The sequence below is a fragment of the Pipra filicauda genome, unplaced genomic scaffold, assembly GCF_003945595.2.
Source record: "Pipra filicauda isolate LSUMZ 115617 unplaced genomic scaffold, ASM394559v2 scaffold749_size132029_pilon, whole genome shotgun sequence".
Lineage (NCBI taxonomy): Eukaryota > Metazoa > Chordata > Aves > Passeriformes > Pipridae > Pipra > Pipra filicauda.
The window spans coordinates 36,441-103,307 of record NW_024104919.1 but is presented as its reverse complement, the minus strand read 5'-3'; the positions used below and the strand labels follow the sequence as shown (position 1 = coordinate 103,307).

Below are 66,867 nucleotides of genomic sequence, written 5' to 3'. Positions count from 1 at the left end.
CTCCCCACGCACCCCTACGGCCCGCTCCGAAATAAATACCGTTGACTGCCCAGGGAAGGTCCCCTTCAGAGTAGCGACACCATCCCCGTAGCCCCTTGCTCTGGATTCCCCCGCCCATTCCTGGCCTCACCCCTTTGTGCCCAGAGCCCACTAGCTTTGAGCTACAGGGAGCAGAGGGGCTCTGTTGCCACCCTGTCAGGCGGCGTGAGCTGTAGAACAGCTCCAGTGGCCAAGTGCAGGGCTGAGCTCTCCATGGGACTGTGTCTGGCTTCAGGCAGTTTTCTGACAGGGAATGGGACTATTCTAGCCCAAAGGGAGCAATCAGGATCCAACATCTGCTTTGTTTAAGGCTGTCAGGAGCCTTCTTGGTCGCTTATCCTTTGATTTTTGTCCAAATCTTGAAGTGGTTTTGATGAGGTACAAAAATGAGGGGCAGAAAGCATGCCTTCCTCCCCCATAGACACGGTTTCCCCTCAGATCAGGGGGATCAGACCAAACCTCTGGTGGGAGCTGTTTTATTAAGCTTGTCAGACCTTGAACATCAGGGGAGCTGTGTACAGCTCGTGGCAGCAGGTGCTGGGGCCTTGGCCAGTGTCACCTGGAAGGGGAAAGGAGGAAAGGGGACCAGCACGGATCCCTGCTGCCCTGCATATCCCCTGAGCCAAGGGACACTTATGGACAGTTGTTCTGCACCTCCCCCTGTCCCCTTTGGGTCAGGGCTATCACCTGACACTGCGGTGACAGACGGGTTCCTCAGGATATCCTTGGCAGAATGATGACGGCACTGAGTCATAGTGTAGTGGTTTGGACTTTGTTTTCCCCCAGAGGCTAAAGAAAAGTGGTAGACCCCAAGGGGTGGAAACCCTTGGAAATTTTGAAGTTCTGCCCAATGGGCGCTCCTGCAAAAATGTAAACATATCACAACCAGACCGGAAGAGAAGAGTTGTAGTTTGGGTTGTTGCAGGAGAGGTGGCCATGTTGTAGAGCCACGAGGAAGGGGCTCTAAGCCCCTTGGGCCCTCTGGGGCCTCACAGCCCCTGGCTGGGGGGCTGCAGGGACCTGGAACAGCATAAAGCTGGGCTAGGTGCCTGTAGTTATGCCGGGAGATGTTTTCTCCATGGACGCAGAGCAGCAGCTGACTCTGACCAGAGAAACGGTGGCAGAGAGCCAGAGATAAGGTCCTGAACCAGAGGAGCAGCAGAAACAACATGCAGCACCGCAGAGAAGACTCCTGGAAAGGGAGGAGAAAGAGAGCCAGCAACTGAGACAGAGAGTTTGGGGTAAGACTGTACCAGATTCCCCAAAACTCCCTTGGAGACCCTCTTGGAGAAGAGGGACATAGACTCCTATTAAGGAGAAAAGTTTTAGACATGCAGCACTGGAGAGAGAGGAGCTAAGAAGCTCAAAAGAGCATCCTGGAGCTGGACTGGGACAGCCAGATGGAATGCAGGGGGAGTTGACCTTGGCTCCCCCCTTGCACTGCTGCCACGGTGGCAGCCTGAGAGACAGGGCACAGAGGCCCTGCAAGAGATACCAGACCGTCACGAAGACCCCCCTGTGTCTCGTGATATGACCGTGGTGAAACGACCTTGTCTGGGGTTACGAAGCCCACGGAAGACCCCTTTGCCTGTGTCAAGGGGGCCGAGGGAGAGTTTGGATACCTCCCATGTGAGTGCTGGCAGAAAGCCAGCTATCAGCTGCTGCATGTGGAGAAGACAGACAGACTGCTGCCTCAGAAGATGCTGCTGCTTAAGGACTGGAAGGGATCTGTCCTTCTTTCCCTCCTGGACTTTTATTTGGAGGGGAGAAGAGATCTGATCCATTGTAAATACATATGTCATGGTAGAGATAGTTTGTGATCATGTGTATAATGTGATATGGTATTTATTTGTACAGTCATTGTAATATATTCCCTTTCCCCCACTTTGAGTCTGGTGTGTTTTGTCTGGAAAAACCCATCTCACATTAGGTTGAGATGTGGGAGGGGGGATGGAGCTAGGGAATTGGATTTTGGGACTATCTCAAACCATGACACCCACACAAAAGAACCAACCAGCAGATCCACATTCCAAACTGAAGACCCTCCAAAGGCTGTGGGGGGGTGTGGGTTTTTTTTAACTCTCTCCTCAGAAAGGGGAGGCACTGCCTGGAGGATGCCACTTGTCCCTGCATGGTCCCAGTTGCTCCCAGTATGATCCCACTATGAGTCCAGTCACCTCCAATGATCCCAGTAAATTCCAGACACTTCCAGTGGATTCAATGAATCCAGTTTAATCCCAGTCATCCCCAGTATGGTTGCAGTCCCTCTCCCATACTCCCAGTATTATTGCAGTCATTCCCAGTCTGGTCCAAGTATGAGCCCAGCAGGGGCCCAGCTGCTCCCACTCTGATCCCAGTTGCCCCCAGTGTGGTTGTTCCAGGATGGATCAGGAATGGGGACCCCTCTGTGCCCCCCCCTTGTGTCACCCTGTTCTGGGAGAGCTTTGGGGGGACATCTGCACCCCAACACGGCATCCAGCGCATCCCAAAGTGTGCTGGGACCTCCTTAAACCACCCCACAGCCCCCAAGGAACCTCCAAACCAACTCAGAGTCCACCCAGAACTCCACCTAACCCTTTTCTGGGGGGACTTTCATGGACTCTGGTGTTACTGGGAGCCTCCCCTGGCTGCACGTGAGGAGCTCTTGGGTGAGAGGGGGTGTTGGGAAGGGGGGGGTCGGTGAGTCAGAGGGGATAAAAGGGGTGGTGGGACCCCAAGACTGAATGGGAGAGGAGTGGGACCCCCCAAAAGTGGAGAGAGAGGGAGGCTGAGAATTGGGGGATGATGGGAAAGGGGTGGGAGAGGTCAGAAGAGGGGGAAAAAGGGGAGGGTGGGACCCCCAAACTGAGCATGAGGGAGGTGGGGATTGGGGGAATGATGTGTATGGGGTGGGAGAGGGGGAAAAAGTGGGGGTTGAGACCCCAAACTAAACATGAGGGGGCTGGGGCTTAAGGGGACCATGGAAAAGTGGGAGAACCAGGGAGAGGGGTGGAAAAGGGGGGTGGTCTGGAGGGATGGACGGTCCCATGGGGGTCTTTGGGTACTGGAGGGTTGGGAAAGGGGGCTGGTCCCCCTGAGCTCCCAACTTCCTCTGGGGTACTGGGGGCTGCTGGATCCAATCTCAGCCTTGCATTGTGCCAACAGTTGAAATTTAGAGCAATTCTAGAGGGGGGACTGAACCACGTTTGTCCCCCAGGCTTTAATGATGGCAAATCAGATCTATTGAAAGAAAATGAATTATTTATTTTTGCAAATGATGACACAGAACAGAATTATTTAGTGAACAGTAGAAACACTAAAACTACCAGTAGTACAGGATAAGATAGGACAGGGCACTACAGCAATTGCTGAAGCAATTCTACTAAAGGTGGCAAACAAGCAAGAATTCTTAATTAGAGATGGATGGAACTCCCCCAGAGCAGCGCTGGTGGGGAGATCTCTGCTCTCAACCTCCAGCAGTGACCTTGGGGGGTCCCCAGCCAAGGCAGGAATCTCCACACACCCCCAAGAAGGGTTCTGTTGGAAGAAGCTGCCCCTGGCAAAGGGGACTGGCCCTTTCTGGTAGAAACCCATGGACTGACAGTCCTTGGACTCCAGGGGTTCCCTCACCATCAGGGGCTTCATTTGGGGTCAAACCAGTCTGGGGTCCAACATCTCCTGCCTTGTCCCGGCCCCCTCTCAGCTCAGCACTGACCCCTTTGCAAATGGGGCATTGTCTTGGGGCCATTGCAGGGGGGATGTCCTGCCCCAGTGTCCCAGTGTTCCTTTAATTCCCAGAGGCCCTGCAGTGTCCCAGGGGCCCCTTGATTCCATGACCTTCTGAAACACCTCAGGCTTCCTTTGGTTCCATGAGGCCCCCCTGTCACAAAGGCCCCTGGATTCCATGAATTCCGCAGTGTCACAAGGTTCCTTTTTTTCCATGGGGCCCTGCAGTGTCCCAATTGTGCCTTGACTCCAGGAGTACCCAAATTCACCTGGGGTTCCTTTGGTTTCAGGAGGTCCCGCAGTGTCCCAGCGGCCCCTTCATTCCAGGCAGGCCCAGGGAGACGAAGGCAAAGACGGAGCCCCGACCCCCGTCAGCATCTTGGGGGGGCGGGGGGGCAGGACCCGGGAAACGGCGGCGGCTGCTGGGAAGGGACTGGGACGGACTGGAATGGACTGGGATGGACTGGGACAGACTGGGAAGTGACTGGGATGGACTGGGATAGACTGGGATGGACTGGAACAGACTGGGATGGACCAGGACACCAGGATACACCGGGACCAGGACTGGGACCCAGCAGGACCCCCCGGGAGCAGGATCTGAGCACACTGGGACCCTCCAGGACCAGAACTGGGGCAACAGGGATCATACTGGGAGCAACTGGGACCACACTGAGGCCTACTGGGAGCAACTGGAGGCCACATAGGATATAGTGGGAGTGCCTTGGAGTCACTGGAATCATACTGGTGGAAACTGGAATGTTACTGGGGCATCTGGGAGTGACTGGGAAGGACTATGAGCATGCTGGGGGCTCTACTGGGATATATTGGGAGTGTCTGCAACCATGGTGGGGGTGACTGGGACAGTACTGGGAATGACTGGGACTACGTGAAGGGGAATTAGGACCAGGCTGGGGGCAACTGGAAGGAACTGTGAGTGACTGGATCTACAATAGAAGCAACTGGGATTGACTGGGACTGTCAGGAGGGAGGACTGGGATCATACTTGGAGTGATGGATCTGTGCTAGGGGCAACTGGGAGCAACTGGGACCATACTGGGGTCAACTGGGATCATACTGGGATCACAGTGGGAGAAGCTTGGCCCATGCTGGGAGCAACTGAGACCACACTGAGGGTGACTGGGATCATACTGGGATCATACCAGGAGTGAGTGGGATCATGCTGGAGGTGATTGGGATCATCCTGGGAGTAACTGGGAGTGCACTGGGGATGACTGGAAGTGGCTGTGAGCAACTGGGATCCTGCTGGAAGCTTCTGGGGGCAACTGGGAATGAGTGGGACCACATGGAGGAAACTGGGAGCAACTGGGAGAGACCAGGAGTGATTGGGATCATCCTGGGACTGACTGGGCACTGAATCTGAAAAATCGGTCCGAGAAACTGCTCAGAGACTTTTTTCTCTTTAAGCAGCCAGGTATTTGTTTATTCAACGTTGGGAGCAAGCCAGTTCACGCTGGACAAACTTGCTCCAAGGCTTCACACAAAATCAGCATTTTTATACAATCTTCAGCTGGGATTAAATGCATATTCAAGTGATTCCAACATCTCTCTCTGCAGATTAAGAATAGGCGGAGTATAGGTGGAGCTCAGGCGGGGCTTGGGGCGGTGCTTCTCTTGGCCCTCAATCCTGAGGGGACTTCCACTCTTCCTCCATGGCTCTGGGGGCTTCAACTCCTCTTCCTCAGCTTGACCTTCCTTCTCTTCCATTGTTCTTGACCCGCTCCCTGAAGCTTGGAAAAAGCCCTGGCTCCCGGCCTATTCCTCCTCTTCCAATGTCTCCCTGATCCTGCTGTCTCTCTAATTTATCCCCTCGAGGCCTAGGACATGTTCCTGTACTATTCTCTGAAGCTTTGCTCCAGTCAGTAGAACAGAACGAGCACAGATGGTCTTGGATGTTGGGAGCTTGTTAGCAGGCCCAAATTTCTTTGTGAACTCTTTTGGGCCTGGCCTCCTGTTTCACCAGGGACACAGCCCGGGCCCGTGGGTTCCCATTCCCATTCCACAGGTTTGCATTCCTGTTCCAGGTGTTCCCATCCCATTCTAGTTGTTCCTATCCCATTCCAGGTGTCCCCATTCCCATTCCAGGAGTTCCCATTCCCATTCCAGGAATTCCCATTCCCGTTCCACGGGTTTGCATTCCTGTTCCACGTGTTCCAATTTCCTTTCCAGGTGTTCCAATTTCCTTTCCAGGTGTTCCATCCCATTCCAGGTGTCCCCATTCCCATTCCTATTGTCCCTCCTCCCATTCCTGGTGTTCCCATCCCACTTCTGTTTTCCCCATTCCCAGTTCTTGGTGTCTCCATTCCCATTCCTATTGTCTCCATTCCCATTCCTATTGTCTCCATTCCCATTCCTATTGTCCCCATTCCCATTCCAGGTATTCCCATCCCACCTCTGTTTTCCCTATTCCCATTCCAGGTGTCCCCATTCAAATCCCAGATGTTCCCATTCCCATTCCTGGTGTCCCCAACCTGCTCCCAATGTTCCCATTCCCAATCTTCCCATTCCCAGCCCAGGTGACCCCATTCCCATTCCTGATGTCCCCATTCCAATTCCAGGTGTCCCCATTCCCATTCCAGGTGTTCCCATTCCAGGTGTCCCCATTCCCATTCCAGGTGTTCCCATTCCAGGTGTCTCCATTCCAATTCCAGGTGTTCCCATTTCCATTCCTGGTGTCCCCATTCCAATTCCAGGTGTTCCCATTCCAGGTGTCTCCATTTCAATTCCAGGTGTTCCCATTTCCATTCCTGGTGTCCCCATTCCAATTCCAGGTGTTCCCATTCCAGGTGTCCCCATTCCCATTCCAGGTGTTCCCATTCCAGGTGTCTCCATTCCAATTCCAGGTGTTCCCATTCCCATTCCAGGTGTCCCCATTCCAGGTGTCTCCATTCCCATTCCAGGTGTTCCCATTCCAGGTGTCTCCATTTCAATTCCAGGTGTTCCCATTTCCATTCCTGGTGTCCCCATTCCCATTCCAGGTGTCTCCATTCCCATTCCAGGTGTTCCCATTCCAGGTGTCTCCATTCCAATTCCAGGTGTTCCCATTCCAGGTGTCTGCATTTCAATTCCAGGTCTTCCCATTTCCATTCCTGGTGTCCCCATTCCCATTCCAGGTGTTCCCATTCCAGGTGTCTCCATTTCAATTCCAGGTGTTCCCATTCCAGTTGTCTCCATTTCTATTCCAGGTGTTCCCATTTCCATTCCTGGTATCCCCATTCCCATTCCAGGTGTCTCCATTCCCATTCCAGGTGTTCCCATTCCAGGTGTCCCCATTCCCATTCCAGGTGTTCCCATTCCAGGTGTCTCCATTCCAATTCCAGGTATTCCCATTCCAGGTGTCTCCATTTCAATTCCAGGTGTTCCCGTTCCCATTCCTGGTGTCCCCATTCCCATTCCAGGTGTCTCCATTCCCATTCCAGGTGTCTCCATTCCAATTCCAGGTGTTCCCATTCCAGGTGTCTCCATTCCCATTCCAGGTGTTCCCATTCCAGGTGTTCCCATTCCAATTCCAGGTGTTCCCATTCCAGGTGTCTGCATTTCAATTCCAGGTGTTCCCATTTCCATTCCTGGTGTCCCCATTCCCATTCCAGGTGTTCCCATTCCAGGTGTCTCCATTCCAATTCCAGGTGTTCCCATTCCAGTTGTCTCCATTTCAATTCCAGGTGTTCCCATTTCCATTCCTGGTATCCCCATTCCCATTCCAGGTGTCTCCATTCCCATTCCAGGTGTTCCCATTCCAGGTGTCTCCATTCCAATTCCAGGTGTTCCCATTCCAGGTGTCTGCATTTCAATTCCAGGTGTTCCCATTTCCATTCCTGGTGTCCCCATTCCCATTCCAGGTGTTCCCATTCCAGGTGTCTCCATTTCAATTCCAGGTGTTCCCATTTCCATTCCTGGTGTCCCCATTCCCATTCCAGGTGTCTCCATTCCCGTTCCAGGTGTTCCCATTCCAGGTGTCTCCATTCCAATTCCAGGTGTTCCCATTTCCATTCCTGGTGTCCCCATTTCCATTCCTGGTGTCCCCATTCCAGGTGTTCCCATTCCAGGTGTCCCATTCCCATTCCAGGTGTTCCCTCCCCATTCCAGGTGTCCCCATTCCCATTCCTTCTGCCCCCATTCCCATTCCTAGTGTCCCCAGTCTGCTCCCAATGTCCCCATTCCCATTCCAGGTCTTCCCATTTCCATTCCTGGTGTTCCCATCCCATTGCTTTTGTCCCAATCCCATTCTTTATGTCCTCATTCCCATTCCAGGCATTCTCATTCCCTTTCCAGGTGTTCCATCCCATTCCAGGTGTCACCGCTGACATTTCCCCTGCTGGTTTACCATTAAACCAGCACACCAGGTCTGTGCCCAACGGGGGTCCCTGTGGATCATCCAACGCGGGTCCTCCCATGGCTGCTGGAGTTGGAGCAGCGGCCGAAGCTCTTCCCGCAGTCGGGGCACTCGGGGCTTCCATTACTGGTGGGTCCGTTGGTGGGAGGTCAAGGAAGAGCTCTGCCTGAAGCTCTTCCCACAATCCCGACAGTTGTAGGGCCTCTCCCTGATGTGGAGGCGACGGTGGGTGTAGAGGGTGGAGCTGTCCCACATTCCCTACACGTGTAGGGCTGTTCCCCAGTGTGGATGTGCTGGGGGCTGAGCAGCTTGGGGCTTGTGCTGAAGCTCTTCCCACATTCCAAGCACTTGTAGGGCCAATCCCTGGTGTGGATGCAACGGTGTTTGCAAAGGCTGGAGCTGTCCCTGAAGCTCTTCCCACACTCCGCACAAGTGTAGGGCCTTTCCCACTGTGGATCATCTGGTGTCGGAGCAGGTCGGAGATCTGAGTGAAGCTCTTCCCACATTCCTCACACATGTAGGGCCTTTCCCCACTGTGGATCATCTGGTGTCGGAGCAGGTGGGAGATCTGCCTGAAGCTCTTCCCACACTCCGCACACGTGTAGGGCTGTTCCCCACTGTGGATGCGACGGTGGTTGCGGAGGGTGGAGCTGTCACTGAAGCTCTTCCCACACTCCCCACACGTGTAGGGCCGTTCCCCACTGTGGATGCGTCGATGATTGTGGAGGGTGGAGCTCTTCCTGAAGCTCTTCCCACACTCCGCACACGTGTAGGGCTGTTCCCCACTGTGGATGCGACGGTGGTTGCGGAGGGTGGAGCGGTCACTGAAGCTCTTCCCACACTCCCCACACGTGTAGGGCTGTTCCCCACTGTGGATGCGACGGTGGGTGCGCAGGGTGGAGCTGTCACTGAAGCTCTTCCCACATTCCTCACACATGTAGGGCCTTTCCCCACTGTGGATCATTTGGTGTTGGAGCAGGTTGGAGCTCTGATTGAAGCTCTTTCCACACTCCCCACACGTGTAGGGCCGTTCCCCAGTGTGGATGTGCTGGTGCCCCTGGAGGTTGGTTCTCTTGCTGAAGCTCTTCCCACATTCCAAACACCTGAAGGGCTTTTCCCTGCTGGGAGGCTGCTCAGGGACCACCAGCTCGCAGCTCCGCCTCAAGCTCCGGCCGCCTTCCCGGCACACGCTGGCTCTTTCCTCCTCACAGCCCCCTGGGCTGGCTTTGGAGCCCCTCCTGCGGGGACATCTCCGGCCCTTTTCCTCCCCGCTGCCTTCCTGCGCCGGGGAGCCCTTCAAAACGGCCTCTCCCACCAGGCTCTGCCGCCGGGATTTGTCCTCCGCGCTCTCCGGCCTCACCTCGGGGCCTGGGGCAGGAAGCAACAAGGACACGCAGGGGATTTACCTCCGGTCCACAGGGAAGCCCAAGGACATCCCCCCAACTCCGGCCCCGGCAGGACGGCCACAAAAGACAAAAGACCGACCCAAAGGGGCACTGACTTCCTCCTCACCTGCCTGGGGGGCCCGCGGCATCTTCCTCTTCCTCGCAGCCTCCTCCTCCATCCGCCCAAGCTTTGGGAAGCAGAAATCCTGTTGGAGGGGGAAAACAAGAGGTGAGCGCGTTGCCTTGGGGGTTCCTCCTGCCCAAGTCCAGCTCTAGGACTCACCGGGCATCTTGTGTCCATAAAAACCCCCAAAACACCAACATTCAGCCCAAAAACCCCTCCCAGGAGTTCCCCCTCTCTGCTCTCTGGGGTTTGGGGGGTCCCCACTGTATGGCCTGATGGCACTTCTGCCTGCATTGGGGGTCCCCCTTCTTCGGGCTGCCGGGGGTCCCGTGGCTCCGGGGGTTCCCCCTCGCCAGGGTCCCCTTTAGTGTTGCCAGGGGGGTCCCAGGGCTCACTTCTCCCCACTCTGCCTCCCGGGGCCGGCCGGCCCTCCTCTCTCGCCTCCCACCCTCGCAAACCTCTTGGCGCTCTCGGCTCCCACCCCGCCTCAAGGCCCCCCCTCCTCTCCACACTCCAAGGCCTTCCCCCTCTCTGGGACCCCCGCTTAAGGGGCCTGGCGCTCCCTCTCTGCTCCCCCCCCCTCCAGCATTCCGGGGGTCCCCCAGCTCCGGGATGGCCCCTCTCCGCTCTCCCCACTCCGCGGCTACCGGGGTTCCCCCCCGGCTCTCACGGGGGCCCCCAAACCGCTCTCGCCCCCCCCGCCATTGCCGAGCCACCGCCAGGACCTTTGGGCTGCTCTTCTTTGTGCTCCCGCTCGGCTCCTCCCTCGGCTGGGCCGCCGCTTTTGGCGGGTTTCCTCCTCCGGGATCCACCCCCTGCAGCCCTTCCCCCCCTGGCCCAGCCCCCTTTGGCCCCCCTTGGGCCCCCCTTGGGCCCCCCTTGTGCCCCCCTTGCCCCCCCCTTGCCCAATAAGTCTGATTATACAGACAAGCAATTGGTTTTAATCCACAAAACCCAAATGTAGAACCCAGCACCCTGGGCCATGAACAAAGTGCTGTTCCTTGGGCCCCCCCCTAATCCAAAGTAAAGGGAGAGGGGATAAAAAACCTACTGGTGGGAGAGCTGTTGCAGTCTGGTCAGAAGTGGTGGTTGCAGTCCAGTTGAGGGGGGTGGTCTCAGGCTGGTTGAGAGCGGTGAGCTGCAGTCCTCCTCTGGATCCCACGAGTGCTAAAAAGGTTCTGAAACTCCAGGTTTATATATTCTCCAGTTCAGGCAGGAATGCCCAGTCCTCCCCTCACAGTGGGGAATTCCATAAAAGGATGCTCAGTTCATTCCCTCAGAGCGTGCAATTCCATAAAAGCCTATGAGGATACTCAGAGCGGGGAATTTAATAAAAGGGCCTAAACTCGGCCTATTATAAATATTATAATTAGACATAGCAATCATATGAATATGTATGTAACATGTTGCAATCACTCGTAGAAATTGCATAAAGTGCTGTAATTTCACTGGAGAGACAGAGCAGTTTGTCCAGCACGAGCTGGCTGCTCTCCAGTGTTGCCTAATAAACAAACCTCGCTGCTTAAAGACTAACTCTTGTCTCTGAGCAGTTCTCTGCGCCTTCTTGGGGGCAAAATTGGAATCATGGGGCAACTTGGAGCAACTGGGACCATGCTGGGGTAACTGTGATTGTACTGAGATCATACAGGGATCATACAGGGATCATAATGGGAGCAACTGGGTCTCTGCCCTGAGCAACTGGGAGCAACTGGGATCACACTGGGAGGAACTGGGAGCAACTGCGACCACACTGGCGGTAACTGGGGTCATACTGGGATCCCAGTGGGAGCAGCTTGGTCCATGCTGGGGGCAATGGGATCATCTTGGGAGCCATTGGACCCACAGTGAGGGTGACTGGGGTCATACTGGGAGTGACTGGGAGCATTCTGAGGGGAGTTGGGACCATGCTGGTGGAACTGGAATATACTGAGAGCAAGGTGGATCATACTGGGAGTGACTGGGATCATACTGGGAGCAACTAGGACCACATTGAGAGTGACTAGGAGTGGCTGTGAGCAACTGGGATTATGCTGGCAGCTACTGGGAGCAACTGGGAGTGAGTGGGACCACATTGACTTCAACTGGGATATACTGAGAGAGACCAGGAGTGACTGGGATCATTCTGAGACTGACTGGGATCATAGTGGGAATGACTGGGAGTGCCAGGGATCATCCTGGGAGCAACTGGAACCATAGTCAGTGACTGGGAGGAACTGGGAGCCTGCTGGGGGCAAATGGCTTTATCCTGGGAGTGCCAGGGCATGTCTGGGTTCATCCTGGGTGTGAGTGCCACCATCTGGGGTGTCACTGGGATCCTCCTGGGATGGTCCTGGGAGGGACTGGGAGGGAGTGGAACTCTAGTGGGGTGACTGGGAGTGACAGGGATGATACTGGGAGTGACTGAAACACAGTCACTGGGTGAATGGGAGCAACTGGAACCACGCTGAGGGCAACTGGGCTCATACTGGGCTCATACTGGGCTCATACTGGGAGTGACTGCAATAATACTGGGAGTATGTGAGAGGCACTGCAACCATACTGGGGGTGACTGGGATCAAACTGGATTCGTACTGCAAGTGTCTGGAAGTTCCTGGGATCATACTGGGGGTGACTGGACTCAGAGTGGGATCATCCTGGGAGCAACTGGGACCATGCAGGGGGCAAATGACATCGTCCAGGCAGTGACTGAAAGTGCCTGGGGCCAGACTGGACTCAGACTGGGAGTCCCTGAGAGGGAAAGGAACCATCCTGGGGGGGGACTGGGAGCAACTGGGACCACCTTTGAGGGCAATTGGGATCCAATTGGGAGTGACTGGAAGTGACTGGGATCCTAGTGGGAGTGACTGGAACTACACAGAGGGGAACTTGGAGCCAGTGGGGCCATGGTGGAAGTATGGTGGAACTGGGAGTAACTGGGAGTGACAGGGTGCATGCTGGAGGCAACTGGCATAGACTGGGAGTGACTGGGATTGTACTGATGGGAACTGGAAGCATCCTGGGGCAAGTGGAAGTAACTGGGTATGACTGTGAGCATGCTGAGGGCAACTGGGATCTACTGGGAGAGTCTGCAACCATCCTGGGGGTGACTGGGACCACACTGGGAGTGACTTGGACTGGGAGCACCTGGGAGTGACTGGATGTACAAAGGGGCAACTGGGATTGACTGGGACCATGCTGGGGGAAGACTGGGACCGTACTTGGATTGAGTGGATCTGTGCTGGAGGCAACTGGGAGCAGCTTGGCCCATGCTGGGGTAACTGTGATTGTACTGGGATCATACAGGGACCACAGTGGGATCATACTGGGAGCGACTGGGTCAATCCTAGGGTCAACTGGGAGCAGCTGGGATCACACTAGGAGGAACTGGGAGCAAGTGGGACCACGCTGGGGACAAGTGGGATCACACTGGGATCTCAGTGGGAGCAGCTTGGCCCATGCGTGGGCAACTGGGCCCACAGTGAGGGTGACTGGGGTCATACTGGGAGTGACTGGGAGCATTCTGAGGGCATTTGGGACCGTGCTGATGCAACTGGGATATACTGGGAGGAAGTATGCTGGAGGTAACTGGGATCATAGTGGGAGCGACTGGGAGCACACTGGGAGTGACTGGGAGTGGCTGTGAGCAACTGGGATCATGCTGGAAGGTACTGGGAACAACTGAGAGTGAGTGGGACCACACTGGGGGCAACTGGGATATAGTGGGAGACACCAGGACTGACTGGGATTATACTGGGACTGACTGGGAGCAACTGGGACCTTGCAGGGGTAACTTGGATCCTACTAGGAGAGAATGGAATCAGATTGGGAGTGACTGGGATCATGCTGGGATCAGACTGGGAGTGACTAAAAGTGACTGAGATCATCCTGGGGGTGACTGGGCCCATCCTGGGGGGGACTGGGCCCATCCTGGGGGGGACTGGGAGCCCCTGGGCCCATGCTGGGAGCCCCTGGGCCCCCCTGGCTGGAACTGCTTTCCCTCCTGCGGGTTCTTGGCAAAGGCCCCAAAGCACAAACTCTGCTCCGAGCCCTCGGGGCGTTTCCTCCCTTTGGGCAGCAGCAGCTCCTGAGCCCTGAACAGGCTCCTGTCCCCTGCAAACACTTCACCTGCCTTTGACCTGGGAGCTCTCAGTGACTCACACATTTACTGAATGTTTAAACTTGCCTTTTTCTCTTATTTTTCTCTTTTTTTTGTCTTTCTTTCCTCTTTATCCTTTCTAAAATTCCCTCTCCCCTCTCTTTCCCTCCCCTCCCTCTGTTCTTTGTGCCGCAACCATGACCCAGTTGCTCCCAGTATGATCCCAGTCACTGACAGTCACTCCCAGGATGGTTCCAGTACGGTCCTGGTCACTCCCACTATCATCCCAATCACTCCCAGTCACTCCCAATTGGATTCCAGTTGCCCTCAAGGTGGTCCCAGTTGCTCCCAGTTTCCCCCAGGATGGTTCCTTTCCCTCTCAGGGACTCCCAGTCTGAGTCCAGTCTGGCCCCAGGCACTTTCAGTCACTGCCTGGACGATGCCATTTGCCCCTGCATGGTCTCAGTTGCTCCCAGTATGATCTCAGTATGTGTCCAGTCACCCCCAGTATGATCCCAGGAACTTACAAACACTTCCAGTATGAATCCAGTTTGTTCCCAGTAATCCCAGTATGGTTGCAGTGCCTCTCACATACTCCCAGTAGTATTGCAGTCACTCCCAGGATGGTCCCAGTATGAGCCCAGCAGGGGCCCAGCTGCTCCCAGTATGATCCCAGTTGCCCCCAGTGTGGTTGCTCCAGGATGGATCAGGAATGGGGACCCCTCTGTGACCCCCCCTTGTGTCACCCTGTTCTGAGGGAGCTTTGGGGGGACATCTGCACCCCAACACCGCATCCAACACATCCCAAAGTGTGCTGGGACCCCCTTGAACCTGGGAATTGAGGGGAACCATGGAAAACCCTTGTCAGAGAGAAAATTGGGTGACCCGAGTCCTGGATGCTTTTAGGAAAGAGGTCTGAACATTTCTTGAAGAATGGAGGGGGGTGACTTTTTTATTCTTGACCTTTCCAGTTCTCCCTTTGGGGGCAGGATGTCCTCTGGGCCAATGTTTTGTTCCCTTTGCAGTGAGTGCAGCCTCAGAGGGCTGAGCCCTCTCTGGCTGGGCTTGGCCTCTCCTGCAGAGACTCAGGCCTGGCTGGGCTGCCCCAGGCAGACGCTGCAGGAAGAAGAGCTCAGGCCGCCTGGCTCTGGTGTCCCTGGGGCTCAGCCTGTGCCCCATTGCTGGGCAGGGGCTGAGCCCCACCTCTGCCTTGGGGCCTTGGCCAAAGGGCTGGCAAGGAAGAGGCCCAGCAGCCTTGGGGCCTGCCCAGCTTTCCTCCTCCCTGGGGGCTCTCAGTCCTCCCCTGACACCGTGTGGGCCCAAGGCCTTGCTGGCTTCGGGCTCACGGCCCGCCGGCCCCATCCCAGCGGCCTGACCCCCCTCCTTCCCCTCTCTCCAGCCTCTCCTGCCTTTGCTGGCAAGGGGCCATCCAAGGAAAAGCCCGGTTCTCAGCAATGGCACCTGTGGCACGGCTGCAAGGCTCCAGTGGGCCAGGCAAGAGCAGGAGCAGCGAGAGCCTGAGGAGCCAGGAGATGCCCTGGCTGGGCATCGTGCTGCTGCGGGACGAGCTGACACCTCTGCACAGTCTCTGCCCGTCCCTGCCAGCCGACTTCTGCCCAGGCTCTGGGCACGGGGACGCAGCACTGACAGTTTTCAGCCCCCGCGCTGTTCCACAGAGGCTGTGATGTCACAAGGCCCTTGCCTGGCAGCCAGGAGATGGGCAAGGCAAGGCAAGGACGGAGCCTCGGAGCCACCAGCACGCTGTCCCCAAAGGCTGGGCTGGCACAGAAGCCCAGAGTCCCTGAGCTTGGCAGAGACTTGTGAGATCAGCCGGGGTCCAGCCTACGCCCCATCCCCAGCACGTCAAGCAGACCACGGCACTCAGTGCCATGGCCAGTCTTTGCTTAAACACCTCCAGGGACGCTGACTCCACCACCTCCCTGGGCAGCCCATTTCAATACCTAATCCCTGTTTCTCTCCAAAAAGTCCTGCTCCTGTCCCTGACAAACAGCCCCTGACAGGCAGGTCCTCGTGTCCTCTTGTCCTGTCGCCTGTTGCCTCGGAGAAGGGGCTGACCCCCACCTGGCTCCAGCCTCCTGTCAGGAAGTTGTGGACAGGGAGAAGGTCAGCCCCGAGCCTCCTCTTCTCCAGGTTGGAGAAGCCCAGCTCCCTCAGCTGCTCCTCACAGGCCATGCACTGCAGACCCTTGCCCAGCTCCATTGCCCTGCTCTCCACCCACTGCAGCCCCTCAAGGTTCTCCCTGAATTGAGGGGCCCAGAGCTGGACACAGCACTCCAGGGGTGGCCTCACCAGTGCCCAGTCCAGCAGAAGCATCACTGCCCTGCTCCTGCTGCCACACTCTTTCTGATCCAGGCCAGCCTGCCCTTGGCCTTCTTGCCCACCCGGGCACCCGCTGGCTCAGGTTCAGCCTCTGTCCACCAGCACCCCCAGGGCCTCTCCCACGGGGACCCTTTGCAGCTCCTCTGCCCCCGGCCTGGAGCTGCAGGGGGTTCTTGTGGCCAGAGGCCCCAAAGGCACCAAAGGCACTCTTGAACCTCATGCCCACGGGCTCGGCCCAGAGGTCCAGCCTGTCCAGGTCCCTCTGCACAGCCTTCCTGCCCTCCAGCACATCCACACTGCAAGCCAGCTTGGGGTCCTCTGCCAATTTGCTCCTGGAAGACTCAATGCCCTCCTGCACATCCCCATGAAAAATAGGCAACAGGACTGGGCCTGTTACCCAACAAGTTCTAGTGCTTGACAAAGGAGCCCACCCAGCAGTGGGGAGAAACTGCTGGCAGGAGATTGAATGGGGGCAAGAGACAATGGATGATGGACAAGTTCTGGGCCATGGCCATTTGTTAGAAAAACAAAGTAAAAGTTTAAGGCCTGCCATATTTCAGTGGTCAGAGACCTGGCAGAGAAATCTCTTTTTGAGACCTGGACACCAAGAAGGCAGAATTTCTAAACCACAAAGACCCTTAGAGAAACCAGAGATGAAGACAAAACTAACACAGACAGTTACTGAGGCTCTCCCTATCTAGGGAAAAGACAGTTCCTTTGGATACATGTCTGGAATAAAGAGAAGTGCCAGAAATATTCAAACACAAAAAATATCTTTTATTTCACTGAGAATAATAATAAGAATCATCTTAGCCAAGAGAATCAAGAACTAAAAAAGGATACAAAATATCTTATTATGTGGCCTTAAAAACAAATACTACAAACAGCATTTAATACAGTATTAACTAGTGAAAAAAGGGGGTTAACGGGATACCAAAAAAGGGATCTTAACACAATATTATGGATAACTATTAACACAATCTTGGTTAGTAAAAAGGGAAATTAAAGGGAAATACTGTGAACAACTTTTTTATGTAACAATATTCAATGATAAAAGAGGAATTAAAGTGACACTAAAGGGATATTAAAAAGTTTGTTCTCTCAGTTGCTTCCTGTCAATAAACTGTGCTGACCCCCACAGACAGGCCAGGGCTGTCAGGATCTGCAGCAGCTGGTCGGTGCCCGTGCTTAGCGGGCGTCCCCGCGGAGCAACAGGCTCGGTGGTAGGATGAGGATCGCTCAGCTCAGCAGTCCCGACACCCCATTTGATCAGTTCCACATTACACCACGTGGGGCCAGTACCCAGTATAAGGTGATGCCTGAATGGCAGCCAAACCCCGCCTGATCATCACCTCATGGCAACAGTCTGTGCCTGCCCTACTTGTAGGGCAAGGGGCCAGCGACCCCTGCCCACATCATCTTCCTCCCATCATCATCTTTCTCACCCCTAGGGATGACCTCTACCATTGTGTTTCAAGGGTAGATGTATCCATCTTGCAGTATGTGGCAAAACCAAGGAAGAACTCAGCTCTGATAAGAGGGGATATCAAGCTGACTTGCTAAAAAGCACAATGGACCTTCCAATTAGCTTGTGCCATGAAGTTACATTGTACCATACTCTGGCTGGTTTCACATCCTAATATGATTCCTTTCTCACGCCTCTATGCTCCATTGATCATCTAATTCAAAAGTACCCCCCTTACAGGAGGAGCGGCCAATGGGAGTGAGGGGGCGTGGTTTAATCAGCCAATCAGCACGCGCCGATGGTGAGAAGAGCGGGAGTGATGCGGAAGTACCAGGAGGGTGAGAACGGACACTAAAAGGCTCCTTTCTCACCCCAAAACCGCCCCCAAACCGCGGCCACCGCAGAAAAAACTTGAAATATGGCTGAAAACAGTGTGAAAAAAGGCTGATTTACCCCCCACTGAAATGGAGGGCCAAGAGAAGCACAGGCCTGAGCTCCGCCTATTCTCCACCTATTATTAATATGGCTACATAAATGTCATACTCATATAAATATGGCTACATAAATGTTGTACTCATATAAATATGGCTACATAAATGTCGTACTCATATAAATATGGCTACACAAATGTCGTACTCATATAAAAATGTGTTTAAGGCAAATTGTATAAATACCAGTTGCATTTGTGCAAACCTTTTGAGCAAGTTTTCTGTGGTGCAAACCACACTTGTGCTGCTCAAAAGGTCCAAAGGATGGGGGATAGCACCGGTTCCTTGTACCTGATTGTTTGGATTCACCCTGAATATTTCAGTTGCAGTGCTGGGGTGAAGCTCCCCCATCTGGTCAGAGATTTAGGTTGAAAGTCCCGGTTTGGGGTCTCTTAATTTCCCCTCCCACAGGATGTAGTTGTCGGGGCGGCTGCAGATCCAGTTCTTCTCCCTGTGGCACAGGGACGAGCTGATCCACCAGTCATCGAGGTACCCACAGGGCCCCCCACCCCTCACCTCAAACCTGCAAATGCCAACGGGACCAGAGTCAGAAAGGGAAAAGGTAAAAAAGAAAACTCCCCCCCAAAAAATTAAGAAGAGCTGGGATTTCCCCTCCGGCAGAGAAGGGCTTTGGCTGGGGGGGGTCTCTAATCCTCTGATCAGGGTTGGGGGGCAGCGACCTCGGCCCATCCCAACCCCCCATGGAAAGCCAGGAGCTGCCTGGACACGGGGCAGGAGAAGGTGCCCATCCCAGGATGGGGCATCCCAGACTCCAGGAAATCCCTGGGGCCCATCCCGGGGCTCCAGCACGGACACAGGGACCCACCTGCCGTTCAAGGCCGTGCCATTGATCCACTCCCAGCCGTTATCCCTCATTCCCAGCCCGATCCAGTGGTTTGCTTCGCCTTTATAGCGCAGAAGGAAGGCCTGGAAGGCAAAGAAACGTTGGCTTTGGCCAGTCTTGCCTTCCCCACCTCCTCTTTCCCTCCTGTGCCCACCCCCAGCCAGACCTGGGGCTTTTCCCAAGGGTTTGGCTCCTGGCTCCAGCACTGGCAGCACTTTGGGGTCAGCCTGGGGGTTTTGGGGCTGGTTTTATCCTCTTGGTTTCCTCGTGTTTCCCACCCCGGTGCTGCTGCAGAGGCTCAAGCCCAATCCTCACCAGTTCATCCCAGTCCTCACCAGTTCATCCCAGTCCTCACCAGTTCCTCCCTGGTGTTTATGGTGGCCAGGGAAGCTCCCAGGGCCTCACACCTTGCCCGGCCCGTGCTCCAGTTGCCCTCAGCCTCAGAAAAATAATAACATTTTCCTTGGAAACCAGGCCAGGTGTCTGGGCACACGTGGGAGAATTCCAGCTCAGGGAAAGGGGGTCTCACACTGAGAACTGAAACACAGAAAGTTGAGACAGACACGTGGGCAGCCCTGAAAAGCAGCAAAATGGGATTGATTCCTTGGTTTATTCCAGGAGCTGGAAGAGGGAAACTGGGGATGATTCTCTTGGGAAAAGGTGTGACTGAGTGAGGAGCAGATGCCTGGAGCAAAGTGCAAAGGCTCCCACTTTGGGAGCCTCCCTTGATGCCAGGAAGGTCCTGGGATCCTCCCATCTCCCAAAACGGAGGAGCCTGGCCCTGATCCTCCCCATGGAGGTGCCTGGGTGGGACTCACCAGTCAGTGCCACGACCAGGCTGAAGCTGAGGATCCCCAGGAACACACTCAGAGCAAGGAGAACACGCACCTTGGGGGATGTTCTCCAGTCTGACTCGGTTCTGTAGGACCCTGGGGCAGGAAAGAGCAGGGTGAGGGTGGCCTGGCTCCTCTCCTCTCTGCTTTGCCCTCCTGTGCTGGACCCTCAGTCCATCCCCAGCCCCACCCAGGCCCATCCAGGGACCCCTCTGGGGGCTCAGGAGGGCAGGAAAGCTGAGGGGGGTCCTTCAGAGGCACCAACATGTGTTTGAGGACCTGGAGACTGATCTTCAGCCTCCAGAGGTGAATTCCACAGTGTGGAATTCAGTGCAGCTGTGCCTGGGCTGCTCCACACCCACCCAAAGGCTCCATCCCCATCCCACTGGTGCCGCCCCGGAGCGAGATGCTCTTCCCACACCCCGCCCTCCCTCGGAAAGTTTGGGGTTTTCCCAGCATTACCACATTTGGACTCTTTCTCTGGATCACTGCAGGTATTCAGGGCTTCCTCTTGGCCTGAAGAATTTGGCTTTTGGGTTCCTTTCCCCATCCTTGCAGAGAAGCCTCAGGGCCCAGGGCTGACATTCCCTGGGCTCTGTGGGGTGGAAGCCTGGGGTGGAAGGAGAGGAGAGGCTGAGGGGACCTGCAGGCAGCTGAGACCCCCTGGGCCACAGCCCAGCCAGCCACAACAGCCCCTGTGGGGTTGGCACTGGCTGTCAGCGTTATCTTGGTGCCAAGGGGCACCATCGGGCAGGGCTGAACCCACATCTGGGAGAGGAGGCGGCACAAAGGACAGAGGGAGGGGAAAAGATAAGGGAGGGAAAGAGAGGGGAGGGACAAAAATTAAAGAGGAAAAAACAACCCCAACAAATTAAGCAGAAAGGAAAGAAAAAGACAAGTTTAAAGGCACTTGAACTATTAAATAAATAAGTCATTGAGATCTCACAGCTCAAAGGTAGCTGAAGTGTTTGCAGGGGACAGGAGCCCGTTCAGGGCTCGGAGCAGAGTTTGTGCTTTGGGGGCCATTTTGCAAAAACGCACAGGATGGAAAGTAGGTTGTAACAGTTCACAGCACCTGTTCTGCTCGGGTTTTCTGAGTTGAGCTTGTTTTGCTCACAGGAATCCCTGCTCTGGTTCCTCCCCCCGTGCCCACTGTTGCAGGAGCACAACCTGGTTCCCTGCACCCCAAACCAACAGAGGTAGCAGCTTTCGGTCCTCTTGGGTCTTGTGTAAATTACCAGCATCAAATGTACCAACAGGAACATGTCCTGATAAGACAGTAATATTTCATTGCAAGGTGAGTTCTGAAAGCTGCAAAGGGGCAGGTTGGTTTGTGGGTAAATGAATGCGAAAAAAAGCACAAAGCGGTTCCCTCAGAGGGGATTTGCAGGAGGAAACTCAAGGAGTGCTCAGATAACAGCGTTTCCAGAGCCCTGAGAGGGTTAAATTGGAACAACTTAAAAAGGGGGGTTAAAAAGGAACAAACACAGGATGAGCCAGAAGAGGGGGGTGCTCCAGCACCCTGGAGGTTTCCAAGTTCGACAGGATAAAGGCCAGACCTTGACTAAGCTCTGAGCTGGAGCTGAGCCCGAAAGTGGGGGAGGGATCATTACAGATGAAGGGCTTGTTATCTCACAAACTAAACTATCAGATGCCTGGACCTCCTTGGGATGGCAGAAGCCCCAGTGCACAAGTTCCGCCCCCTCATTTCAAGCCAAAATTTCAGTCCTACTTTCACTTCTGCCTCCCAGTGTGACTGAACAAATTCAACAAGTTCCCTTAAAAAGAGTCCCAAAGGTTCACCTTGTGAGACCCCCCCAGTGCAGCCCGAGCTCCTGCCCAGGTTCAATCCCTCCCAAGCCCACCGTGGTTTCCAGCTGGTTCACTCCAGCTCCCCCCAAAATCACTGTTCATTCCACTCAACTGAAACAAATTAAAGTCCTGAAACAAATCAAATTCCTCTCTATCACAGCATTATTTACCTCTTTTCACCACGGTTTTCTCAATTCTCTTCCCAAGAAGCAACCCCTGTCAGCAATAAGGGGCTGAAGAAAACCTGAATAAAACCACTGCAGAAGCTCTTACAAGGCAGCCAAAAAGACAAACCAGCCCAACCCCGCAGCAGACACTCAAACCAATCCCATGGTAGCAAAAGCCTCACTAAACCCAGCTGTAAAACTGTGACTTTTGGGGTTTATTCCCCCCTTCCCTTCAACGTGCCACGTTTAATTAATCAGGTGGTCATTGCAGCCCCCCCAGAGACAAGACCATGATGTGGGGGCTCAGCCCTGTCCCAGCCGTGGCTCACTGTGGGCAGGGAGCACCCACCACCCCGAGTTTGGCAGCCCAGGAGCTGCTCTGGAGTACTCACCTCGCAGGGCAGCTCTCGGAGACTGGGAGACCTTATGGTAGGGAAGGAGAGCCCCCAACAGCTGGAGTTGATTTTCGCTGTTCTCCAGCAGCTTCTCAGTGTCTCCTACTTGGCATCAGGAACCTTTGCTTCCCATTGGCTGCCGGGGGTTCTCCCACGCTTCCCATTGGCTATTTTTCGATCCCCCCGCCCTGGCTCTGCCGTGTGGATGTGAAACGGGAATGTGTGACTCGCGGGTCTGGCTGCCTTCCCCACCGCCGCGGGCTTTATCTTTCCTCGCCGTTTTACTGTTTATTGCCTTCCCGGGCCGCGTGCCTCGACTAGCGCAGACAACCTCACCCGTTCCCCTCCTTCATCCCGGCTCTCGGAGCCTTGGAGCTCCCGGGGGTGACGTGGGAGAGATTCTGTGAGGGCGATTCTGTGAGGGAGATTCTGTGAGGGAGATTCTGTGAGGGCAGTTCTGTGAGGGTGATTCCGTGAGGGAGACTGTGAGGACAGTTCTGTGAGGGCGACTCTGAGAGGGCAACTCTGTGAGGGAGATTCTGTGAGGGAGATTCTGTGAGGGCAGTTCTGTGAGGACAGTTCTGTGACGGCAGTTCTGTGAGGGCAGTTCTGTGAGGGCGACTCTGTGAGGGCAGTTCTGTGAAGGCGACTCTGTGAGGGCAGTTCTGTGAGGACAGTTCTGAGGGTGACTCTGTGAGGGCGACTCTGTGAGGGCAGTTCTGTGAGGGCGACTCTGTGAGGGCGACTCTGTGAGGGCAGTTCTGTGAGGGCAGTTCTGTGAGGGCGATTCTGTGAGGGTGATTCTGTGAGGGCGACTCTTTGAGGGCAGTTCTGTGAGGGCGACTCTGTGAATGTGTTCCGCCATCTTGGCTCCCTCAGGGTGAATGGGGCAATCCCGGCACCCGCAGTCAATCCCTCAGGTCTTTCCCCGCCTGCACGGGGCGAGCGGCCCCCGCAGCTCCCGCACTGACCAGGACATGAGGGACAGCGGTGGGGTCTTACAAACTTTAATATAAATGTAAAAAAAGGAGAAGAAGAGAGAAGTAGAGCAGCAGCACCGATACAGTAGGCTAAGGCCTGATATGGTTTAAAGCTGGCTCCCTGCCAAGTCTCCAAACCTTACCACCAGAAGTCCCCCCCCCCAAACCTCAGGGAGAAGAGGGAGGAAAAAAAACTAAGAAAACCCGAAATGAGAGAGAAACAACCAAAGTGAGATATATAAATATATTTACACTTATATACAATTAAAAATATACAATTTCACAAGGGAAAAGGGAAGGGGGAAGGGAAAGGGAACAATTAGTGACCCAATATCTACAACTAAAAAGTTAGCAAAGAAAATACCTCACTACTCTCCTGGGACAACTGAGAGTCGCTCCGGAACGATCGCCGGCAACCTCCGCCTCCCAAGGTCGGCAAGGCCTAACCAGGCCTCGCTCCCCAACACGGCAGACCCAACAGCAGGGAACCTGCACCTCCAAGCCGCCGGAAGGAAAAAGAGCGAAGGCCTCTCCTCCTTTCTTCTTATAGTCTGGCTTAGGTAAAAATCGTAGGGAATACTGGGTAAATCTGGACCCTTCCTTGGTTACAAACTGGTCACCAAGGAAGGCCTGGCCCAAACCACCACAGGCCACAACCAGGACATTGTACATTCACATTCATTGATTCAAGTAGCGTTCACGAATGGAAAAATACTTCACACGCGCACATTCAAGCACTATAGTGCTTGAATGCAGTGCATGTAGTGTTATGTATGTAAACTGTTATAGAGTATAAATATAAAGTCAATATAAATAGACAATGAGAAAGACTTCTGGGAAAGAAACCCCTAGTCCACGAAGGCACATGTCCACTTCCACATCATGTCCCTGCAGGTTCACTTCCTTGAGACCAGCTACTGAGGTGACAATGACAAAAGGCACCAAGGTTCCTGAGGTTGTGCTGAGATGTGTCACAAAGTAAACAATCACCCGCAGAAGGACATCTCTGTGATAGTGGAAGAAGGAAAGTTGTGAGTCCTCAGGATGGAGAAGGTCCTTTCTCCCTCACTTCTAGTACAGGTGAGGTTGGGGTTTGCTGCAGAGATACGGCAGCTGCTTTGAACAGTCCTCACTCCTGAGTTTATGGTCCGCCAGGTACACACACTCTGAATTGCCAAGGACCTCCAGCCTGCAATGAGGAGCAGAGACAGCGCTGTTACAGGGCAGGGCTGTTAACAGGACAGGTCGTCTCTGCCCATTCCCCCAGCAGATGAGGAGACAAGCGCTGCCCAGGAGGGACAGTCCCAGCAGCCTCATCCCCCCCATCCCCTGCCCGTCCCCCCGGGACTCACGAGGAGTTGTAGCTGCTGCCGTCCACCCACTGAAACCTCTCGCCCCGTCTCCGCAGCCCGAGCCAGTAATCCAGGTTGCCATTGAGGCGGAAGACGTGGTCCTGAGAGGGAGAGAGGAGGTGGTCCTGGGAGGGAGAGAGGAGCGGGCAGTGAGAGCTGCCCCGGGCCAGGAACCTCCCTCAGCCTCCCCTCTGCCACCCACACACCCCCCAGAGCCCCTCACTCACCATTTCCTTGTCACTGAGCATGGCCAGGGAGGCCCCGAGCTTGGAGCACCGATTCTGAGCCTCGTCCCAAGTCCTCTCACCCTTCAAGAGGTAGTAACAGACGCTGTTGTACCTGATCCCAGGCCTCAAGAGAAGGCACAAAGCATGGATCCTTAGGTGTAACTAGAATCTCTCCATGACTTTTTCCTGGAGAGAGAAAGGGAGAACGTCTGAGGATTCCCCTCCACAGGGAGCAGGGAGCCCAGTCCTGTGCCCAGAGCTGCCTCTGTGCTGAGGCAGCTGCTCCTTCCTTACCTGACAGCACAGCCACGGCCACCACCAAAGCCACGTTCAGAAGCACAGACAACACCAGGAATGCAGTCAGCACTTGGTGGGATGTGAACCAATTGACTAGAGCTGGAAAGAGCCACTGGCTGTGAGGATGGAGCTGTCCTGAGCAGGCCCAGCCCTCACATCCCCCCCAGCCAACACCAGAGCAGCCAGAAGTGTCGGCACCAGCCACTGACGGGGCCGAGAGGCCTCTTCCATGCACCTGGAGCAGCCTCACACTTGCCAGCCCCATCCTGGTGGGGCAACACTGTCCCCTCTCTACAGGACACAGGTGGCCCTGCACTCACCCTGACATTTCCCGAGGATCATTTTGTGTATATTCCTTTATTCTGTTCTGTCCCGGAGACTCAGGGACGCCTCTGCATTCCTACCATTCCAGTTGCTTCCACTCTCCATATCTTGAATCACTGCAAAGTTAGAAGAGGGACAAGTTGCAACTTGAACCTGAGGCATCGCTGGGGGTGAAAAAAACCCTCTTTGAGTGCAGATTTAACAGGAGCACTGTGTCAGATTGTAGAGAATACATCGAGAACAGTCCAGAGAGGGGGATTGTGCCCAGGGGCTCCTGCCCGGCCAGTTCGGAGCCCAGGGACACTGAGCGCTGACAATGAGTCACTGCACGCCAACTATGCCAAGGACTGGAAAGAAAAGCAGCAGCGCGGTGGCTCCAGCCACGGGAGGGCAGGATCGGATCTGTCATTCAATCCAAGAATGGTTTGGGACGGGAGGGACCTTCAAGCCCATCCCATCCCCCCGCTGCCCCGGACACCTCGCAGCAGCCCCGGTGGCTCCAAGCCCGGTCCCACCTGGCCGGGAACACTCCCGGGGACGGGGCAGCCAACTCTGTCCGACCGGGAGGCACCGGGACGATCCCCGACGGGGGCGCACGGTTGGGTACAGGGACAGCCCCGCCGGCCCGATCGGTGGCTCCCCCCGCTCCCCTCTCCCCGACCCCGCGGCCGATGCGGCGCGATGAGCGATCGGGCTGCGCGGGGCCGGCGCTGAGACCCGGTGAGAGCCACGGGGGGCGGCCTCTCGAAACACTTCACCCCCGGCGCCCGCCAGAGCCCGCTCCCAGCACCGCCGACATCCTCTACCCAAGGCAGGGCGAACCCTCCAGACCCCACTTTTCGCCCCCTCCCGCTCTCCGAGCCCCGGCAGCACCGAGCGGATCCCACCTGCGCCTGGACAACACCTCGTGGCGGGAGAGGGCTGTCCCGCCCTCCGCCGGCGTGGGCGGCCGAGCCCGCTCCCAGCACCGCCGACATCCTCCACCCAGGGCAGGGCGAACCCTCCAGATCCCCCTTTTCGCCCCCTCCCGCTCCCCGAGCCCCGGCAGGACCGAGCGCATCCCACCTGCGCCTGGGCCGCCCGCGCCCCGCGCCCTTCCCGCCCGGCTCCGCCTCCGCCGGCGGTTTCGCCTCTACCTCCGCCGGTGGGTCGCTCCACAGGGGGAACACCGGAGAGGCGGGGGGACGAGGAGGAACACGGGGACACGGGGGTGACCCAGGGATGCGGCGCGATGAGCGATCGGGCTGCGCGGGGCCGGCGCTGAAGCTGCAGCGAGAGCCACCGGGGGCCACCGATCGAAACACTTCACCCCCAGCGCCCGCCAGAGCCCCCTCCCAGCACCGCCGACATCCTCCACCCAGGGCAGGGCGAACCCTCCAGATCCCCCTTTTCGCCCCCTCCCGCTCCCCGAAATCCCCCCCCCTGGCAGCTCCATCCCAAACCCGGAAAACACGCGCCTCCCACAACTCGCCGCCGCCGGCCCTCGAATTCTTGCCACCCGGAGCATTTTACATTCGTGATTTCTGACGGGCCCCGTGACGGGGGTCGCCGAGGAAGGGCGGGGGGACGAGGAAAGAGGGAAGAGGTTGCCCAAGCTGGCCCACTGTGAACCGCCCCACAGCCGGGGCACTCTCCAGCGGGAAACGGTTCAGGAAAAAGTGCAAGAGCAAAACACCGCCTTTTGGTCCCTCCCTTTTTGTTGCGGGCTGGGGGGGGGGACCTGGGGAACACTTTGTTTTGCTCCTCTCAGCCAATAAACCCTTTGTCGTGCAGGTTTGGGGACCTGCCGGAGCTGGATGAAGGGTGTGGGACCCTGAAAGGCAACCACTTGGATGTTGATATCTGTGTCGGTGACCACAAGTTGGTTTGCCAAAAAGCCCCTTTCCAGCTCTCCTCGCCCATGGTTGGGAAGCTGGATGATGCCTCCACCTGACACACTCGGGCATGGACCTCGTGTGGTACAAAAAAAAATGTTATTACAATTTTTTCATGGTTTATCCACCTCATTACATCAGCAGTAAATTCCTGTTAGTGACTTTTCTCTATATCTACTTTTTAATTAAGCATTTACAGAGCAGGAGAAAAATACTCCCAAACAATTTCACACACACATGGATACATCTCACCATGTCTGCATTAAAGTTGCTGAGCTCCCCTTGAGATTCTCTCAGGGTCATATAATGTTGGTTCCTGATACTTAAGAGTTATTTTTATGCTTTTATATTACTATAGATAATAATAAGCCAAGCGGCTCCATCCCTGCTTTCCTGTGCAACCCTGTCCAGGCCATGGGCTGCAGCTTTTCCAGGAGTGTGCCCTGGGAGACAGTGTCCAAGGCTTTGCTGGAGGACCTTTCAAGGTCCCTCTGGATGCCAACCCCAGGGAAGGGCTGGAGAGGTGCCAGGGCAGGGTCAGGTTGGATCCCAGGAAAAGGTTCTTCCCCCAGAGGCTGGTTGGGCACTGCCCAGACTCCCCAGGACAGTGGGCACAGCCCCAAGGCTGCCAGAGCTCCAGGAGGGTTTGGATGATCCTCTGGGGCACAGGGGGTGACTCCTGGGGATGGGCCTGGGCAGGACTGAGGGTTGGACTCGATGATCCTTGTGAGGTGCTTTCCAATACAAGATATTTTTGAGATATTCAGCGAAAATTTCCCAACCAGACAACTGAGATGTTTCCTCAGCAGTTCCAGTTGCAGTGCTGGGGTGAAGCTCCCTCATCTGGTTGGAGATCTAGGGTGAAACTCTGTTTTGGGGTCTCTTAATTTCCCCTTCCACAGGACATAGTCATTGGGGCGGCTGCAGATCCAGTTCTTCTCCGTGTGGCACAGGGACGAGCTGATCCACCCATAGTTCAGGTACCCACAGGGTCCTCCACCCCTCACCTCAAACCTGCAATGCCAACGGGACCAGAGTGAGAAAAAGGGAGGAAAGGAAGAAAACTACCTCCAAAAATTAAGAAGAGTTGGGATTTCCTCTCCGGCAGAGAAGGGCTTGGGCTGGGGGGGGTCTCTAATCCTCTGATCAGGGTTGGGGGGCAGCGACCTCGGCCCATCCCAACCCCCCATGGAAAGCCAGGAGCTGCCTGGACACGGGGCAGGAGAAGGTGCCCATCCCAGGATGGGGCATCCCAGACTCCAGGAAATCCCTGGGGCCCACCCCGGGGCTCCAGCACGGACACAGGGACCCACCTGCCGTTCAAGGCCGTGCCATTGATCCACTCCCAGCCGTTATCCCTCATTCCCAGCCCGATCCAGTGGTTTGCTTCGCCTTTATAGCGCAGAAGGAAGGCCTGGAAGGCAAAGAAACGTTGGTTTTGGCCAGTCTTGCCTTCCCCACCTCCTCTTTCCCTCCTGTGTCCACCCCCAGCCAGACCTGGGGCTTTTCCCAAGGGCTTGGCTCCCGGCTCCAGCACTGGCAGCACTTTGGGGACAGCCTGGGGGGTTTGGGGCTGATTTATCCTCTTGGTTTCCCCGTGTTTCCCACCCCGGTGCTGCTGCAGAGGCTCAAGCCCAATCCTCACCAGTTCATCCCAGTCCTCACCAGTTCATCCCAGTCCTCACCAGTTCATCCCAGTCCTCACCAGTTCCTCCCTGGTGCTTATGGTGGCCAGGGAAGCTCCCAGGGCCTCACACCTTGCCCGGCCCGTGCTCCAGTTGCCCTCAGCCTCAGAAAAATAATAACATTTTCCTTGGAAACCAGGCCAGGTGTCTGGGCACACGTGGGAGAATTCCGGCTCAGAGAACTGGCATCTCACACTGAGAACTGAAACACAGAAAGCTGAGTCAGACACGTGGGCAGCCCTGAAAAGCAGCAAAATGGGATTGATTCCTTGTTGGTTTTTTTTTTTTCTAGCAGAGGAGATTGGGGGATGATTGTCTTGGGAAAAGGAATGTTGTGACCAAGCGAGGAGCAGGTGCCTGGACCAAAGAGCAGGAAAAAAGGGAGTCACCCACTTTGGGAGCCTCCCTTGATGCCAGGAAGGTCCTGGAATCCTCCCCGTGAGGGTGCCTGGGTGGGACTCACCAGTCAGTGCCATGAGCAGGCTGAAGGTGAGGATCCCCAGGGACACACTCAGAGCGAGAACAGGCACCTTGGGGGATGTTCTCCAGTCTGACTCGGTTCTGTAGGACCCTGGAGCAGGAAAGAGCAGGGTGAGGATGGCCTGGCTCCTCTCCCCTCTGCTTTACCCTCCTGTGCTGGACCCTCAGTCCATCCCCAGCCCCACCCAGGCCCATCCAGGGACACCTCTGGGGGCTCAGGAGTCCTTCAAAGCCACTGATGTGTTTGAGGCCCTGGAGACGGATCTTCAGCCTCCAGAGGTGAATTCCACAGTGTGGAATTCAGTGCAGCTGTGCCTGGGCTGCTCCACACCCACCCAAAGGCTCCATCCCCATCCCACTGGTGCCGCCCCGGAGCGAGATGCTCTTCCCACCCCCTGCCCTCCCTCGGAACGTTTGGGGTTTTCCCAGCATTACCCCATTTGCACTGTTTCTCTGGATGGCCGTAGGTGTTCAGTGTTTCTTCCTGGACTGAAGAATTTGGCTCTTGGATTTCCTTCCCCATCGTGGCACAGAAGTCTCAGGGCCCAGGGCTGACATTTCCTGGGCTCTGTGGGGTGGGTGCACTCGGCAGCCTGGGGTGGAAGGAGAGGAGAGGCTGAGGGGACCTGCAGGCAGCTGAGACCCCCTGGGCCACAGCCCAGCCAGCCACAACAGCCCCTGTGGGGTTGGCACTGGCTCTCAGCGTTATCTTGGTGCCAAGGGGCACCATCGGGCAGGGCTGAACCCACATCTGGGAGAGGAGGCAGCACAGGACAGAGGGAGGGGAAAAGATAAGGGAGGGAAAGAGAGGGGAGGGACAAAAATTAAAGAGGAAAAAACAACCCCAACAAATTAAGCAGAAAGGAAAGAAAAAGACAAGTTTAAAAACACTTTTTTAAATAAATAAGTCATTGAGAGCTCAAAGCTCAAAGGCAGCTGAAGTGTTTGCAGGGCACAGGAGCCTGTTCAGGGCTCAGAAGAGGCACCAAGGGCTCGGAGCAGAGTTTGTGCTTTGGGGGCCCTTTTGCAAAAACACACAGGACTGAAAATAGCCTGTAACAGTTCACAGCATCTCTTCTTCTCGGGTTTTCTGTTTGTGGTTCCCCACGAGCTTGTTTTGCTCACAGGAAACCCCGCTCTGGTTCCCCCTCCCCCATGCCCACTGTTGCAGGAGCACGACCTGGTTCCCTGCACCCCAAACCAACAGGGGCAGCAGCTTTTGGTCCTCTTGGGTCTTGTGTAAGTTATTACCAGCACCAAATGGACCAACAGAAGCTCAACAGGAACGTGTCCTGATAAAACAGCAATATTTCATTGCCAAAGTGAGCTCTGAAAGCTGCAAAGGTTTGATTGTGGGTAAACAAACATGAAAAAAGCACAAAGCGATTCCCTCAGAGGGGGTTTGCAGGAGGAAGCTCAAGGAGTGCTCAGATAACAGCGTTTCCAGAGCAGTGAGAGGGTTAAATTGATAGGAGAAACAAACACAGGATGGGCCAGAAGAGGGGGGTGCTTCCTCATCCGGGGGGTTTCTGAAGTGCAACAGGATAAAGGCCAGACCTTCCCAAGCTCTGAGCTGGAGCTGAGCCCGAAAGTGGGGGAGGAATCATTACAGATGAAGGGCTTGTTATTTTATAGATGAAACTATCAGGTGCCTGGACCTGCTTGATATGGCAGAAGTTTCAGTGCACAAGTTCCGTCCCCTCATTTCAAGCCAAAATTTCAGTCCTACTTTAATTTCTGCCTCCCAGTGTGACTGAACAAATTCAACCAATTCCCTTAAAAAGACCCCCGAAGGTTCACCTTGTAAGACCCCCCCTGGTGCAGCCCGAGCTCCTGCCCAGGTTTAATCCCTCCCAAACCCAATTCTGAGCCAGAAACCAGTGGGCTGGTGAAGGTTTTAACATTTGCAAAACTGAAGTGTCAATTTGAAGCTAAAAGAGACCCAGTGCAGTTACTGATTCACCCACTCCCACTGTCATTTTTGCTCCTTTATGATGACTGTACAACTTCAACAAATTCCCTTAAAAGGACCCCCAAAGGTTCACGTTGTAAGACCCCCCCCCCTGGTGCAGCCCGAGCTCCTGCCCAGGTTCAATCCCTCCCAAGCCCACCGTGGTTTCCAGCTGGTTTGCTCCAGCTCCCCCCAAAATCACTGTTCATTCCACTCAACTGAAACAAATTAAAGTCTTTTTTATATCATTATTTGCCTCTTTTTGCCACGATTTTCTCATTTCTCTTCCCGAGAAGCAACTCTGTCAGCAACAAGGGGCTGAAAAAGCCCCAACAAAACCACTGAAGAAGCAGCAAAAATGACAAACCAGCCCAACTCCGCAGCAGACACTCAAACCAACCCCACAGTAGCAAAAGCCTCACTAAACCCTGTTGTAAAACTGTGACTTTTGGCGTTTATTCTCCCCTTCCCCTTCAACGTGCCACATTTAATTAATCAGGTGGTCATTGCAGCCCCCCCAGAGACAAGACCATGATGTGGGGGCTCAGCCCTGTCCCAGCCGTGGCTCACTGTGGGCAGGGAGCACCCACCACCCCGAGTTTGGCAGCCCAGGAGCTGCTCTGGAGTACTCACCTCGCAGGGCAGCTCTCAATGGGTGGCTGATTTCTCGGAACTGAGTCTGTTGAGCCACAGACAGGACGGGAGTCAACCACAGAGGCGTGGTTTTCAGTTTACAGCTCTTTGGCTGTTTTGCTGTTCTCCAGCAACTCTCAGTGTGGTTCATTTTTGAAGGAACAAAGTCCATTTTTTGCACCTTACTTACTTACAAATATTTAAAGATTCCCAACCAAGGGATCTGTGATGGGCTGGCCCTGGTTGGTGCCAGATGCTGCTCTGTCACCCCCCTCCTCACCCGGGCAGGGGACAGAATTATTCCAAACTGTCACCTCGTGAAAGCTGCACAGTTTGGAGCCAGAAGAAATGAGAAGCTCTTGGGGATGTATGACCAGCATTGTGACATCTGAGAAACCCAGGGGGAGGCTGTTGGCTGAAGGGGTCCCACGTGGCTGCTCATAAGGCTGGGATGGAGGCTCTGCACTTTAAATACCATAAAAGATGGACCGGAATGCACCCAACCAAGCACAAATATTGACATAATAATACTTATGACCTTGTTATACAGCCTTTCATTAATATGGGGAATTGTTTCCGTGAAGAAAAGCTCAACAGTCGTGATGAGGGGAGTGGGGAAAGGTATCTCAGGATTGTGCCCAGCGGCTCCTGCCCCGGCAGTTTGGAGCCCAGGGGCACCGAGCGCTGACGATTTGAGTCACTGCTTGTAAAAACGTGCCGGGGACTGGCAGGAGAAGCAGCAGCGCGTTGGCTCCAGACCATGGAAACTGTTCCCCGGCATTTCTTGGCTCCGCGGGGGCGTTAAAATCGCTGCGAGGGGTTCCCACCGCCCACGTCTGAAAGAGCCGCAGCGAGCGTGGGAACAGAAGAAAAGACAAGAAATAGAGTAAAATAGAATAAAAGGCTGCACCGAGGGGTCCCCCCGCCCCGTGTCACTGAACGGGCGGTGTCGGGGGTGGCCAGAAGGGCTGCGCCGAGCGGGGTGGGAGCTGTGAATAAAATATAGAAAATAGAATTAAACGCGACAGCAGAGCCGCAGCGGTGCTGCAGGAGCTGCCCGGAGGGACAGACAGACCCTGCCTTGGCTCGTGGGACCCACCCCCTGTCACTGAAGAGCTGCGACGAGGGGCGGGCGAGGAGCGGCGGCGGCGAAAGGGCCGCCCCGGAGCAGGGAGATGGGGGGGTTGAACGGAAAAAAAAGAGAGAGAAGGCAATAAAAGACCCGCACGGGGGGTGACCGAAACAGCGGCACCGGTGGGAGGTGGGAATCGGGGGGTTGTTCGCAACCGGCTCCCCCGGAAAGTGAATTTTACAAGTCATTTTTAGTTTTTATTCTTTTCGCAGTTCGATTTCTCCTCCGCCTCCCCCCCCCGCCCTCGCCTCGCCCACCCAGGGCGACTTTCCCCGGCCGCGGTCCTGCCCCTGTCCCGGAAGCTGTCCCGTGGGTGCCGAACCCGCGGGAATCGGGATTTTCTCCCGCATTAACGGTGGGTTTTGGGTGCGATGGAGATTCTCAGATCCGGGCGGACTCCGTCTGGCAGATCCACTGCAGCCCCGTGTCGCAGGCGCGGGGGTCGATCCTGTCCCCCTTGAGCGCCCCGCAGGCTCCGGGACCCTCCCCGAGGTCCTGCGGGAACCTGCGGGTGCGGGAGGGGGCCCGTGTCACCCCCGGGGGGCCCTCGGGGGACAGGGGGGTGCCCACCCCGACCCCCCAGCGCTCCTCACCGGCTCCAGTCCGGGCGGGAGCCGTTCACCCACGTCCAGCCCATGCCGGGCGCGGGCACCGAGAGCCCGATCCAGAAGTGCCGCGTGGGTTTCCTCAGGGTCTCATTGAGGGAATCCTGGCCCGGGGAAAGGGGCAGTGGTGGCGCTGCCGGGCCGGGGATGGTCACCCCAAAATAGGCTCCATCCTCACCCCGAGACCGAGCCAGGCCCATGTCCCTTCCCCCCGGTCTGCCACGGGCACCGCGGGGAATTTGGGAATGAGGGGTGTGATCCCAGGCTTCTGGGGAGCCCTTCGCCCTCCCCTGGGGTGCCTCCAGCCCCTCTGTCCCCTCGGTCCCTTCACCAGCTCGTCCTTGTCCCACGGCATCGCCATCACGGCCCCGCGGTCCCCGCAGTCCTCCCGACTCCCGTGCCACAAGTTCATCCTTTCCGAGACCCAGTAGCACTTGGTGCTGCCCAGCATCCAGCCCACGGGGCAGAGCCTGCACCCCTCGGCCTCTGTGGGACAGACAGACAGACAGACAGACAGACGGACCCTGGCGCGCTGAGGTACCGTGGGAGGACAGGGGGAGGCTCCAGCCTGGCTTAAGTTTGGGGAGGGGGCATCGATGGGACCCCCGGGGGGTGGGGGGTTACCTCGCGGGGGGCACAGGATCCTCCTCAGCTCCCTGAAGGTGCCGTCCAGGCTGGCACAGGGGGGTCCCAGGGAGGTGTTCCCCCACCCCGAGGTCGCCTCGGGCTGTGCCCTCTCTGCCACCCACCAGGACACTGGGACAGGAGGTTGCCCAGCCCGGTCAGGGGCACTGGGGGGGGTGGGAAGGGGCAGAGGGGTCCGGGTGCCCCTTCCCACCCCCCAAACTCACCACACAGCACCAGGGACAGCGCCAGGGCAGCCGTGAGGGCCCCGAGGAGGCAGCGGGGACGGTGCGGGGGGGCTGTGGTGGGGACCCCCCGGGGTTCTGGAAAGCCAGATCCTACAGCTGGGGGGTGGAAAAGAGCACCCATCACCTCCTCACCCACCCAGAGCCCGGGGCAGGGGGTCCTGGGGCAAAGCACCCTGGTGAGACCCCCCCCAAACCCCTGCAGCCCCCCCTGCCCAGGAGCAGGAGGAGCTGGGTGCCCCCAAAACATCCCTCTGCTCCCTCTGTTGGGGGGTCCCAGCTCGGAGGGTGGGACAGCAGCCAAACACAGCCTCGAGAAAACCCCCCAGCCCCTCCTCCCTCAATTCCTGCCTCAGTTTCCCCACCCTGAGCAGCTCTTGGGGACCCCAGGGGTGACATCACCCCACCCCCAGCACCCCCCCCCGAGTCCCTCTTCCCCCCCCGATCTGGGGGGGGCCAGCAGACACGACCCCCCCCAGTACCTGCCCCCGGGGAGGACGGGGGGCTCCCCGCAGCCCCTCGTTTCCTCCACTGCTCTAAGGCCGTGTAGCCGTCCTGGTCCTCCATGTCCCGCCGCTCAGCGCCGGGGACCCGCAGTGGTCACAGGAGGAAGGCACAGGAAGCCAAAGCGCCGCTGCCCCCCCGGGCTGGTGTGAACTGGCAGCGGGTTCGGAGCTTCCTGTTCCCCTCTCAAAGCCCCACAACTGCTGGGGGGACTCGTCCTGACGGCCCCTTGAGGGATGGGGGTTCGGGGGTCTGTGCCCAGAGGAAGGAAACCCACGGGAAGGGACAAGGAGGACAAGGAGCCACAGCACGAGGTGCTGGGAGAGAAAAACCATTCCTCACACCCCCCTCCTAAAAATGGTGAAAATAAGAGATCAAGGTGTTGATCAAGATCTCTAAGAGATAAGAATCGATAAAATATCATCAAAAGGAGCGCAAAATGAGAGAATTGCTCGATAAAGCACCAGTTCTGTCCAAAAATAGATGCAGTTTTCACAGAGCTCATGCCTGGTTTTCCCAGCCGTGTCTGTAGGGTAACATTGGCTCAGCAGGAAGCCCCACTTCTCTTGTCCCCTAATGAGGAGCAATTTTATTAGGCTAATTAGTCACTGATTAATTAGTCCCTGATCTCCTTTTTTTCTCTGCCAGGCACAGGCCAGCACAGGCTCCGCAGGCTGCAGGGCTGCTGCGTCCTGCTGGGGCTTGACCCATCGGTTTTATTTGCCCCAAAAAGGGGAAAACAGCCCCGAATCCCTTCACCCGAGTGGAGGAGGGGACAGAGTTCTGGCAGAGAAGTCCAAAAGTCAGTTTTGCCCAGCTTGGGAAGAAAAAAACAAACAGAAGTGAGGTGGGACCCCCCAGCAGCTCTTGTGTGCCATCTCCCCCCCCCAAAGCCCTCCCCGGGGTGCTGGAGGGTGACTGGGCAGACTGGGAGCACTGGGAAGGGGCTCAGCCTCCCGTCACCCCCGGGAGCTCCAGGGCTCCGAGAGCCGGGATGGAACGCGGCGGAGGGAGCAGGGGAAGGGACGGGGCTGCCGGCGCTGGACGGGGCACGAGGGACAGGTGGGGAAGGCAATAAACAGTAAAACGATGACGAAAGAAAAAACTCGGCGGCGGCGAAAGGGCCAGTGAGTCACACACGTCCCGTTTCACACCCACACGGCACAGCCACGGCGGGGGGATCAAAAAACAGCCAATGGGAAGCGATGGAGAGCCCCCGTCAGCCAATGGGAAGCGTCGGAGAGCCCTCGGCAGCCAATGGGAAGCGTCGGAGAGCCCCCGTCAGCCAATGGGAAGCGTCGGAGAGCCCCTGTCAGCCAATGGGAAGCGATGGAGAGCCCCCGGCAGCCAATGGGAAGTGACATGTCCTGATGTCAATTAAACCACACTGAGAAGCTGCTGGAGAAGAGCAAAAAACAATTGAAATTGTGTCAGTTGCGGAGTTTGTTTCCTAGTTTATGACTAAACCGACCCTACCGCGAAATCTCCCAGTCACTGAGAGCTGCCCTGTGAGGTGAGTACTTGAGAGCAGCTCCTGGGCTGCCAAACTCGGGGTGGTGGGTGCTCCCTGCCCACAGTGACCCACGGCTGGGACAGGGCTGTATAACAAGGTCATAAATATTATTATGTCAATATTTGTGGTTGGTTGGGTGTATTCTGGTCCATCTTTTATGATATTTAAAGTGCAGGGCCTCCATCCCAGCCTTATAGGCCAGTACCTGCAGCAGCCATGTGGGACCCCTTCAGCCAAAAACCTCCCCCCGGGTTTCTCAGATGTCACGATGGTGGTCGTAAATCTCCAACAGCTTCTCATTTCTTCTGGCTCCGAACTGTGCAGCTTTCACGGGGTGAAAGTTTGGAATAATTTTGTCCCCTGCCCGGGTGAGGAGGGGGGTGACAGCAGCACCTGGCACCAACCAGGGCCAGCCCATCACAGATCCCTTGATTGGGAATCTTTAAATATTTTTAAGCAAGCAAGGTGCAAAACAAATACCTTTGTTCCTTGGATGAATCACACCGGGATCTGCTGGAGAACAGCCAATACTACCAAATTTGTAAAAGTATGAAACATTCCCCCGTGGCTTTGCAAGGGAACAGGCAAACAGCCAGAGAGCTGTAAACTGAAAACCATGCCTCTGTGGTTGACTCTCCTCCCCAACTCAGTGGCTCAACAGACTCAGTTCCGAGAAATCAGCCACCCATTGAGAGCTGCCCTGCGAGGTGAGTACTCCAGAGCAGCCCCTGGGCTGCCAAACTCGGGGTGGTGGGTGCTCCCTGCCCACAGTGAGCCACGGCTGGGACAGGGCTGAGCCCCCACATCATGGTCTTGTCTCTGGGGGGGCTGCAATGACCACCTGATTAATTAAATGTGGCACGTTGAAGGGGAAGGCGGGAATAAACCCCAAAAGTCACAGTTTTACAACAGGGTTTAGTGAGGTTTTTGCTACTGTGGGGTTGGTTTGAGTGTCTGCTGCAGGGTTGTGCTGGTTTGTCATTTTTGCTGCTTCTTCAGTGGTTTTGTTGGGGCTTTTTCAGCCCCTTGTTGCTGACAGGGGTTGCTTCTCGGGAAGAGAAATGAGAAAGTCGTGGTGAAAAGAGGCAAATAATGATATAAAAAAGACTTTGATTTGTTTCAGTTGAGTGGAATAAACAGTGATTTTGGGGGGAGATAACCAGCTGGAAACCACGGTGGGCTTGGGAGGGATTGAACCTGGGCAGGAGCTCGGGTTGCACCAGGGGGGGTCTCACAATGTGAACCTTTGGGGGTCCTTTTAAGGGAATTTGTTGAAGTTGTACAGTCATCATAAAGGAGCAAAAATGACAGTGGGAGTGGGTGAATCAGTAACTGCACTGGGTCTCTTTTAGCTTCAAATTGACACTTCAGTTTTGCAAATGTTAAAACCTTCACCAGGGCACTGGTTTATGGCTCAGAATTGGGTTTGGGAGGGATTAAACCTGGGCAGGAGCTCGGGCTGCACCAGGGGGGGTCTTACAAGGTGAACGTTCGGGGGTCTTTTTAAGGGAATTGGTTGAATTTGTACAGTCAACATTTGTGACGCAGAAATTAAAGTAGGACTGAAATTGTGGCTTGAAATGAGGGGTCTGAACTCATGCACTTGGACTTCTGCCAAGTCACAAGATATGACTTCCTTTCATTTCTGAGCTTTGTCCTGTTCAGCTTTGGAAACCTTGAGGGTGCTGAAGCACCACCCTCTTCTGGCTCATGCTGTTTTTGTTCCTTTCTCCTACCAATTTAACCCTCCCACTGCTCTGGAAACGCTGTTATCTGAGCAGGTCCTTGAGTTTCCTCCTGCAAACCCCCTCTGAGGGAACCGCTTTGTGTTTTTTTTACATCCATTTACTGACAAACAAACCTCTGCAGTTTTCAGAGCTCACCTTGCAATGAAATATCGCTGTTTTATCAGGACACATTCCTGACGAGCTTCTGTTGGTCCATTTGGTGCTGGTAATGACTTAAACAAGACCCAAGAGGACCAAAAGCTACTGTCCCTGTTGGTTGGGGGTGCAGGGAACCAGGTCGTGCTCCTGTAACAGAGGGCACGGGGAGGGGGGGGAACCAGAGCAAAAGAAGCTCGTGTGGAGCCACAAACAGAAAACTCGAGCAGAACAGGTGCTGTGAACTGTTACAACCTACTTTCCACCCTGTGTGTTCTTGCAAAAGGGCCCCCAAAGCACAAACTCTGCTCCGAGCCCCCGGTACCTTTTCCCCCCCTGAGCCCTGAACTGGCTCCTGTCCCCTGCAAACCTGTGAGCTCTCAATGACTTATTTTTTTAATAGTTAAAGTGCCTTTAAACTTGTCTTTTTCTTTCCTTTCTGCTTAATTTGTTTGAAGTTGTTTTTTCCTCTTTAATCTTAGTCCCTCCCCTCTCTTTCCCTCCCTTATCTTTTCCCCTCCCTCTGTCCTTTGTGCCACCTCCTCTCCCAGATGTGGGTTCAGCCCTGCCCGATGGTGCCCCTTGGCACCAAGATAATGCTGAGAGCCAGTGCCAACAACTCAAGGGCTGTCCTGGCTGGCTGGGCTGTGGCCCAGGAGGTCTCAGCTCCCTGCAGGTCCCCTCAGCCTCTCCTCTCCTTCCACCCCAGGCTGCCGAGTGCATCCACCCCACAGAGCCCAGGGAACGTCAGCCCTGGGCCCTGAGGCTTCTCTGCAAGGATGGGGAAAGGAACCCAAAGGCCAAATTCTTCAAGCCAAGAGGAACCACTGAACACCTGCAGTGATCCAGAGGAACAGTGCAAATGTGGTAATGCTGGGAAAACCAAATGCTCCAGGGGAGGGAAGGGGGTGGGAAGAGCATCTCACTCCAGGGCGGCACCAGTGGGGTGGGGATGGAGCCTTTGGGTGGGTGTGGAGCAGCCCAGGCACAGCTGCACTGAATTCCACACTGTGGAATTCACCTCTGGAGGCTGAAGATCAGTCTCCAGGTCCTCAAACACACGTTGGTGCCTCTGAAGGACCCCCCTCAGATCTCCTGCCCTCCTGAGCCCCCAGAGGGGTCCCTGTCCTGGGTGGGGTTGGGGATGGACTGAGGGTCCAGCACAGGAGGGTAAAGCAGAGGGGAGAGGAGCCAGGCCATCCTCACCCTGCTCTTTCCTGCCCCAGGGTCCTACAGAACCGAGTCAGACTGGAGAACATCCCCCAAGGTGCGTGTTCTCCTCGCTCTGAGTGTGTTCCTGGGGATCCTCAGCTTGAGCCTGGCTGGAGCACTGACTGGTGAGTCCCACCCAGATACCCCCATGGGGAGGATCCCAGGACATTCCTGGCTCCGAGGGAGGCTCCCAAAGTTGGTGACTCCCTTTTTTCCCTGCACTTTGCTCCAGGCACCTGCTCCTCGCTCAGTCACACCTTTTCCAAGAGAATCATCCCCAGTTTCCCTCTTCCAGCTGCTGGAAAAAAACCCCCAAGGAATCAATCCCATTTTGCTGTTTTTCAGGGCTGCCCACGTGTCTGACTCAGCTTTCTGTGTTTCAGTTCTCGGTGTGAGACCCCCTTTCCCTGAGCTGGAATTCTCCCACGTGTGCCCAGACACCTGGCCTGGTTTCCAAGGAAAATGTTATTATTTTTCTGAGCCTGAGGGCAATTGGAGCACGGGTCGGGAAAGGTGTGAGGCCCTGGGAGCTTCCCTGGCCACCATAAGCACCAGGGAGGAACTGGTGAGGACTGGGATGAACTGGTGAGGACTGGGATGAACTGGTGAGGACTGGGCTTGAGCCTCTGCAGCAGCACCGGGGTGGGAAACACGGGGAAACCAAGAGGATAAATCAGCCCCAAAACCCCCCAGGCTGGCCCCAAAGTGCTGCCAGTGCTGGAGCCGGGAGCCAAGCCCTTGGGAAAAGCCCCAGGTCTGGCTGGGGGTGGACACAGGAGGGAAAGAGGAGGTGGGGAAGGCAAGACTGGCCAAAGCCAACGTTTCTTTGCCTTCCAGGCCTTCCTTCTGCGCTATAAAGGCGAAGCAAACCACTGGATCGGGCTGGGAATGAGGGATAACGGCTGGGAGTGGATCAATGGCACAGCCTTGAACGGCAGGTGGGTCCCTGTGTCCGTGCTGGAGCCCTGGGATGGGCCCCAGGGATTTCCTGGAGTCTGGGATGCCCCATCCTGGGATGGGCACCTTCTCCTGCCCCGTGTCCAGGCAGCTCCTGGCTTTCCATGGGGGGTTGGGATGGGCCGAGGTCGCTGCCCCCCAACCCTGATCAGAGGATTAGAGACCCCCCCCAGCCAAAGCCCTTCTCTGCCGGAGGGGAAATCCCAGCTCTTCTTAATTTTTGGTGGGAGTTTTCTTCTTTTTCTTTTCCCTTTCTCACTCTGGTCCCGTTGGCATTTGCAGGTTTGAGGTGAGGGGTGGGGGGCCCTGTGGGTACCTGAACCAGGGCAGGATCAGCTCGTCCCTGTGCCACACGGAGAAGAACTGGATCTGCAGCCGCCCCGACAACTTCGTCCTGTGGGAGGGGAAATTAAGAGACTCCAAACCAGGACTTTCAACCTAAATCTCTGACCAGATGGGGGAGCTTCACCCCAGCACTGCAACTGAAATTTTCAGGGTGAATCCAAAAAATCAGGTACAAGGAACCGGTGCTATCCCCCATCCTTTGGACCTTTTGAGCAGCAGAAGTGTGGTTTGCACCACAGAAAACTTGCTCAAAAGGTTCGCACAAATGCAACTGGTATTTATACAATTTGCCTTAAACGCATTTTTATATGAGTACGACATTTGTGTAGCCATATTTATATGAGTATGACATTTATGTAGCCATATTTATATGAGGACAACATTTATGTAGCCATATTAATAATAGGTGGAGAATAGGCGGAGCTCAGGCCGGTGCTTCTCTTGGCCCTCCATTTCAGTGGGAGGTAAATCAGCCTTTTTTCACACTGTTTTCAGCCTTATTTCAAGCTTTTTCTGCGGTGGCCACGGTTTGGGGGCGGTTTTGGGGTGAGAAAGGAGCCTTTTATTGCCTGTTCTCACCCTCCTGGTACTTCCGCATCACTCCCGCTCTTCTCACCCACGGCGCGTGCTGATTGGCTGATTAAACCACGCCCCCTCGCTCCCACTGGCCGCTCCTCCCCACGCTCCGCCCCCTCCCTTTCCCCGGCCTCAGAGCGGACCTGCTTGGGAACTGCGCCCCCCTGTGGGCAGCGCGGGAAAGGCGCAGGGCGGACGTGGTTGAGGACTGCGAGAGCGGGGTCGGGGGTGCCCGTTTTAAGTGGAAAAAGGCGTATTTTGGGGCCGGTTTTGCAACGTTTCGCATTAATAAAAAGCAAGTGTTTATAAAACTGAAGCTTGAAAGCTGCTTTTTAAAATCGTTGCTTTGTTATACACAAAAAAACAAACAGTTTGGGTCTATTGTCAATGATTTGTGATGCCCCCAAACCACCAATTATTAATTGTGAACTAATAACTGTGTGCTAATCATTGTGTTATTAACTGATTTTTATATCCCAAACCCACCATTTGGGGTGAATTGATGACTAATTTAATATACCCCAAACAATGGGGAGAACCCCCCCAAAATCCTCAGGGGAGTGGGTGCAGACTCCAGGCAGGACCTGGCTGACCAAAACAACCTCAGTTTTGGGTGAGATCTCCATTTTTGACCTTTTATTCTGCAAAATAACCTTTCAGCACCGCGAGCAGTGGTGACAGAACAACGCTCAGCTGGGGCACCAAACCCCTAAAATAACGAGGGGAACCCCCCCAAAACTTTTTCAGGAGCAGGTGCCAACTCCAAGCAGGAGCCACGGGTGGGAATTCTGAGGCGGAATTTCCGTTTTCGACCTTTTATTCTGCAAAACCACCTTTGGCCCCCATTCTGGAATGGCCTCTGGAAACCAAAGAACCAAGCCCCCACCATGTGACAGTTCAACCCCATCCGTGTGCCAAGGGCTCCTTTGTGGTGTCACAGCCTGTCCTCTCCATTCCAGAATGGGCCCTGGCAACCAAAGAACCAACACCCTACAACCCCAAAGTGAAGCCCCACCTTTGTGCCATGGGCCCTCTTGTGATGTCACGGCCTATCCCCTCCATTCCAGAATGGCTGCTGGAAACCAAAACACCAATGTCTCACAGCCCCTAGTGCAGCCCAACCCCTGTGCCATGGGCCCCTTTGTGATGTCACAGCCTGTCCTCTCCATTCTGGAATAGCCCCTGGCAACCAAAGAACCAACACCTCACACCCCCACAGTGCAGCCCCACCTGTCTGCCATGGGACTCTTTGGGATGTCACGGCCTTTCCCCCAGGAAAGAAAGCCTGGAACCTTTGGGTTTCAGATGCAGTTGGGGGGCCACCCTGGACACTCCATGGGCAGCAAGAGCTTTCTGTGCTGGCCCTTTTTGACTGGCAGGAATCTTCAGCTGTGTTCAGTTTGGGCAGTCAGACTGGCAATTTCAGCACAGGGCTCCTGCAAGTGAACGACAGCCCTGCCCTCCAGGAAAGAAACCCCTTACCCTCGGTCTCTTCTCCTGTGCCTTAAAACACAACCTGCAGGGGAGCTTTCTGGGATCTCTTCTCTTGGGAATTGGGAAGACAGACCCGCTCCCATGTTTAACACCTCAGGCAAAACCACCCTTTGAACACCTTTCCCAACCCTCCCCAACCTTTCCCAAAGCCCAGATTTTACAGGTGTCCTGTAATTCTGGCCCAATCTCACCCAAGCCCACAAACCAGGACAGAAACCTCTCAGCCTCACGCTGCGTCCTTCCCATTGCTGTGCCTTATGTGCAGGCAAAAGGCCTTAAAACCAAGTCCCCAAAATTCATGGCCTGTTCTTTTTCCCAGAAAAGAAGGCGTGGTGAAATCTCCAGACCAGGGAACTGGAAGATCTCCCCAAAACTCCTTTGGTACACGCTGCAGGGCCAACGATTCCTCTGCTCTGCCCTGTCGGCGCTGCTTTGTCTCATCTGGGTCCCCAGAAACTGTCAGTGAAAGCCGGGGAATAAAATCTCTGAGCAGTTGGTTGGGTTCCAGAGGTGACCCTACTTCATTCAGCACCCAAGGGACACAGCAATTGCTCTCTAACACCTGTACATCAGTTCTCAAAACTTTTAACTATTTCTACATTTTAGCAGACAAACGAATTCCTGTCCATTGGCTTACCAGTTTTCTGCAGGAATTCTTCTTCTCTCTTCTCTTGGCTCTTGATTTCTCACTTTGCATGATACTTAGTCCACAATTTTTGTCCTTTTCTTGTCTTTTCCCTGGATAGAGAGAGCCTCAGTAACTGTCTGTGTTAGTTTTGTCTTCATCTCTGGTTTCTCTAAGGGTCTTTGTGGTTGAGAAATTCTGCCTTCTTGGTGTCCAGGTCTCAAAAATAGATTTCTCTGCCGGTTCTCTGAAATATGGTAGGCCTTAAGGTTTTACTTTGTTTTTCTAACAAATGGCCATGGCCCCGAACATGTCCATCATCCATTGTCTCTTGCCCCCATTCAATCTCCTGCCAGCAGTTTCTCCCCACTGCTGGGTGGGTGTGATGGTTTCAGTCTAGGCCTTCCTGGAAACCAGCTTGTAACCAGGAAGGAACTAGGAAGGTGACCAAGGAAGTATTCCATGCTATTCCTTTACGTAACCTAGGGTATAAATAAGGCATTGATAAGATAGTTCGCTCTCTTCTCTTCCGGCGAGGTTGGAGAACGGTGGTCCCTGTCTGGGCCTGGCTTATCTGGAGCTGAGGCCTACAGTAACTGCTGTTATCGGCCACGCGTGAGGGGGGAGTGCTGGGCTGTGTCCAGACGTACTGCTTTCTTTCAAGGGAAGTGGTGAGCTCTTGCCAATTCTTCAGCTTTGCTGGGTTTTTAGATTGTGTAGATCTGTTTTATTATTTGTCCCTTTTCACCCTATTTTATCCTTTCCCTTCTCCCTTCCCCCCTCTTCCCTTTGACTTCGGGAAGCTATTTGGGGTCATAGATTTATATACATATAATTCTCATTGTATATCTCTGTTTTATACATAATATATATATATTTTTGCTAGAACTTTGGCTGCCTGGTTTTTCGTTTTTTTTCCTTCCCTCTCTGGGAAGGAGACCCTGTTGTCGAGTTTCGGAGACGTGGCAGGAAGCCAACTCCAAACTTGCACAGTGGGCTCCTTTGTCAAGCACTAGAACTTGTTGGGTAACAGGCCCAGTCCTGTTGCCTATTTTTCGTGGGGATGTGCAGGAGGGCATTGAGTCTTCCAGGAGCAAATTGGCAGAGGACCCCAAGCTGGCTTGCAGTGTGGATGTGCTGGAGGGTAGGAAGGCTGTGCAGAGGGACCTGGACAGGCTGGACCTCTGGGCCGAGCCCGTGGGCATGAGGTTCAAGAGTGCCTTTGGTGCCTTTGGGGCCTCTGGCCACAAGAACCCCCTGCAGCTCCAGGCCGGGGGCAGAGGAGCTGCAAAGGGTCCCCGTGGGAGAGGCCCTGGGGGTGCTGGTGGACAGAGGCTGAACCTGAGCCAGCGGGTGCCCGGGTGGGCAAGAAGGCCAAGGGCAGGCTGACCTGGATCAGAAAGAGTGTGGCAGCAGGAGCAGGGCAGTGATGCTTCTGCTGGACTGGGCACTGGTGAGGCCACAACTGGAGTGCTGTGTCCAGCTCTGGGCCCCTCAATTCAGGGAGAACCTTGAGAGGCTGCAGTGGGTGGAGAACAGGGCAATGGAGCTGGGCAAGGGTCTGCAGTGCATGGCCTGTGAGGAGCAGCTGAGGGAGCTGGGCTTCTCCAACCTGGAGAAGAGGAGGCTCGGGGCTGACCTTCTCCCTGTGCACAACTTCCTGACAGGAGGCTGGAGCCAGGTAGGGGTCAGCCCCTTCTCCGAGGCAACAGGCGACAGGACAAGAGGACACGAGGACCTGCCTGTCAGGGGCTGTTTGTCAGGGACAGGAGCAGGACTTTTTGGAGAGAAACAGGGATTGGGTATTGAAATGGGCTGCCCAGGGAGGTGGTGGAGTCAGCGTCCCTGGAGGTGTTTAAGCAAAGACTGGTCATGGCACTGAGTGCCGTGGTCTGCTTGACAGGCTGGGGATGGGGCGTAGGCTGGACCCCGGCTGATCTCAAAAGTCTCTGCCAAGCTCAGGGACTCTGGGCTTCTGTGCCAGCCCAGCCTTTGGGGACAGCGTGCTGGTGGCTCCGAGGCTCCGTCCTTGCCTTGCCTTGCCCATCTCCTGGCTGCCAGGCAAGGGCCTTGTGACATCACAGCCTCTGTGGAACAGCGCGGGGGCTGAAAACTGTCAGTGCTGCCTCCCCGTGCCCAGAGCCTGGGCAGAAGTCGGCTGGCAGGGACGGGCAGAGACTGTGCAGAGGTGTCAGCTCGTCCCGCAGCAGCACGATGCCCAGCCAGGGCATCTCCTGGCTCCTCAGGCTCTCGCTGCTCCTGCTCTTGCCTGGCCCACTCGAGCCTTGCAGCCGTGCCACAGGTGCCATTGCTGAGAACCGGGCTTTTCCTTGGATGGCCCCTTGCCAGCAAAGGCAGGAGAGGCTGGAGAGAGGGGAAGGAGGGGGGTCAGGCCGCTGGGATGGTGCCGGCGGGCCGTGAGCCCGAAGCCAGCAAGGCCTTGGGCCCACACGGTGTCAGGGGAGGACTGAGAGCCCCCAGGGAGGAGGAAAGCTGGGCAGGCCCCAAGGCTGCTGGGCCTCTTCCTTGCCAGCCCTTTGGCCAAGGCCCCGAGGCAGAGGTGGGGCTCAGCCCCTGCCCAGCAATGGGGCACAGGCTGAGCCCCAGGGACACCAGAGCCAGGCGGCCTGAGCTCTTCTTCCTGCAGCGTCTGCCTGGGGCAGCCCAGCCAGGCCTGAGTCTCTGCAGGAGAGGCCAAGCCCAGCCAGAGAGGGCTCAGCCCTCTGAGGCTGCACTCACTGCAAAGGGAACAAAACATTGGCCCACAGGACATCCTGCCCCCAAATGGAGAACTGGAAAGGTCAAGAATAAAAGAGTGAGAGCAGCTGGGCCCCTGCTGGGCTCATACTGGGACCATCCTGGGAGTGACTGCAATATTACTGGGAGTATGTGAGAGGCACTGCAACCATACTGGGATGACTGGGATCAAACTGGATTTGTACTGCAAGTGTCTGCAAGTTCCTGGGGCCATACTGGGACACATACTGGACACATGCTGAGATCATCCTGGGAGCAACTGGGACCATGCAGGGGCAAATGGCCTCCTCCAGGCAGTGACTGAAAGTGCCTGGGGCCAGACTGGACTCAGACTGGGAGTCCCTGAGAGGGAAAGGAACCATCCTGGGGGGGACTGGGAGCAACTGGGACCACCTTGGGGGCAACTGGGATCGTATTGGGAGTGACTGGAAGTGACTGGGCCAGCAGCCGCTGCTGGCGGGGCCCGGCAGGCCTTGGCTGGGGGGAGCCGGGCGGCCTCTGCGCGTCCCGCGCTGGGGAGGGGACAGGAGAGGCAGCACAGTCAGGGCAGGGCTGCCTTGAGTCAATCCTCTGCTGCTTTACAATCTCCTCCAAATTCTTTGGATTTCTTTGGGGAACTTTGTTCAACTCAGCTCTGTGCTGCTCAGTGAGAGCACTTTCCATGACCGGGCAGGAATTCTCACCCTCCCCATTGCTCTCAGCCTGAACCCTGGACAGCTCTGAGGTCCCAAAGGGCTCCCTGTGCCCCAGTGCAGACTCAGGAGAGCTGCTCTGCCCACAAGTGACCTGCTGCTCAGCACACAGGTTCCCTGTGCTATTTGCACCTCTCTCTTGGTGGATGATCCACTTCAAAGATGCCTGGAAAAAAAGTGGGGTTTTGTGAAGACTCCACTTGCAAAATCAATTCCTCCCAACTCTTCCCTCTTTCCCTGTGCAGCTGAGCAGAGGGCGATGCAGAGGAGTGCTCAGGCTCTGCTGCCTGGAGCTGTCCCTGCCAGCAGCTGCTTCCCTGGGCCCAGGGTTGGGCCCTGGCAGTGCATCCAGAGCCCAGCCCAGCCCTGGGTGCTCAGCTCTGCCCTGCAGAGCCCTCCCAGCACAGGGCACTCTGGTGCCCAGGGGCACCTCTGGCTGGGCAGGCTCTGATGGTAACGTCAGAGCAACCCTGAGGAGGCTGGAAAAGCACCACTGCTGCTGCCTGTGAGGCCCAGGGGGCTGATTTCTGACACTCCCTGCGTCATTGCCCTCAAAGAAGAACAGCTTTGGATTTTCCATGCTTCCTCCTGAATGGAGACATGAATTGATCTTTCTCATTGCCCGTCCCTGGGACCCTGAAGCAGAACACTGGAAGTACAGGATCCTTCCCTTTCAGGATGCCCCTGCCTTGCTGCATTTCCTGAAAATTCCTCTTAGAAACCCCCAGCAGTCATTTGGAGCTGTGATCATTCCTGACATGTGCTGCACCGTCTCGACAGCAGAAGGGCCCTGCCCTGCCTTCCCCTGTCAATTGGGGTTTGCTCCTTGCCCACAGCCCTTCTCCCCCAGCCCTGGAGCAGCTCCCTGGGCCAGCTGAGAGCTGCCCCTGGCAGGCAGCAGAGTCCCTGCCCAGCAGTGCCCTGGGCTGCAGGACCCTGCTCTGCCCCACAGCCCTGGGTACCCCTGGTTGCACCCCCAGCTTCACAGCTCTGTCAAAGTGCTCCCCAACAGCCCCCTCCTCACCCATCCCATCGGCTGGGGCTGGGCCAGCTTTAGGAGATGCCTCCAGGAGCTGCCCCTGCACTGCCCTGCAGCCACAGACTGCCCGTGTGCAGCCCTGCCAAGATTCCTCCTGCAGGGAGCTCTCAGTCACCCTCCCAACCCTGAGCCCCTTGAAACTCTGTCTGTGCCCTGCTGGTGTCCCTGAGCTGCCCTGGCAGTGCCCTCAGCCCTGCTGGGCTGTGCAGAGGAGCTGCTCCTGGGCAGAGCTGTCTCTCTGCAGCGCTGCCCGCTTGCCAGGAGCTCCCTGTGTGCCAGGAGCCCGGCCCAGCTCAGCAGCACAGACACAGCCCCAGGCACTGAATGACCCTCGGGGGTTGGGGATGAGTCCCTGAACATCAGACAAGGAGCAAGTTCAAGAAACCTCTGAAGAATTCCAAGTCAGATCCAAGTCCACAGTTTCTCCTGGCGTTAATGGGTCCCACTGAGGGCCAGCACTCAGAAATTGTCCCCTGCTTCCAGTCAGAGCCGAAAACTGGAGGCAGTGATGACAGGTGGGGACAAGCAAAGTCCTGGGGTCTGTGATGCTGAATAAATCTGGATTTGTTTTGTTCTTGCAAAGGGCCAAGGCCTGACCCCCAGCCCTGGGAAGGGAGATCCTGTGCCTGCCTCATTCCTCAGGGCTCTTGCTGGGGCTCTGGGATGTGGGGATGTGCAATGGCAACGGCAGGAGCATGGGGCAGCACCTCTGTCTCAGTTGAGTGAGACTGAAGTGTTTTGCTGAGGGGGATGAGTTATGAGGAAAACCAAACTCCTCCCTCTAAGGAATGGTAAATCGGAAATGAAGAGACTCCAATTGAGGAAGTATGGAGAAAGGAAAAATAACAGCTCTTTATTAAAGGATATCTGTGTATTGGCACAACAACAAAAAGGGGGAAAAGTGGAAAAGGAGAAAAAGGGGCTCTTCCCACGAAACTCCCGCTGTCTGTGGCTGGCTGTGGCCGGGAATTCCCCCTTTTGGCCGATGAACACACGCCACTGCCAACACGGGAGCGCAGGAGGGAAAGGGCGACCTCCTCCCCAAAAGGTTCCTCTGGAGGGGGGTCAAACCTCTCCCGTGAAGTCCGAGCAGGTCCGGGCTGGGGGCAGAACAGGGCGCAGGAAACGAAGGCAAACGGGAACCAGCAAAGAGCCAGATGAGCAGGCCGAGAACAAAAGGACCTCGGAGCCTCTCCAACACACCCCTTGCCTGAGTTAAGGCCAAAGGGAAGGGCCTTGCCCTTTGCCCAGGAGAAAGCAAAAAACTCCACCCCCCCAGAGCCTTCTGAGGGCTCCCAACCTGCAATGTGGGCTGGGCCAGTTCTTTTGTGGGTGTGAGTCACCCAAGGCAAAGCCCCCTCCCCCATTGAACATCTTTCTTTTCCAGTGGGGCAGGGGAAAGAAAAATTCCTGCTTGGTTTTTTAGAAGAAGTAAAGCTGTGACAGGGATCCCCTCCCCCCTGCCCTCACTGCCCCCCAGTAACAGGGACTGGGGAGAACTGGGAAGCTTTCCTGGGAACACTGGGAGCAGCCGGCTGGGGTCAGAATAAAAGCAGGGCTGAGGGGGACAAACGAACTCCCAAACTGAGTGTTGGGATGGACTGGGGGGTCCCGGCTGGGCCCGAGGCCACAGGGAGGGGCTGCGGCCGCTGGTGGCTCAGGAGCTCTGTGGGGAGAGAAAAGGGGGTGAGAGCGGGGTGGGGGGACAGGGGGGACACCGGGATTAACGGAGACCTGGACTGGAGCCAGCGGGACCAGAACTGGGGCAACAGGGATCATACTGGGAGCAACTGGGAGCATGCTGGGGGCAACCGGGATATACTGGGAGTGTCTGGGAGTGAGTGGAACCATAGGGGGGCAAATGGGAGTAACTGGAACCACGCTGGGGGCAACTGGGATCATACTGGAAGCAGCTGGGCCCCTGCTGGGATCATACTGGGATCATACTGGGAATGACTGCAAAGGGTCCCTGTGGGAGAGGCCCTGGGGGTGCTGGTGGACAGAGGCTGAACCTGAGCCAGCGGGTGCCCGGGTGGGCAAGAAGGCCAAGGGCAGGCTGGCCTGGATCAGAAAGAGTGTGGCAGCAGGAGCAGGGCAGTGATTCTTCTGCTGGACTGGGCACTGGTCTTAAAGAGAGTATCAAAACAGGCAAATATTTCCCCATCTGTGGAAATATGAACAGGCTCAGATACAACATCCACATGAATACATCAAAGAACATAGTGATCAGGGAGTTTCTATATCCAAATAGAAAAATGCTTAAAATGAAATTGTGATTCTGACTTCTCTCTCTGCCCCATGTTGGGCAGCAAAAATGTGCTGGTTTAAAGGTAAACCAGCAGGGGAAATGAACTCAACCCAAAAGAGAGATTATAAATCAGAATAACAGTTTAATAAAATAATACAATAAGTACGATTATAAAGACAAAAAATTGGTTTTAACCCACAAAACAAAAATATATAACCCAGCAGCCTGGGGCATGAGCAGAGTGGTGTTCTTTGGTCCCCCTGAGTCCAAAGTAAAGGGAAAGGGGAAAAAAACCCTGTTGGTAAGAGTGGTGGTGCAGTCTGGTCAAGAGTGGTTGTCCTAGTTAGAACAGCTGGGACCAATTCCTCACTGGATGGGTGTAGCCCAAAACTGTGGATTCTATGGCCTTCCATGCCATTTTCCCAAAAACTGTTGTCCGGGGGGGTGGGGGGGGCCTGCGAGGTGGGGGGGATGTTCCTGTCCTCATACCCTTTTATGGAATTCCCCGCTTTGAGGGGAGGACTGAGCATCCTTTTATGGAATTCCCCCCTCTGAGGAGGGGACTGAGCATCCTTTTATGGAATTCCCCGCTTTGGGGGAAGAACTAAGCATCCTTTTATGGAATTCCCCGCTGTGAGGGGAGGACTGGGCATTCCTGCCTGAACTGGAGAATATATAAACCTGGAGTTTCAGAACCTTTCTACCACTCGTGGGATCCAAAGGAAGACTGCAGCTCACCGCTCTCAACCAGCCTGAGACCACCCCCCTCAACTGGACTGCAATCACCACTTTTGACCAGACTGCAACAGCTCTCCCACCAGTAGGTTTTTTTCCCCTCTCCCTTTACTTTGGACTTGGGGGGGTCCCAAGGAACAGCACTTTGTTCATGACCCAGGGTGCTGGGTTCTACATTTGGGTTTTGTGGATTAAAACCAATTGCTTGTCTGTATAATCAGACTTATTGAGCAGGGGGGGTCCAAGGGGGACCCAAGGAGGGCCCAAGGGGGTTGGGCCAGGGGGGGAAGGGCTGCAGGGGGCGGATCCCGGAGGAGGAAACCCGCCAAAAGCGGCGGCCCAGCCGAGGGAGGAGCTGAGCGGGAGCAGAAAGAAGAGCAGCCCAAAGGTCCTGGCGGTGGCTCGGCAATGGCGGGGGGGGCGAGAGCGGTTTGGGGGCCCCCCGTGAGAGCCGGGGGGGAACCCCGGTAGCCGCGGAGTGGGGAGAGTGGAGAGGGGCGATCCCGGAGCTGGGGGACCCCCGGCAGGCTGGAGGGGGGAGCAGGGAGAGGGAGGAGCCCCGGGAGGCTGCAAGGGGGGTCCCGGAGAAGGGGAAGCCTGGGCAGTGGGGACCCCTGGGATCCCTGGGCCAAGAAAGTGGAGAAGGCGGAGAGGGGGAATGTCTGGGAACCCGGCCCCCTGAAGCAGAGAGTGAGGGGAGAAGGGACCCCTGGGACACCCAAGAGTCCCGGCATCCCTAAGCAGGACCCCCAGCAGCCCAGAGAGGGGAGACCCCAGAAGGTAAAGGTGCAGAGACCAGAGAGGGGAAACGTCTGGGAGGGTTTTTTTGGGCTGAATGTTCATATTTTGGACTATTTTTTTTGCTGACTCTTGATCTTTTGCAAATTTGCTGGGAGTTTGTGCAGGTTTTATTTCCCAAATCTTGTTGGTTTTTTTTTCTGGGCTGAATGTTGGTGTTTTGGAGGTTTTCAGGGACACAGGATGCCCGGTGAGTTCCAGAGATGGACTTGGGCAACACACTCACGTTCTTTTCCCCCCCCCATCAGGATTTCTGCTTCCCAAAGGTTGGTCGGATGGAGGAGGAGGCTGCGAGGAAGAGGAAGATGCCGCGGGCCCCCCAGGCAGGTGAGGAGGAAGTCAGTGCCCCTTTGGGTCAGTCTTTTGTCTTTTGTGGCCGTCCTGCCGGGGCCGGAGTTGGGGGCATGTCCTTGGGTTTTCCTGTGGGCCGGAGGCAAATCCCCTGCGTGTCCTTGTTGCTTCCTGCCCCAGGCCCCGAGGTGAGGCCGGAGAGCGCGGAGGACAAATCCCGGCGGCAGAGCCTGGTGGGAGAGGCCGTTTTGAAGGGCTCCCCGGCGCAGGAAGGCAGCGGGGAGGAAAAGGGCCGGAGATGCCCCCGCAGGAGGGGCTGCAAAGCCAGCCCAGGGGGCTGTGAGGAGGAAAGAGCCAGCGTGTGCCGGGAAGGCGGCCGGAGCTTGAGGCGGAGCTGCGAGCTGGTGGTCCCTGAGCAGCCTCCCAGCAGGGAAAAGCCCTTCAGGTGTTTGGAATGTGGAAAGAGCTTCAGTAAGAGATCCGACCTCCTGAGGCACCAGCACATCCACACTGGGGAACGGCCCTATACGTGTGGGGAGTGTGGGAAGAGCTTCAGTGACAGCTCCAACCTCCACAAGCACTGTCGCATCCACACCGGGGAACGGCCCTACACGTGTGGGGAGTGTGGGAAGAGCTTCACTCGGAGCTCCCACCGGCTCCGACACCAGATGATCCACAGTGGGGAAAGGCCCTACACCTGTGAGGAATGTGGGAAGAGCTTCACTCAGAGCTCTGACCTGCTCCGACACCAGATGATCCACAGTAAGGAAAAGCCCTACATGTGTGAGGAATGTGGGAAGAGCTTCAAACGGAGCTCCCACCTCCTCAGCCACCAGATGATCCACAGTGGGGAAAGGCCCTACATGTGTGGGGAATGTGGGAACAGCTTCAATCAGAGCTCCAGCCTGCTCCAACACCAGATGATCCACAGTGGGGAAGGCCCTACACGTGTGCGGAGTGTGGGAAGAGCTTCAGGGACAGCTCCAGCCTTTGCAAACACCGTTGCATCCACACCAGGGAATGGCCCTACAAGTGCTTGGAATGTGGGAAGAGCTTCAGCACAAGCCCCAAGCTGCTCAGCCACCAGCACATCCACACTGGGGAACAGCCCTACACGTGTAGGGAATGTGGGACAGCTCCACCCTCTACACCCACCGTCGCCTCCACATCAGGGAGAGGCCCTTCCACTGTGGGGAGTGTGGGAAGAGCTTCAGGCAGAGCTCTTCCTTGACCTCCCACCCACGGACCCACCAGTAATGGAAGCCCCGAGTGCCCCGACTGCGGGAAGAGCTTCGGCCGCTGCTCCAACTCCATCAGCCATGGGAGGACCCGCGTTGGATGATCCACAGGGACCCCCGTTGGGCACAGACCTGGTGTGCTGGTTTTAAGGTAAACCAGCAGGGGAAATGACAGTGGTGACATCATGGGGACATTGGTGACATCACAGGGACAGCGGTGACATCACAGAGAGAGCTGTGACATCACAGGGACATTGGTGACATCACAGGGACAGCGGTGACATCACCAGGGGTTAATTTTTGTGTGAAAATCTCCTGCTTTGGGCAATAAATTCTGACTCCTCCTCCGGCATCCGTCAGTTCCTCCCTGGGAACCAGGAATGGGAATGGGGACAGGGGGAATGGGAATGGGGACCCCTGGAATGGGAATGGGAACACCTGGAATGGGAATGGAGACACCAGGAACTGGGATGGGAACACCTGGAATGGGAATGGGAATTCGTGAAATGGGAATGGGGACACCTGGAATGGGAATGGAGGCACCTGGAATGGGAATGGGAACACCAAGAACTGGGAATGGGGAAACCAGAAGTGGGATGGGAATACCAGGAATTGGAGGAGGGACAATAGGAATGGGAATGGGGACACCTGGAATGGGATGGAACACCAGGAAAGGGAATTGGAACACCTGGAATGGGAATAGGAACACCTGGAATGGGAATGAGAATGCCTGGAATGGGGACATAAGGAATGGGATGGGGACAATAGCAATGGGATGGGAACACCAGGAATGGAAATGGGAAGACCTGGAATGGGAATGGGGACATTGGGAATGGGAATGGGGACACCTAAAATGAGATGGGACACCTGGAAAGGGAATTGGAACACCTGGAATGGGACTGGGAACATCTGGAATGGGAATGGGAACACCTGGAATGGGAACTCCTGGAATGGGAATGGGGACACCTGGAATGGGATGGGAACAACTAGAATGGGATGGGAACACCTGGAACAGGAATGCAAACCCGTGGAATGGGAATGGGAACACCCGGGCCCGGGCTGTGTCCCTGGTGAAACAGGAGGCCAGGCCCAAAAGAGTTCACGAAGAAATTTGGGCCTGCTAACAAGCTCCCAACAGCCAAGACCATCTGTGCTCGTTCTGTTCTACTGACTGGAGCAAAGCTTCAGAGAATAGTACAGGAACATGTCCTAGGCCTAGAGGGGATAAATTAGAGAGACAGCAGGATCAGGGAGACATTGGAAGAGGAGGAATAGGCCGGGAGCCAGGGCTTTTTCCAAGCTTCAGGGAGCGGGTCAAGAACAATGGAAGAGAAGGAAGGTCAAGCTGAGGAAGGTGAGTTGAAGCCCCCAGAGCCATGGAGGAAGAGTGGAAGTCCCCTCAGGATTGAGGGCCAAGAGAAGCACCGCCCCAAGCCCCGCCTGAGCTCCACCTATACTCCACCTATTCTTAATACGCAGAGAGAGATGTTGGAATCACTTGAATATGCATTTAATCCCAGCTGAAGATTGTATAAAAATGCTGATTTTGTGTGAAGCCTTGGAGCAAGTTTGTCCAGTGCGAGCTGGCTTGCTCCCAACGTTGAAGAAACAAATACCTGGCTGCTTAAAGAGAAAAAAGTCTCTGAGCAGTTTCTCGGACCGATTTTTCGGATTCAGCGCCCAGTCAGTCCCAGGATGATCCCAGTCACTCCTGGTCTCTCCCAGTAGCTCCCAGTTTCCTCCATGTGGTCCCACTCATTCCCAGTTGCCCCCAGAAGCTTCCAGCAGGATCCCAGTTGCTCACAGCCACTTCCAGTCATCCCCAGTGCACTCCAAGTTGCTCCCAGGATGATCCCAATCACCTCCAGCATGATCCCACTCACTCCTGGTATGATCCCAGTATGACCCCAGTCACCCTCAGTGTGGTCTCAGTTGCTCCCAGCATGGGCCAAACTGCTCCCACTGTGATCCCAGTATGGTCCCAGTTGCTCCCAGTTGCCCCTAGCACAGATCCAGTCACTCCAAGTATGATCCCAGTCCTCCCTCCTGACAGTCCCACTCAATCCCAGTTGCTTCTATTGTAAATCCAGTCACTCAATTCCTTCCAGTTGCCCCCAGCCTGGTCCTAATTCCCCTTCATGTAGTCCCAGTCACTCCCAGTACAGTCCCAGTTACCCCCACCATGGTTGCAGACACTCCCAGTATATCCCAGTAGAGCCCTCAGCATGCTCATAGTCCTTCCCAGTCACTCCCAGATGCCCCAGTAACATTCCAGTTTCCACCAGTATGATTCCAGTGACTCCAAGGCACTCCCACTATATCCTATGTGGCCTCCAGTTGCTCCCAGTAGCCCTCAGTGTGGTCCCAGTTGCTCCCAGTATGATCCCTGTTGCCCCATTTCTGGTCCTGGAGGGTCCCAGTGTGCTCAGATCCTGCTCCCGGGGGGTCCTGCTGGGTCCCAGTCCTGGTCCCAGTGTATCCCGGTGTCCTGGTCCATCCCAGTCTGTCCCAGTCCATTCTTGTCCATCCCAGTCTGTCCCAGTCTGTCCCAGTCCGTCCCAGTCCATCCCAGTCCATCCCAGTCCATCCCAGTCCGTCCCAGTCCATCCCATTCCATCCCAGTCCATCCCAGTCCATCCCAGTCCATCCCAGTCCATCCCAGTCCCTTCCCAGCAGCCGCCGCCGTTTCCCGGGTCCTGCCCCCCCGCCCCCCCAAGATGCTGACGGGGGTCGGGGCTCCGTCTTTGCCTTCGTCTCCCTGGGCCTGCCTGGAATGAAGGGGCCGCTGGGACACTGCGGGACCTCCTGAAACCAAAGGAACCCTGGGAGAATTTGGGTACTCCTGGAGTCAAGGCACAATTGGGACACTGCAGGGCCCTATGGAAAAAAAAGGAACCTTGTGACACTGCGGAATTCATGGAATCCAGGGGCCTTTGTGACAGGGGGGCCTCATGGAACCAAAGGAAGCCTGAGGTGTTTCAGAAGGTCATGGAATCAAGGGGCCACTGGGACACTGCAGGGCCTCTGGCAATTAAAGGAACACTGGGACACTGGGGCAGGACATCCCCCCTGCAATGGCCCCAAGACAATGCCCCATTTGCAAAGGGGTCAGTGCTGAGCTGAGAGGGGGCCAGGACAAGGCAGGAGATGTTGGACCCCAGACTGGTTTGACCCCAAATGAAGCCCCTGATGGTGAGGGAAGCCCTGGAGTCCAAGGACTGTCAGTCCATGGGTTTCTACCAGAAAGGGCCAGTCCCCTTTCCCAGGGGCAGGTTCTTCCAACAGAACCCTTCTTGGGGGTGTGTGGAGATTCCTGCCTTGGCTGGGGACCCCCCAAGGTCACTGCTGGAGGTTGAGAGCAGAGATCTCCCCACCAGCGCTGGTCTGGGGGAGTTCCATCCATCTCTAATTAAGAATTCTTGCTTGTTTGCCACCTTTAGTAGAATTGCTTCAGCAATTGCTTTAGTGTAGTGCCCTGCCCTACCTTATCCTGTACTACTGGTAGTTTTAGTGTGTATGTTGTATAGTAAATAATTCTGGTTTAGGCCTTTTGTCTGATCATTATTAGTAATAAGTAGTTCATTGATATAAATATATCTGCTTTTCCATCATTAAAACCTGTGGGACAAAACTGGTTCAATCCCATCTCTATAATTCCTTAAATTCAAAGCATTGGCATAACCCAAGGCTGAGATTGGATCCAGCTGCCCCCAGGCCCCTCTGGGGGCAGGAGTTTAGAAAGCCAGGGAGTCCGTTCTGCACCTCGGGACTCCAGAGCAGGACTTCTCCAATCAACTTTGTCTAAGCCTTGAACTCCCCCTGCCACAGGGGGGATGGGGAAAGGGAACAGGAAAGGGGAGAAAAGGTGGGAAAAAGGGGGGGTGGGACCCCTTCAGCTGAGGGGCCAAAGGGGTGGGACCCCCAAAGGGAGCACAGGGAAACTGTGGTTTAGTGGGACAATAGGAAAGGGGTGGGAGAGAAGGGAAAAGTGGTGGGCTGAGACCCCCAAAACTGAGTGTTAGGGGTGTTGGGACCCCAAAGTTATTGAGAGTGGGGTGGGAGCCCCAAACTGAGTGCAGGGGGGATGTGGGGGTTGTGGGGACCATAGGAAAGGGGTGGGAGAGGGGCAGAAAAGGGGGGTGGGACAGCAGGAAGAGGAGTCCCAAGGGGGTCCCTTGGTGTCCCCATCACTTGAGCCCTGGAGCAGTTCCCTGGGGCTCTGGGGGGGTTGGATCTGCACTGGGGGGGTCCCCAACCCCCCTGTCCATCCCTGAGGGGCTGATGGGGGGTTCCCCTCCACCCAACAGCCGGTGCTGCAGTGGCCACGGGGGAAAAGGTGGGAAAAGGGGGGTCTGGGGTGGCCCCTGAGCTCCCACCCTGCTGTGGGGTATCACAGCCAGCACGGCTTCCCCAGAGGAAAGGCCTGCTGATCAAACCTGAGTTACTTTATGACAACATCACCCCCTGGCTGATCAAGGGAAGCCAGTTGATGGGATCCTTTTGGGTTTCAGTGAAGCTTCCCATCGTGTCTGTGCCCAGATCCCTCTGGACAAAGTGTCCAGCCCAGAGCTGGATAAACACACCCTGTGCTGGGCGAGCAATGGGCTCCCGGGTCGGGCCCAGAGGGTGGCAGTGACTGGGGGGACATCAGATGGGGGTCACTAGGGGGGTTCCCCAGGGCTCCATCTGGGCCCTGTGCTCTCCAACATCTCCATCCATGACTTGGACGCAGCACTGGAAGGGACACGGAGCAAGTTTGCAGATGACCCCAACCTGGGAGGAGCTGCTGAGTCCCTGGAAGGCAGGGAGGCCCTGCAGAGAGACCTGGACAGATGCCAGGGCTGGGAATCACCCCCCATGGAAGTTCAACAAGGGGCAGTGCCGGATTCTGCCCCTGGGATGGGGCAACCCCAGATGTGGGGATAGAGTGGGAATGAGAGGCTGGAGACCAGTGCTGGGAAAGGGCCCTGGGGGTTCCGGGGGTGCCCACTTGGCCAGGAGTCAGCAGTGCCCTGGCAGCCAGGAGAGACAACCCTGTCCTGGGGGCATCAGGCCCAGCATGGCCGGGCCAGGGAGGGGATTGTCCCGCTCTGCTCTGCCCTGGGGCGGCCTCACCTCAATAGTGGGGCACTCGGGGGGGACACAATGGAAGGAAGAGATGGAGCCAGTAGAGAGTGGCCAAAGGAGGCCACCAGGATGGGGAAGGCTCTGCAGGGGAAGCCAAAGGAGGAGCAGCTCAGGGCACTTGGGGTGTTCAGCTGCACAAGAGGAGACTGAGGGGAGAACTCATGGCAGTTCCAACTTCCTCAGGAGGGGCAGAGGAGGGGCAGGCCCTGAGCTCTGCTCTGGGGGGACCAGGGACAGCCCCCAGGGAATGGCCTGGAGTTGTGTCAGGCCAGGCTCAGGTTGGATGTTAGAAAGAGGTTCTTCCCCCCCAGGGTGGTTGGCACTGAACAGGCTCCCCAGGGCAGTGGGCACAGCACCAAGGCTGACAGAGCTCCAGGAGAGTTTGGATGATCCTCTGGGGCACAGCCTGTGACTCTTGGGGATGGGCCTGGGCAGGGCTGAGGGTTGGACTTGATGATCCTTGTGGGGTCCCTTCCAACTCGGACATTCTTTTATTCTGGGATTCTCTAACACCCCACCTTTGCCTGCTTTGCTGCTTCTGTGAACCACGAGTTCCTTATAGAATTATAGAGTCATAGAATCAGCTGGGTTGGAAGGGACCTCTGAGATCATCAAGTCCAACCCTTGATCCAACACCACTGCAGTTACTAGGCCATGGCACTGATGCCACATCCAGTCTCTTTTTAAAAATCTCCAGGGACTGGGAATCCACCACTTCCCTGGGCAGCCCATTCCAATGTCTGACCACCCTCTCTGAAAAGAAATTCTTTCTAATATCCAACCTAAACCTCCCCTGGCACAACTTGAGACAGAGCCCTCTTGTCTTGCTGATGGTTACCTGGGAAAAGAGACCAACCCCCACCTGGCTCCCCCCTCCTTTCAGGTAGCTGTAGAGAGTGAGGAGGTCTCCCCTGAGCCTCCTCTTCTCCAGGCTGAACAACCCCAGCTCCCTCAGCCTCTCCTCATAGGACTTGTGCTTGAGTTCCTTCCCCATCCTCGTTGCCCTCCTCTGGACCTGCTCCAGGACCTCAATGTCCTTCCTGAACTGAGGGCCCAGAACTGGACACAGCACTCCAGGTGTGGCCTCACCTGCACTGAGTCCAAGGGAAGAATCACTTCCTTGGACCTGCTGACCACACTGTTCCTGATTGTATTAGGGAGGGTTCAAAACCATACTGAAACTCGAAACCAAGACACCGTTAAAAGCTTAACAAAAACCAGTATTTATTACCAAGAGGTGGCCAACAAAACGAACAAACCCAAAAGGGAGGAAGGAGGAGAGAAATAAGCCCCCAGTTACCCAGCTGTTGCCCATAAAGTTCTCTTACCGACCTAGCAGGCCTATAATTACCCAGAGCAGAAGCTGCATCCTTGGAGAGTCAGTAAGTTCACAAACTGGCAGGTATCCCTGCCAAAGGCAACGTTGTCCTTGGTGTGAAGTTAGCTCTTCCCAAGAAAACACTATTCTACTTTTATACAATTAACTGAGTGGCCACAGCCTCCCAGGTGTGGCCAGCACCGCCCAGCCCGAGGCCCTCAGTCCCACCCCCGGTTATGTCAGTGCATCTCTTCTGAGCACATGTGAGAACTTTGGAAATCCCCTCACGCACACACAGTGTGTTTTGGGGGTCTTTCTTAACTGAGTCTGGGGCCGAGCCTTCCTCATCCTCCTCCTCAATCTCTCCTTCAAGCGACCTTGGAGGACAACTGGCCAATCACAGAACGCCAATTAAAACAGTTTATACACAAGTTCTCCCTCCAAGGATGAATTCACTGTTTTATCAGTGAACTTGGCAGGGAGAATATAAACTCCTGCAGGTGGCTGGGGCCAAACACAGACCAAAAGTATCAGCATAAATTCACCCTGGTACAGATAGGCAGGCGCAGGGAAAGCCACGTGTGCGCAGAAGAGATGCACTGACATAACCAAGGGGTGGGACTGAGGGCCTCGGGCTGGGCAGTGCTGGCCACACCTGCCAAGGTTGAGGTCACTCAATTAATTGTATAAAAGCAGATAGCTCTTTTTTTGGAGGGGAGCAAGCTTCACATCAAGGACAATGTTGCCTTTGGCAGGGACGCCTGCCAGTTTGTGAACTTACTGACTCTCCAAGGATGCAGCTTCTGCCATTGGTAATTACAGGCATTCTAGGTCAGTGAGATAACTCTATGGGCAACAGCTGGGTGACTGGGGGAGGTCATACTAGGGGCTTATTTCTCTCTTCCTTCCTCTCCTTTGGGTGTGTTCGTTTTGTTGGCCACCTCTTGCTAATAAATATCAGTTTTGTTGAGCTTTCAACGGTGTCGTGGTTTCAGCTTCAGTATGATCCAAACCCCTCCCCAACACAGCCAGCCAAAGGGATGATGGATTGACAGGCCCAGTTCTCTGCAAGAGAAGTTGAGGGCTCTGAGCCAGAGAGGGGATGAGAGCCGGGTACAGGCTTGGGAATTGCCAGGAGGGCTTTTGAAAGGAGCGTAGGGGAAAGGGATGTCTAAGAACAAGTCCCTTAGGAGAGGAAAACAGAGAGGCTGAGTTTTGACCCCAGCAAAAAGATGTGCAGGGCAGAGCAGAGAATATGCCCACATAAGATTCTTGTGTGTCCGTCTTTGCAGTTCTGACAGGCACTTCTTGTCACAGCCTGTCCTCTCCATTCCAGAATAGGCCCTGGCAACCAAAGAACCAACACCCCACACCATAGTGCAGACCAACCCATGTGCTTTGGGCCTTTTGTTGTCCTATCCATTCTGGCCTATCCTCTCCATTCTGGAATGGCCTCTGGAAACCAAAGAACCAACACCTCACACCCCCACAGTGCAGCCCCACCTGTCTGCCACGGGACTCTTTGGGATGTCACGGCCTTTCCCCCAGGAAAGAAAGCCTGGAACCTTCAGGTTTCAGATGCAGTTGGGGGGCCACCCTGGGCACTCCATGGGCAGCAAGAGCTTTCTGTCCTGGCCCTTTTTGTCTGGCAGGAATCTTCAGCTGTGTTCAGTTTGGGCAGTCAGACTGGCAATTTCAGCACAGGGCTCCTGCAAGTGAACGACAGCCCTTCCCTCCAGGAAAGAAACCCCTTACCCTCGGTCTCTTCTCCTGTTCCTTAAAACACAACCTGCAGGGGAGCTTTCTGGGATCTCTTCTCTTGGGAATTGGGAAGACAGACCCACTCCCATGTTTAACACCTCAGGCAAAACCACCCTTTGAACACCTTTCCCAACCCTCCCCAACCTTTCCCAAAGCCCAGATTTTACAGGTGTCCTGTAATTCTGGCCCAATCTCACCCAAGCCCACAAACCAGGACAGAAACCTCTCAGCCTCACGCTGCGTCCTTCCCAGTGCTGTGCCTTATGTGCAGGCAAAAGGCCTTAAAATCAAGGACCCAAAATTCATGGCCTGTTCTTTTTCCCAGAAAAGAAGGCGTGGTGAACTCTCCAGACCAGGGCACTGGAAGATCTCCCCAAAACTCCTTTGGTACACGCTGCAGGGCCAACGATTCCTCTGCTCTGCCCTGTCGGCGCTGCTTTGTCTCATCTGGGTCCCCAGAAACTGTCAGGGAAAGCCGGGGAATAAAATCTCTGAGCAGTTGGTTGGGTTCCAGAGGTGACCCTACTTCATTCAGCACTGAAGGGACACAGGAATTGCTCTCTAACACCTGTACATCAGTTCTCAAAACTTTTAACTCTTTTTACATTTTAGCAGACAAAGGAATTCCTGTCCATTGGCTTACCAGTTCTCTGCAGGAATTCTTCTTCTCTCTTCTATTGGTTCTTGATTTCTCACTTTGCATGATACTTAGTCACAGTTTTTGTCCTTTTCTTGTCTTTTCCCTAGATAGGGAGAGCCTCAGTAACTGTCTGTGTTAATTTTGTCTTGTTAATAATGTGGCAGCAGGAGCAGGGCAGTGATGCTTCTGCTGGACTGGGCACTGGTGAGGCCACCCCTGGCGTGCTGTGTTCAGCTCTGGGCCCCTCAATTCAGGGAGAACCTTGAGGGGCTGCAGTGGGTGGAGAGCAGGGCAGTAAAGCTGGGCAAGGGTCTGCAGTGCATGGCCTGTGAGGAGCAGCTGAGGGAGCTGGGCTTCTCCAACCTGGGGAAGAGGAGGCTCGGGGCTGACCTTCTCCCTGTCCACAACTTCCTGACAGGAGGCTGGAGCCAGGTGGGGGTCAGCCCCTTCTCCGAGGCAACAGGCGACAGGACAAGAGGACACGAGGACCTGCCTGTCAGGGGCTGTTTGTCAGGGACAGGAGCAGGACTTTTTGGAGAGAAACAGGGATTAGGTATTGAAATGGGCTGCCCAGGGAGGTGGTGGAGTCAGCGTCCCTGGAGGTGTTTAAGCAAAGACTGGCCATGGCACTGAGTGCTGTGGTCTGCTTGACGTGCTGGGGATGGGGCGTAGGCTGGACCCCGGTTGATCTCCCAAGTCTCTGCCAAGCTCATGGACTCTGGGCTTCTGTGCCAGCCCAGCCTTTGGGGACAGCGTGCTGGTGGCTCCGAGGCTCCGTCCTTGCCTTGCCTTGCCCATCTCCTGGCTGGTTCAAAGGGGTCCCAGTACACTTTGGGATGTGTTGGATGCCGTGTTGGGTGCAGCTGTCCCCCCAAAGCTCCCTCAGAACAGGGTGACACAAGGGGGGGGCACAGAGGGGTCCCCATTCCTGATCCATCCTGGAGCAACCACACTGGGGGCAACTGGGATCAGAGTGGGAGCAGCCAGGCCCCTGCTGGGTCATACTGGGACCATACTGGGAGTGACTGCAATACTACTGGGAGTATGTTAGAGGGACTGCAACCATACTGGGATGACTGGGATCAAACTGGATTTGTACTGCAAGTGTCTGCAAGTTCCTGGGGTCATACTGGGACACATACTGGACACATACTGAGATCATCCTGGGAGCAACTGGGACCATTCAGGGGCAAATGGCCTCCTCCAGGCAGTGACTGAAAGTGCCTGGGGCCAGACTGGACTCAGACTGGGAGTCCCTGAGAGGGAAAGGAACCATCCTGGGGGGGACTGGGAGCAACTGGGACCACCTTTGAGGGCAATTGGGATCCAATTGGGAGTGACTGGGAGTGACTGGGCCAGCAGCCGCTGCTGGCGGGGCCCGGCAGGCCTTGGCTGGGGGGAGCCGGGCGGCCTCTGCGCGTCCCGCGCTGGGGAGGGGACAGGAGAGGCAGCACAGTCAGGGCAGGGCTGCCTTGAGTCAATCCTCTGCTGCTTTACAATCTCCTCCAAATTCTTTGGATTTCTTTGGGGGAACTTTGTTCAACTCAGCTCTGTGCTGCTCAGCGAGAGCACTTTCCTTGACCGGGCAGGAATTCTCACCCTCCCCATTGCTCTCAGCCTGAACCCTGGACAGCTCTGAGGTCCCAAAGGGCTCCCTGTGCCCCAGTGCAGACTCAGGAGCGCTGCTCTGCCCACAAGTGACCTGCTGCTCAGCACACAGGTTCCCTGTGCTATTTGCACCTCTCTCTTGCTGGATGATCCACTTCAAAGATGCCTGGAAAAAAAAGTGGGTTTTTGTGAAGACTCCACTTGCAAAATCAATTCCTCCCAACTCTTCCCTCTTTCCCTGTGCAGCTGAGCAGAGGGCGATGCAGAGGAGTGCTCAGGCTCTGCTGCCTGGAGCTGTCCCTGCCAGCAGCTGCTTCCCTGTGCCCAGGGCTGGGCCCTGGCAGTGCCTCCAGAGCCCATCCCAGCCCTGGGTGCTCAGCTCTGCCCTGCAGAGCCCTCCCAGCACAGGGCACTCTGGTGCCAGGGGCACCTCTGGCTGGGCAGGCTCTGATGGTAACGTCAGAGCAACCCTGAGGAGGCTGGAAAAGCACCACTGCTGCTGCCTGTGAGGCCCAGGGGGTTGATTTCTGACACTCCCTGTGCCATTGCCCTCGAAGAAGAACAGCTTTGGATTTTCCATGCTTCCTCCTGAATGGAGACATGAATTGATCTTTCTCACTGCCCGTCCCAGGGAACCCGAAGCAGAACACTGGAAGTACAGGATCCTTCCCTTTCAGGATGTCCCTGCCTTGCTGCATTTCTTGAAAATTACTCTTAGAAACCTCCAGCAGTGCCCTCAGCCCTGCTGGGCTGTGCAGAGGAGCTGCTCCTGGGCAGAGCTGTCTCTCTGCAGCGCTGCCCGCTTGCCAGGAGCTCCCTGTGTGCCAGGAGCCCGGCCCAGCTCAGCAGCACAGACACAGCCCCAGGCACTGAATGACCCTCGGGGGTTGGGGATGAGTCCCTGAACATCAGACAAAGAGCAAGTTCAAGAAACCTCTGAAGAATTCCAAGTCAGATCCAAGTCCACAGTTTCTCCTGGCGTTAATGGGTCCCACTGAGGGCCAGCACTCAGAAATTGTCCCCTGCTTCCAGTTAGAGCCAAAAAGTGGAGGCAGTGAAGACAGGTGGGGACAAGCAAAGTCCCGGGGTCTCTGATGCTGAATAAATCTGGCTTTGTTTTGTTCTTGCAAAGGGCCAAGGCCTGACCCCCAGCCCTGGGAAGGGAGATCCTGTGCCTGCCTCATTCCTCAGGGCTCTTGCTGGGGCTCTGGGATGTGGGGATGTTCAATGGCAAGGGCAGGAGCATGGGGCAGCACCTCTGTCTCAGTTGGATGAGACTGAAGTGTTTTGCTGAGGGAGATGAGTTATGAGGAAAACCAAACTCCTCCCTCTAAGCAACTGTAAATCGGAAATGAAGAGACTCCAATTGAGGAAGTATGGAGAAAGGAAAAATAACAGCTCTTTATTAAAGGATATCTGTGTATTGGCAGAACAACAAAAAGGGGAAAAAGTGGAAAAGGAGAAAAAGGGGCTCTTCCCACGAAACTCCCGCTGTCTGGGGCTGGCTGTGGCCGGGAATTCCCCCTTTTGGCCGATGAACACATGCCACTGCCAACACGGGAGCGCAGGAGGGAAAGGGCGACCTCCTCCCCAAAAGGTTCCTCTCTAGGGGGGTCAAACCTCTCCCATGAAGTCCGAGCAGGTCCGGGCTGGGGGCAGAACAGGGCGCAGGAAACGAAGGCAAACGGGAACCAGCAAAGAGCCAGATGAGCAGGCCGAGAACAAAAGGACCTCGCAGCCTCTCCAACACACCCCTGGCCTGAGTTAAGGCCAAAGGGAAGGGCCTTGCCCTTTGCCCAGGAGAAAGCAAAAAACTCCACCCCCCCAGAGCCTTCTGAGGGTTCCCAACCTGCAATGTGGGCTGGGCCAGTTCTTTTGGGGGTGTGAGTCACCCAAGGCAAAGCCCCCTCCCCCATTGAACATCTTTCTTTTCCAGAGGGGCAGGGGAAAGAAAAATTCCTGCTTGGTTTTTTAGAAGAAGTAAAGCTGTGACAGGGATCCCCTCCCCCCTGCCCTCACTGCCCCCCAATAACAGGGACTGGGGAGAACTGGGAAGCTTTCCTGGGAACACTGGGAGCAGCCGGCTGGGGTCAGAATAAAAGCAGGGCCGGGGGGGACACACGACCCCCCAAACTCATTGTGGGGATGGACTGGGGGGTCCCGGCTGGGCCCGAGGCCACGGGGAGGGGCTGCGGCCGCCGGTGGCTCAGGAGCTCTGTGGGGAGAGAAAAGGGGGTGAGAGCGGGGTGGGGGGACAGGGGGGGCACAGAGGCTGTGGGAAAGGGGGGGGACACGACCCCCATTTGGGGATCCCCCTTTACCTTCTCCTGCAGGTAGAAGCCGAGCCCCAGTGCCAGGAAGACCAAGCCCAAGACAAAGCCCCCGACCCCCACCAGGATCTTGATGTGGACGGTGTCCGGTGGCATCTCTGGGGGGAGCCGGGGGGGTCAGCACCCCCAAAACCTCCCAGAGACCACCCAGGACCCCACAAACCCCATCCTAGTCTCTCCCAGCCCACCCAGGACTCCCTGAAACCTCCTGCCAGTCCCTTCCCAGCCCTTCTGGGATCCCACCAAGCTCCTCCCAGCCCCTTTAGGACCCTCCAACCCCCCTCTCATCACTCCCAGCACCCCCCAAAACCCCTCCAAGTCACTTCCCAGCCCCCTCAAGACTTCTCTGAACCCCTCCCAGTCAACCCAAGACCTCACAAACTTCCTTCCAGCCTTTCCAGACCACTCCTGCAAACTCCCTCCCAGTTACCCCCAAGACTCCCCAAGGCCCTTCTCAGTCCTCCCAGCACCCACCAACCTCCTTCTCAGCCTCTCCATTGCCCCCCAAATCCTTCCTGTTCCCCCCCAGACTCCCTCCCAGTCGCCCCCAGTTGCCCCCTTTCCCCCCCGGTCCCCCTGCCAGTGTGCCCCCGGTGCTGGGGGGGCCGGGCTGTACCCCAGTGCCGGCTGAGGGGGTGCTCCAGGCTGACGTGCTCCACCTGGCAGCTGTAGGTGACCCCGCGCCGGGGGGGGATTTCCAGCAGCACCAGCACCTGGTAGCTCCAGTCCCCGTTGGGGATCACG

At 55.9% G+C, this 66,867-nt stretch overlaps 6 protein-coding genes across 9 annotated transcripts in view; 1 reads left to right on the top strand and 5 right to left on the bottom strand.

Annotated features, from left to right (window-relative positions):
- Positions 1-18,014: 18,014 nt before the first annotated feature.
- Positions 18,015-20,249, bottom strand: LOC114000541 (C-type lectin domain family 2 member B-like). The gene is made up of 5 exons (XM_027744908.2): positions 20,112-20,249; positions 19,635-19,745; positions 19,172-19,353; positions 18,799-18,899; positions 18,015-18,495 (listed from the first exon to the last, which is right to left on the bottom strand). Exons 1-5 carry the CDS (start codon positions 20,197-20,199, stop codon positions 18,336-18,338), a joined length of 642 nt encoding a protein of 213 aa, XP_027600709.1. The 5' UTR covers positions 20,200-20,249; the 3' UTR covers positions 18,015-18,335.
- Positions 20,250-23,854: 3,605 nt separating this feature from the next.
- LOC114000543 (C-type lectin domain family 2 member L-like) lies at positions 23,855-24,740 on the bottom strand. The gene is made up of 3 exons (XM_027744910.2): positions 24,583-24,740; positions 24,356-24,480; positions 23,855-24,192 (listed from the first exon to the last, which is right to left on the bottom strand). The coding sequence occupies exons 1-3, from the start codon at positions 24,601-24,603 to the stop codon at positions 24,075-24,077; spliced, it is 264 nt and encodes an 87-aa protein (XP_027600711.2). The 5' UTR covers positions 24,604-24,740; the 3' UTR covers positions 23,855-24,074.
- Positions 24,741-27,749: 3,009 nt separating this feature from the next.
- LOC114000542 (C-type lectin domain family 2 member D-like) lies at positions 27,750-32,004 on the bottom strand. Of its 3 annotated transcripts, XM_039389603.1 has the most exons (6): positions 31,827-32,004; positions 29,678-29,835; positions 29,226-29,333; positions 28,783-28,964; positions 28,391-28,491; positions 27,750-28,091 (listed from the first exon to the last, which is right to left on the bottom strand). In XM_039389603.1, exons 2-6 carry the CDS (start codon positions 29,763-29,765, stop codon positions 27,917-27,919), a joined length of 654 nt encoding a protein of 217 aa, XP_039245537.1. In that variant the 5' UTR covers positions 29,766-29,835; positions 31,827-32,004; the 3' UTR covers positions 27,750-27,916. The 3 variants fall into 3 exon arrangements, 2 of the variants coding, with proteins under 2 accessions (XP_039245537.1, XP_039245536.1); XR_005566566.1 differs by lacking the exon at positions 31,827-32,004 and having other exon boundaries at positions 29,156-29,333; positions 29,678-30,034; XM_039389602.1 differs by lacking the exon at positions 31,827-32,004 and having other exon boundaries at positions 29,678-30,034.
- A 1,175-nt stretch (positions 32,005-33,179) lies between these two features.
- Positions 33,180-35,462, bottom strand: LOC113989061 (killer cell lectin-like receptor subfamily F member 1). The gene is made up of 7 exons (XM_027723261.2): positions 35,401-35,462; positions 34,915-35,111; positions 34,415-34,531; positions 34,188-34,319; positions 33,895-34,049; positions 33,552-33,667; positions 33,180-33,463 (listed from the first exon to the last, which is right to left on the bottom strand). The coding sequence occupies exons 2-7, from the start codon at positions 34,997-34,999 to the stop codon at positions 33,340-33,342; spliced, it is 729 nt and encodes a 242-aa protein (XP_027579062.2). The 5' UTR covers positions 35,000-35,111; positions 35,401-35,462; the 3' UTR covers positions 33,180-33,339.
- An 839-nt stretch (positions 35,463-36,301) lies between these two features.
- Positions 36,302-41,399, top strand: LOC113989060 (C-type lectin domain family 2 member B-like). Of its 2 annotated transcripts, XM_027723260.2 has the most exons (6): positions 36,302-36,449; positions 39,042-39,199; positions 39,559-39,669; positions 39,928-40,109; positions 40,382-40,482; positions 40,784-41,399. In XM_027723260.2, exons 2-6 carry the CDS (start codon positions 39,112-39,114, stop codon positions 40,941-40,943), a joined length of 642 nt encoding a protein of 213 aa, XP_027579061.1. In that variant the 5' UTR covers positions 36,302-36,449; positions 39,042-39,111; the 3' UTR covers positions 40,944-41,399. The 2 variants fall into 2 exon arrangements, with proteins under 2 accessions (XP_027579061.1, XP_039245535.1); XM_039389601.1 differs by having other exon boundaries at positions 39,559-40,109.
- Positions 41,400-60,152: 18,753 nt separating this feature from the next.
- LOC113990517 (class II histocompatibility antigen, B-L beta chain-like) overlaps positions 60,153-66,867 on the bottom strand; it is a gene marked incomplete at its 5' end in the record, with an annotated part of 12,677 nt that continues 5,962 nt past the window's right edge. The window contains 3 exons of the mRNA XM_039389595.1: positions 60,153-60,173; positions 66,115-66,221; positions 66,740-66,867. The exon at positions 66,740-66,867 is cut by the window's right edge and continues 154 nt beyond it. Coding sequence (XP_039245529.1) covers positions 60,153-60,173; positions 66,115-66,221; positions 66,740-66,867 — 256 coding nt within the window. The remainder of the gene's footprint in view (positions 60,174-66,114; positions 66,222-66,739) is intronic.

Coding starts and splice junctions, on each gene's coding strand:
- LOC114000541 (XM_027744908.2), bottom strand. CDS start 20,199: ATGGGGAAAGGAACCCAAAAGCCAAATTCTTCAGGCCAAGAGGAAGCC. Junction 18,900..19,171: donor TAAACACCAGGGAGGAACTG/GTGAGGACTGGG, acceptor TTTGCCTTCCAG/GCCTTCCTTCTGCGCTATAA. Junction 18,496..18,798: donor GGCACGGCCTTGAACGGCAG/GTGGGTCCCTGT, acceptor TGGCATTTGCAG/GTTTGAGGTGAGGGGTGGGG.
- LOC114000543 (XM_027744910.2), bottom strand. CDS start 24,603: ATGCTCAGTGACAAGGAAATG. Junction 24,481..24,582: donor TGCTCAGTGACAAGGAAATG/GTGAGTGAGGGG, acceptor TCTCCCTCCCAG/GACCACCTCCTCTCTCCCTC. Junction 24,193..24,355: donor GGCAGCAGCTACAACTCCTC/GTGAGTCCCGGG, acceptor TCCTCATTGCAG/GCTGGAGGTCCTTGGCAATT.
- LOC114000542 (XM_039389603.1), bottom strand. CDS start 29,765: ATGGGGAAGGAAATCCAAGAGCCAAATTCTTCAGTCCAGGAAGAAACA. Junction 28,965..29,225: donor CCTGCTCATGGCACTGACTG/GTGAGTCCCACC, acceptor TCTGTGTTTCAG/TTCTCAGTGTGAGATGCCAG. Junction 28,092..28,390: donor GGCACGGCCTTGAACGGCAG/GTGGGTCCCTGT, acceptor TTGGCATTGCAG/GTTTGAGGTGAGGGGTGGAG.
- LOC113989061 (XM_027723261.2), bottom strand. CDS start 34,999: ATGGAGGACCAGGACGGCTACACGGCCTTAGAGCAGTGGAGGAAACGA. Junction 34,050..34,187: donor GATCCTGTGCCCCCCGCGAG/GTAACCCCCCAC, acceptor TCTGTCCCACAG/AGGCCGAGGGGTGCAGGCTC. Junction 33,464..33,551: donor TCCCGCCCGGACTGGAGCCG/GTGAGGAGCGCT, acceptor CCGCACCCGCAG/GTTCCCGCAGGACCTCGGGG.
- LOC113989060 (XM_039389601.1), top strand. CDS start 39,112: ATGGGGAAAGGAACCCAAAGGCCAAATTCTTCAAGCCAAGAGGAACCA. Junction 40,110..40,381: donor TAAGCACCAGGGAGGAACTG/GTGAGGACTGGG, acceptor TTTGCCTTCCAG/GCCTTCCTTCTGCGCTATAA. Junction 40,483..40,783: donor GGCACAGCCTTGAACGGCAG/GTGGGTCCCTGT, acceptor TGGCATTTGCAG/GTTTGAGGTGAGGGGTGGGG.